Source organism: Macrotis lagotis, chromosome 1 (genome assembly GCF_037893015.1).
Source record: "Macrotis lagotis isolate mMagLag1 chromosome 1, bilby.v1.9.chrom.fasta, whole genome shotgun sequence".
Lineage (NCBI taxonomy): Eukaryota > Metazoa > Chordata > Mammalia > Peramelemorphia > Peramelidae > Macrotis > Macrotis lagotis.
The window spans coordinates 252,560,737-252,632,825 of record NC_133658.1 but is presented as its reverse complement, the minus strand read 5'-3'; the positions used below and the strand labels follow the sequence as shown (position 1 = coordinate 252,632,825).

Below are 72,089 nucleotides of genomic sequence, written 5' to 3'. Positions count from 1 at the left end.
AAAACAAAACTAGGATGAGATCAACACATTCCTAGAATAGCCCAGGATTGTAGGGCAAGGGCAGAGGATAAATGGAGTAGTATTCTGGTATAAGAAAAAAAAACCTTATATATGAGAGACATGGATTTGAGTAACAGTTCAGCAAATGACTCCTTTGTATAATCTTGAGCAAGAAAAGTCCCCACTCTGAGTCCCAATATCCTCCTCTATAAAATTAAATTCATGTCATAGCTCTGTTGTTGTGCATATACATTGTATGATTGGGAATAATGTGAAATAAAAATAGAAAGGTAGGTTGGAAGTATATTGTAACAGGACTTGAATGATAGCTTGACAAGTGTGCATTTTGTCTTAGAGATAAAATGGAAACCATTGAAGATTTTAGAGCAAAGAAAATGACACAGTCAGATCTGTGCCTTAGAAAAATTTGACAATTATTATGAAAATGAACTGAAGAGAATAAATATTAGCAGCAGGGAAACCAATTAAGAGGTTACTAAAATAATCCAGAAGAAAGGTGATAAAGGTCTAATGATTATGTGAGAAGGGAGCAAATGTGAAAAATGCTATGGAAATCTCATTGACAGAACTTGGCTATCGATAGGCTGTCAAAGTGAGAAGGAGGAAAAATCAAAGATAATACTAAGATCGTGAACCCAGTGACAGAAAGGATGGTAGTACCCTCAACAGAAATAAGAATGTTTGCAAGAGACTGGTATGGGGAACAAGATAATAAATTTCATTTTGGATATGATAAGTTTGAAATATCAATAAGACCATATTCTGGTAGTCCACTGGGGATGTGGGTCTGGACTTCAAGAAAAAGGTTTATGGCTAGATATGACTAGGGAGTCATCTGCATGGAGATCATAATTGAACCAAATGATGTGATGAGATCACCAAGAGAGTCTGTAGTAAGAAATGGAGACCCTGGATAGAGGCAGCACAATTACTTAAGAGGTGGGAGATAGATTATGATCTGGCAAATAAGAACAAGAAAAAAATGAATGACAGGAACTGGGGAAATGCAAAATTCAGGTGGAAGGAATGGTTGGCTATGCTAAAAGTCTCAGAGAAATCAAGGAAAAGTAAAACCAGAACCAGCTATAGGACTTAGCAGTTATGAGATGATAATTATATTAATGATAGTAATAAAAGTAATAAAAGACTTTAAGATGTGGAAAGAGTTTTACCAACATCTCATTCAAGCTTAACAACATCACTGCAAGATAAATACTACAGGTATTGTTATTCCCATTTCTAGATGAGGAAACCAAGATTTGCTAAAATTCATACAACTAGTGAGCCTAACAGAGGCAGGATTCAAACTTTTCATCTTTAGCAATCTTTGAGAGACTAATTTCAGTGAAACTGTGGAGTCAGAGGTCAGATTTGCAAAAGGTTGAAAACTAAGAAGAAAGTGAGAGAAAAAGGCAGAAGTATAAGAATTTAGTTTTGAAAGGGAGAAGAAATATAGTATGATAGTCTGAAGGTATGGCAAAGTCAAATGATGATTTTTTTTAAGTTCTGGAGAGCCCAAAACATACTTGTGGACCCTGGAAAAGAACAAATAGAAATTGATGCTGTTAGATGGGAATGAGCTCCCAAAAGAGACAGAAAAGGATAATATCAAGAGCACAAATAGACTAGTTGGCATTGGCAAAGAAAGTCTCCAATCACTTCCTCAGAGTCTACACAAAGAAGGAAAGAATTGGAGAAGATAGAGAGATGTAAAGATATATAGTAGGAGAAACAGGGAAACTGAGGAAGAACTGCCTTGACTTTCTCAGTAAAATAGGTGTGGAGGTCATCTACTGAGAGGTAAGGTGAGGACAAAGTATACTGAAAGGTTGGGGAGAGTTTTTTAATAGCTGTCATGGGAAATATGATAGGCGGTCAATGAGGGAATAAGGAAACAATCACTGTAGTTTTGAGATCAGATTACATAAACTTGGAGTGAACCAAGTCAACACAGTTAGTTACCTGACTTTCCCTAGTAGTGTTCAAGCAGCTTTTGAATCAAAGCTAAGAAGGTCGATAGTAAAAATAACCTAGGATTCATTGGCAGAATGAGCACAACAAAGGAGAGTTGGGCAAGGGGTTCAAAGTCAGAAGACAGTGGTTCATAGTTGAATTAGTTGCTTATTGAGTCAAGATTATGTAGGGGAGAAAGTGAAACTAGAGCAGGTGATATACTAGAAGTCACATTGAAGACAAAATAAAGATTTAGGCTTGAGACAAAGATAAGAGTTAAAGGAATAGGTGATTATGTTCTAAGAGAGAAATTTCCAAATTCAATAACATAGAGGTGAGAGGGAAATCTAAAGAATGACCAACCCTGTGTGTAGCTGAGATAGTGAAGCTGTAGGTCATGAAGTTGAGAAGCTGAGAATGTTACTGAACTGAGAGATCAAGTTATTTGAGGAAGCAACAACATGAAATCACTAAGGATGAAATCAGGTACTGGTGGAATAGGTAGGCAGACTGTGGGCCAAGTAGTGAAGTTGAGAAAGAAGGGAAAGAGACCTAAAGATCATTGAGTGGCTACAAGATCTGGACCAGGTACACCTGAAATATACCAGGAGTACACTTGAAAAGATTATAGACTTTGAACTGCAAGGAACCTTATAGGTAACCTAGTTCAACTCTCTCATTTTACAAATGAGGAAAATGAAGTCCACAGAAGTTACGTGATCTGCCTAAGGTCATGGATATTGTAAGGAACAGAGTTAGAATTTGAGTCCAGGTCCTCTGACTCCATTTTAACATACCAAGTGATAGAGGTTGCCACTGGAAGTGTCAGTAGAAAGCAAATAGCCTTCAAACTCCTCTTTTTGGCCAAGGAAGAGGTAATCCAGGATGATGTACCTTTTAGAGAAAACCAGTTTTTCATGAGAATAAGATTGAATGAGTATGAAGAGATGAAATCTAGAGTCAAGGAAGGTTTGTTAATGACACAATTGGGATTCCAATTAACACAATAGAAGAAAAGGACACCAATTGGGTAGAGGTAGGACAAGGTAGAACTGAGATGGATTCAGTTAAGAACATGAGATGTGGTAGCAGGGGAAGGTTTTGCTCAAGCAAACCAAACTGAATCAAAGGGTAGGGAAGCAGGAGATAGGATATAAGTAGTCATTGATTGAGGGAAGTGCCAGTTGATTGAGAATTTAATTAATCAGAGAAGGGGATGAGAGGGTCAGTAGAGATGGCAATTAGACTGATTATGCAATAAGAAAAGATATTGAGCTCAGACCCTATTTGGTAGCCACAGTCACTTGACTGTTATATTGCATTTTTTAACCAGCAAAAATTCATCTCTCCTTCCCAAAACTTCTTATCCCTCCAATTGAGAATGAAAGAAGAACAAAACTACTATTTCTTTTTTTGAAAGATTTTATTTGAGTTTACATTTTTTCCCCTAATCTTGTTTCCCCCACACACAGAAGGCAGCCTGATAGTCTTTACATTATTTCCATGGTATCCACTGATCTAAGTTGAATGTGATGAGAGAAAAATCATATCCTTAAGAAAGAAAAATAAAGTATAAGAGATAGCAAAATTACATAATAAAATAACAGTTTTTTTCCTAAGTTAAAGTTAATAGCCTTTGGTCTTTGCAAAACTACTATTTCAAACATGTATAGTCAAGAAAAATAAATTTCCATATTGACCATGTCCAGAAGGGAAAAAAAAATTCATTCTATGCTCTCCTTCACCTCCCTATCTGGAGGTGAATAGTATGTTTCATCATGAGTCTTCTGGAATTGTGCTTGATCATTATTTTGATTAGAGTTCCCAATTCTTTCAGAGTTGTTGCCTTTACCTTATTGGTGCTTCTGTATAAAGTGTTTTACTGATTCTAATCACTTCATTCTATATCAGTTCCTAAAACTCTTTCCAGGTTTCTCTGAAACCATCATTTTTTATAGCATAAAGATATTCCATTATAATTTTATGTGATTAGAATGTAATAGAAATGATGAAGGGATAATTTCAGAAAAAGACTGAGCAAACTTTTATGAATTGATATAGAATGAAGTGAGCAGAACCAGGAGAAAAATGTATATAGTAATAGCAAAATTGTAGATTTAGTAATTCTGATCAATACAATAACCAACCACAATTCCAAAGGACTCATGGTGCAATATGCTATCCAGAAAGAGAACCAATTAATTCGGAGTACAGATTGAAACATATTTTCTTCTATTTCTTTCTTCTTTTCTTGGAATAAGTCTAATGTGGAAATTTGTTTTACAATTTTATATATATATATATATATAATATTTATAATAGATTCTATTTTTCTTGCTTTTCAAAAGATGAGGAAGGGAGGGGAAGAGAATTTGTCATTAAAAATAAAATTTTAAAAACTGGAGGGAAAGCACATATATACATATATGTGTGTGTGTGTATTTGTTCTACTATTTCCCATTTGCCACAGAAAAAAAGAGCTACAAATTCTTTTGAATATCTTTGTTTTACTTAATATATCTCTTAAACTAGACTCCTACTAATTACGCTTCTCCCATTCCCATTTCCCTGTAAGATGCATTTTTTTTTTTAGGTTTTTGCAAGGCAAATGGGGTTAAGTGGCTTGTTCAAGGCTACATAGCTAGGTAATTATTAAGTGTCTGAGGCTGGATTTGAACTCAGGTATTCCTGTCTCCAAGGCCGGTACTCTATCCACTGTGCCACCTAGCCACCCCAAGATGAATTTTTACATACATATTTTATTTGTTTTCCAGTTATATACAATAGTAGTTTCTACCTATCATTTTTTATGTTGTGAATTTTAAAATTTTTCCCTCAACAGAAGGCAGTCTGATAATCTTTACATTGTTTCCATGTTATACAATGATCAAAATTGAATGTAGTGAGAGAAAAATCATATCCTTGAGGAAAAATAAAATATTAGAAATATTAAAATTATGTAGTATATATAAGACAACTTTTTTTTTAAAAAAATGAAGGTAATGGTCTTTGGTCTTTGTTTAAACTCCTTAGTTCTTTCTCTGGATTCAGATGGTATTCTCCATCTCAGATCCCCTAAAATTGCACCTGATTGCACTGATGGAATGAGCAAGTCCATTAAGGTTGATCATCACCCCCATATTGCTGTTAGTGTGTACAATGTTCTGGTTCTGCTCATCTCTCCCAGCATCAGCTCATGCAAATCCTTCCAGGCTTCTCTGACATCCCATCCCTCCTGGTTTCTAATAGAACCATAGTGTTCCATAATATACATATACCACAATTTGTTCAGCCATTCCCCAATTGATGGACATTCACTTGATTTCCAATTCTTTGCTGCCACAAACAGAGCTGCTATGAATATTTTTGTACAAGTGATTTCTTACCCTTTTTCATGATCTGAAGATGCATCTTCTACCCAATTTTGTGTGTGTGTGTGTGTGTGTGTGTGTGTGTGTGTATTTTCCTTTCTTTGACCAGTTGAAATGAGAGTAAGTTTCAAATATCAGCAACTCCCATCTAATTAGATGGAATTTTATAATGCCTGATGATGATAGGATTCAGTAGGTATACACATCTCACCATATTAAAATGTAAGCAGTTTATTCTTGTTTTTGTCATTGCTTGCTTATATTTACTTTTCTATGTTTCTCTTAAACCATATTTGAATTTCAAAGTTTCTATGCACCTCTGGTATTTTTATCAGATACAAATGGAAAATTGCCTAATAAAGATTTGCTACCTTCCTCCCATTAGGAATATATTTAGTTTTTCTGGTGTGTTATTCTTGGTTGTAAGCCTGAGTTTTGTTTTGTTTTGTTTTGTTTTTTGCCTTCTAGAATATGGTATTCCAAACTCTCTATTCATGGCTGCTAAAACATATTGGGATCCTGACTGTGGCTCCTCAGTACTTGAATTCTTGCTTTCTGAACATTTGTAATATTTTTTTCTTTTATGGAGAAGTACTGGATTTTTATTCCTGGAGGTTTTAATTTGGGAATTTTTGTCATAAGGTAACCAGTGAATTTTTTCTATTTTTACTTTGCCCTATGGTTCTAAGAGCTCTGGGAAGTTTTCTTTTAAGTTTTCTTGAAATAGGATGTTTAAGCTTTATTTTTTGTCATAGTATTCAGGTAGTACAATGATTCTTAATTTTTTTCCTCCTTGATATATTTTTCCAAATCAGTTGTTTTTGCTAAAGATACATTTTTCTTCTATTGTTTTTTCAGTCTTTTGATCCATTCCAGTTTTTGGAGTTTGTTGCTTTTTAAAGGTTTTATACTTCCTATGCCAAACTGCTAATTGCCTTTCTATTTCTTTCTGTTGTTTTTTCCAATTTTTCCTCTAGTGTTCTCATTTCATTGAGGAAATATTTAAAACTCTTGCTTCATCTTTTCTAGGCATTCTAGTTGAATTTGTGCCCAATCTATGTTTTTCTCTGAGGCTTTGCTTATGGATTTTTTAATTATTCTCTTTTCCTAGGATTGTGTCTTGAGCCTCATTATCACTATAATAACTTTTCATGGCCACATTCTTTTTTGTTTGCTCATTCTTCCAGTCTATTTCTTGACTTTGAACTTGATGTTAGGGTCAGAATCTATGCACATCTAGAGGAAAAGTGCATTGGTCCTGTTGCTTTCTTGGAATATCGATTGTTGTGTTGCTCCAGGATTTCAGGGACAGCTCAGGGACCTACAAGTTTGATTGTTGTCTTCCTGGTCTGCATTCTGCAAGTGTTTGACCTGGGTTTGGGTCTAAGAAGAGTAGACTGCTGCTGCCCTCAGCAAAGTTTTACTGGTTCTGAGTGATAGAACTGCAGGTTTCCCTTTGGTCTGGGATTCCTTCTCTGATTATTCTGTGGATTTGTTTGTTTGTTTGCTTTCTGCAAGGCAATGGAGTTAAGTGACTTGCCCAAGGTCACACAGCTAAGCAAGTATTAACTATCTGAGGTCAAATTTGAACTCAGATCCTCCTGACTCCACAGTCAGTGCTTTGTCCACCACCTAGCTGCCCTCTTCTGTAGACTTTTGAGACACTTCTAACCTTCTAACCACTCCTTTGTCTGAATACTACCCAGGATCTCCCTCTCCAGGAATACCACCTCAGCCTAGGTTCCCTCATAATTCCCCTGAGTCTGACCCAGAACTGGGAGTAGTTGATAAAGCTGCTGGTTGATTCCTGTCCCTATTGGTTTGGATTAGGGGGGGCGGGGACTGCCCTGGTAAAAGTCTGGGACTTTGGGGCGGCTAGGTGGCACAGTGAATAGAGCGCCAGCCCTGGAGTCAGGAGTACCTGAGTTCAAATCCGACGTCAGACACTTAATAATGACCTAGCTGTGTGGCCTTGGGCAAGCCACTTAACCCCATTGCCTTGCCAAAAAAAAAAAAAAAAAAAGAGTCTGGGACTTTGCTTATTCTGGCTGAATAACCTCTCACTGTACTGGAACATTCCTCCCATGATGCTCTTGACACTGTCCCCAGGGTCCACCTTCCCATATGTGGACTGTCCTCACAATCCATAGACAATAAGCCAATTTGGGCTGGAAAAATATTTGACTGTAACTTTGTGAGATTTCCCCATTACAATTCAGCCTGGTACATTTCCTAGATTTTTTTTGGAGGAGTTTGGGCAACTTTGGGAGGGCTCCCTTCACTGCCTCCTTTTTCTCTGCATCTTGGCTCTGCCTCTTCTATCCCTTTCCATCATAATCTTTGAGAGAGGCAATGGTGGCTTAGAGGTTCAATATTGATAAGGCCAGTAGGATCTTGGGGCAAAGTCACCTCCTAGCTCCAGGTAGCATGTGGCCACTTTAGCAGAACAGGCAGCAGTAGTGGCCACAGTAGGATTATGTCTCAGAAGTGATGGCCCTTAGAAACAGAAAGCTAAAGGCATTGTTTTCTCAGCTGTTAGAGGTGGACAGAGGATAGATACCCTTTCTATAGATGAAAGCTAGGAGATCAATGTATTCAAGGAGGCCTCTAATCCCATTTTCTGATGGGAGCCAGAGGCTGGGCTCTCTTTCCTCTCACATTGAGTAAGGGAGACAGAATTTCTGAGTGAGGGAGGGAACCAGGGGCCATTGGAAGAGCTTCCAAGTTCCTTTCCAATGCCAATATTTTGCGATGATTATGGTTATATAAGTGAATATTTATGATTATGATATTTTATGATGTGTCAAGATAGAGAAAGGACAATTGTCCCCAAACACCTTCATTATCAGTGAGATTCTCCCTGTTTGACTTATAGAACAATCAAGGGGAATGATAAATTACTTGTCCAAGGTCACACATTTCTTTTGATCCTCACATTTTGGGGGTGCCTTTTCCCCTTTGTTCTGATAAACCCTTCAATGTATTTCCTTACAAAGCCTCCTCCCCAATTGCCCAAGGTTGAGTGTTGGTGAAAACAATCCCAGTCAATTTTTGTGTCTAGTCCTTTTCTTGACCTTTGGAAAGTAGGGTTCACTTCCCTTCAAAGGGGTTGCTTATCACCCTGCTTATTTGGCAAGCAGTCAGAGAGAAAAATATGCAACTGAAAGATGTTGGATCTATTCTTAGACCATTTATAAATCATAACACAGTGGGACAAAATATCATCCTAGCTGGAGAGAATGTCCTCTGACATTCCATTTGTTTAGTTATTTGGGAGTACTCAGGCTCCTGGGGGAGTATTAGGCTGTAACAGGAAGACCACTGGGCTGAAAATCAGCAGATCTAGTTCTGGTTTATGGCTCTTCATTGTGGCTAAGTTCTCCCCCTTCTCCAGGACTCAATTTTTCCTATGCAATATGCTGGAATTGGACTGGATGCTTCCTAAGTTTTTTTCTTCCCTACAATCTCTCCACCCCACCAATCTCACCACTTCTTACCTTAATATATATTTCAAGGGCCAGTCATATGCCAGTGTCCCATAGCAGGGGGTAGCTCCTAGGAGAGGGGCTACATTTCTTACCTTTCCTGTCTCACGGATAGAATTATCATGCCCTTGTTCCCCAAGGACAGATAATGTGGGACTATAATTTCACATCTAAGATACACACACCCTGACCTGAACCAACTTCAAAACCTGCTGTGACTCAGAAACTGCTTTAATTTCAATCATTTTTATGGGCGTGAAATCAGGGTCCTGTTTACTCAGAGGGCATAAGTGTATGGAAGATGAGGAATACAGGAAAAGAATTTTGTGGGTCATAGAATGATAACATCAATAAATATGAGTCTAAGATTTCAGAATTGGAAGTGGCCCCTGAACACAGAATGTTAGAATTGGACGAGACCTAAGAATATAAAATGTCAGAGTTGGATGGAAGTTTAGTACACAGAACATAGAGTGTTAGAGAAAAAATGGACTTGAGAAGTTATTCATTTTACTCATTTTACAGGATGAGGAAACTGAGAGCGGTTTGTCCATAGTCACTCAGCTGGATCACTAAGTTGTAAGTCTCCTAATATGCCTCAACAGAATTTGTTGATCAAGTGCTGGGATGTTCAACTTTCTTTTAGTAGAAATTTAACTGAACACATAAAAGGTATCCTTGTCATATTTATAGTTAATGCTGGGAGGAACACTAATGCCTTAGATGGTACAGTCAGGATCCAAATAATCTCAAGAAACTAGAATAATAGAATAAACTTAAAGTCCTGAACTTGGATTAAAAAAAAAATCCACAGCTCAAATACAGAATCCAACTTGATTGTGATTCCCTTCTCCAACAGGGGCCTACACTTAGTGGTAGATCACTTACAATGTTTTTTAATTGAATTGTGTTGGATTCTTGACAAGTTGTCACTCAGCTTCTGTTTGAAGGTTTTTTCAGGAATGGAAATGCCATTCTGAGACAACCGATGTTAAAAGATCAGCAGCACAAATATGGTGGCAAAGGGTAGGAATAACTGATGGCATTTCACGTAAGAAGGATCTAAGGTTTTATTGGACTGCAAGCTCAATGTGTTAGCAGTATGACATTGTCAATTAAAAACAAAAAAACCCAGAAATTTCACCTCTATTAGAAGAGGCATAATATCCTGGTCAAACTACATCTGGAGTTTATATTCAGTTCAGAGAATCACATTTTAGTCAGGAAATCCTTAGACATTTGTTAAGTGTCTACTTTGCGCTGGGCACTGTGCTAATGTGTTCATTCACGTTTCAATTGTGTTCAATTCTTTGTGACCTCATTTGGGCTTTTCTTTTTTTTTAAGGTTTTGTTGTTTTTTTTTTTTTGCTAGGCAATGGGGTTAAGTGGCTTGCCCAAGGCCACGCAGCTAGGTCATTTATTAAGTGCCTGAGACGGGATTTGAACCCAGGTACTCCTGACTCCAGGGCTGGTGCTTTATCCACTGCGCCACCTAGCTGCCCCTCATTTGGGCTTTTCTTGGTGATACTAGAGTAGTTTGCCATTTTCTTATCCAGATCATTTTACAGTTGTGGAAACTGAGACAGTCAGAAATGAAATGACTTGCTCAGAGTCACACAGTGTTTGTTCTCAGGTCTTCCTGGCCCCAGGTCCAGTACTCTATCCACCGGGACACCTAGCTTCCTACCTAGTTTTGTTCTGATTGGACCCAGGGTCAGACCTAGTTCAAGGAAAGGCGAATTTCCATTCAATGTAAGGAAAAATCTGGGTAGTCAGACAAAAATAGAGCAGAGAAAAAGTAACCAGAAAGTAAGTACTATAAAATGGAAGAAAAATTAGACCTGTTTTACTTGGTACAAACTGACTAAACTTGGATCAGGAGATAGGAGCATGAAGAAGGGTGGAACAAGCTATCCCAGGTACAAGTGAATTTTCTGGAGAAGTTAAATGACTACTTTTCACCAATTCACTTCATTAAGCATTTTGGGCACTTTGTGCTGTATATAAGGCTCTGTTGTTGGGAATCCTCTCTGAGTTCCTTTCCAGTTCCATCCCTAAAAGGGAGGATGGACTTCATTGGGAGGTAGTAGGTTGACCATCACAAGAGGTATAAAATGGAGGTTGGATAACCACTGGACAGGGAGGCTATTCAGATATGAATTGAACTTCTGAGGTTCCTGCCAGCTCTAAAATCTTGTGATTCTCTTTCTTTTGAAAGAGATTAAATATTGAAAACCCTTTCCCTCTTTCAATGCCATTCCAAGTGTGCATTTATTGAGGAGAGGAGGAAGCTATATAGATAATGTGTGCATATGCATATCAATGTCTATATATTTGCATATGTACATGGGTTTTGTATTTATATTTTCAAGGCAATGTGATGTGTTGGAAAGAGCCTGAGATCTAGGGGAGGAGGAAATCTATGTTCTTATCAGATTGAAACTAACTCATTGTATGACTTTGGGTAAGTCACTTCCCCTCAGTTTCCTCCTCTTTACAATGAGGACTTTGGGCTAGAGGACTCCTTCAGTTCCTATGGGATCATGGAATAATAGATTTAGAGCTGACAAAGATTTTAGAGGTCATGGAATCCAACCCTCTTATTTACATATAAGGAAATCTGACATTTTGTATTTTATCATCCTAAGACATAGTTCCTTTATCCTACCCTGAAAAATAAGCTTCAGGATCACTAACATGTGTTTACTTGTATATGCATCCACAAGGGTACAAATCTACATGCATATACACTTAAATACACCTTGTTTGAAGTTGGGGCCAGGAGGCAGTCTTTCCTCCATGTCTCAGATAACCCCTTGGCCCTGGATACTAACTGGAGCCAGGGACATGCCGACAAGTTGAAGAGTGCCTGAATGGTGGCCCTCAGAGGCTGTCATCTGCCCAAGGCCTCACTCTGAGGGCCAACAGATCCTGAGCAGGTTGCCTGCTCCTTAGGAGACAGTCTTTCCCATCCCCACCTCCCCAAAATAAGGTCAACCACAGCTTGATCTGCCATGCCCTTCCTCCCGCTATTACAGCCTCCAATATTTCTGCTTCTCTTGTTCTCTCCCCCATTATAATCCCCATACTCTTTTCCTCCCCCCACATTCCTTCTCCTCTCTTCTTCCTCCATTACAGCTTCTTTCCCTCCTTACCATCACATTCCCCTTTCTCCTTTCCCTCTTCCATATTTCTTTCTTCTACCTATTTTATCCCCCATACTCCTAAAATCCTTCTTCCTTCTTCCACATTCTTGCTTCTCATTCCTATCCCATTATGCTCTCCCCATCACTCCTTCCCAATCCTTATCCCTACCCTCTTTTCTCCACACTTCTTCACTCTTCCTCCCTCTATCCTACCTCCCTCCAAGCCTGATCCTCTTTCTCTTCAGTGTTTCTACTGTAATTAAAGCTGATTATTAATGAAGCAGGGGTGAACGAGGAGGACCCATTTTTGCTCTGTCTAGGGCATCTCCCATGAGGATGATTATATGCTCTGGTCCCTGACTGAAGGACATTTGCCCTAATTCCTTCCTTACTAGTGACCATGAGCAGGGCCTGTGTCAGATGATTGTTAAGAAGCTATGACAAAGGGGGTGGATTCTTTTGGAAGAAACTCTTCTGACTAGTATAAGTGAGGCCCCACCCTACAGATGTTGTTGAACTTTCTCAGAGTACCTCACTTTGGGGGATTTCTTTCCCTTGGATTTCCAGAAAGTGGGGAGATGGGAGGTCTCTCTCCTCCATTCCCCTTTCCTCTTATGGTTTGCCTAAATGAGCCTGAAACCCTGGTGGTTTTCTTCTGTTTTCTGTTTTCTTCTTTAGGTACAGACCAGCCAGGGATCCTGGGAAATGTATATTTTCAGCCTTGGTTACCCTGTGGGAGGAGATTTCTGCAAAAGCACCTCTTCACAGAATAGAAGGACACCATACAATAAGAAGGGCTCTATGGCAGAGTGGAAAGAGTACTGGTCTTAGATTCAGGAGGATGGGAGTTCCAATTCCACCTCAGACACTTGACTCTTATTAGCTGTGTGACCTTGGGCAAGTCACTTAACCCTGTTTTCTTTGCATCTAGGACATCTCCAGTCAACCCAATTCACTGGACCCTTATGGCTCTAGAGGAGAGAGACTGGTGACCTGGCACAACCCCCCTTCACTCAAATCCAATTCACATGCTTGTTATGGCATCACCTCCCTGATGTCATGGTCTTCTTCAAAAATGAAAGACAAACCTTATCTCTCCGGACTATATGAATGTGATGGAATTATTGCTTTATATTTATATATTTGTAAATGCATATACATTTTGTGTTTTGTGTTTTAAGTGATGGAGGAAATAAACAGTGGTCCCCTAGATCAGAAAAATACACATAAAATTTTTTGGCCTTTCCTTTGTACCAGAGAAGTCTAAATTATTATGGTACTAAATATTATGTTATATAATACTAGACATATTTTATGCAATTCTGAGTTTCCAAATTTTTTCAAGTATCATCTGCAGCTTTCACAAAACCCCCTCAAAATTCGCATTTAATTTCTTAAGCCCAACCCACAATATATTGAAACTGAATGGGGACAATCACAACATTGAAGGAATGACTACCTTTTCTAGAAGAGAAAGACCCTAATTACCCTTTTGAGGGAAGCCCTAGATACTTAAACTTTCAGAGATTTCCCCAGTTACCCCCTAAATAGGGGCAACAAACCAGAGATCAAGAGAAACCTGACCCCCCCCCACATACACACACACATATATATTTCTTTGGGATCAGAGACACTCAACATGAATCTATACTCTTTGAGTACAGAGCCAGGGCTCCTTATAAGAAGGGGGGACATCACCTGGGCCATAGGAGTCATTAGGATATGCCTTTCAGGAGGAGTTCTACACTAGAATCACAGAAGAGCTACATCAATAGAGATCATAGGGAGCATTGAGTTCAGCTTCTACCTGAAGATGAACCTGCTTTTCAGCATCCCTGACAAATGATCATCCAGCCTCTGCTTGGAGATTTTTCTAATGACAGGGAGCCCTATTCCTCCTGAGGCATGCCTACACTATTCTCTGACAGCTCTGACTATTAGAAGGATATTTTTAATGGACCCAGAACAAGAGATAGTTTTAGATTTAACCAAGGAACTCTACTTGGTCGGGTTGAGCTTCCTTCCTTTCCTCTAGGCAGGGAAAAAAAGGGTGGGGGGGGTGTAGAGGAAGAGAGAGATTTCAGATTAAAGCAGAACTTTGGAGATTTTCATGATTTCTATGACCCTTTTCTGCTCTAAATCCTATGATTCTATCATTTGGACTGTTCTCAACAAGATGAGAGAAAGTGCCTTAGGGTAAAACACAAACACAGACTCAATTTGTTTGCCCTCATTAACACAGTCATACAAACATGCCCATTCATAAATTCACATGCCCCCAAATTAATTCATTCACACTTTCATAAAAAGTACATGCCCTTCTCTCTAATACATTAACACAAAAATGTACATTGACAAGTATAAAGACATTATAACTTCCTGGACCTCTAACTGAAATATAAATCTTTCCGAGTTCTTAGAGTGCCTTGGGGCTGAGGACCCTTTTTCCTAGGGTGTCTCTCCCAGGGATCTTTAGTAAAATAAAGTCCCATTTCTTTCTCCTTCCTCCCCCTCCCCATACCATGTTACTTAAACAAATGGTTCCCATTAACTTCAATTAGTGCATAAACTTGGCCTCTGATTTATAGGATCTATTAAAGGGGCATATCCTTCCCAGTGTCCTTTTTTCCCTAATCCACAGGGTTCTGTTGTGCTGTAGAGGCTGAGCAAGTAGGCAAAGACTTGGCCCAGAAAGGCTAAAATAATGGAGAACCATTTGACCTGTGGCTTAGAAGGGGTTGACCAAGGATTAATACAGTTTCTGGCAAGCAGAAGGCATTTAAATTTATTGAAATGAATTGACAAACCACTGCTAAATCTACAATGAAGTTTCTCCAACACAATCCTTACTATTTAGCTGTAGGTCTTATTACTACCATTTCTCCCTTAAACTCAAGTTACAGGTTTGCCCTTGTCCATATTTGCGATAGCAATCTTCACTTTCAGTTTAAGGCAGATCTTTAGAGTTTTTCATGATTTTCAAGGTCCTCTACTCCTCTAAATCCTTTGATTCTATCATTTGGACTGTTCTCAACATGATGAGAGTAAGTTAAAACATACACAGACTCAATTTCCTTACCCTCATTAACACCCACACAAACATGTCCATTCACAAAAATTCACACACACCCAAATTCATTCACACACACCCAAATTAAAGTATAAAGTATGAATACACATATATATGTGTGACTATATAAATAGAATATGTATATACTCTAGTGAATGTAAAGCATATACACTAACACACAAATTCACACTTTGATAGGTACAAAGATAAAGCTTTCTGGGCCTCTGGCTAGAGAATAATTCTCCTCCTTAAGCTAGTTCTCAGAATGCTCAAAACCATCCCCACCTCCCAAACTGGGCCTCATCTTCTCTCTTTTTCTCTCTGCAAATTAAGGAATCTTGTTCCCTTCCAGCTCCAGTATCCTATGCTCAACCAGTTGACCAATTCTAGATTGACCTCATGAACCTATGGAGGGAAGAGAGACAATAGGGAAAGTAAAGCCCAGAAAATAGTAACTCATCCAAGGTCCCTCAGATGTGGCCACAGAGGGCCAAGACCTAATTCAATCTCGAATATTTGCTGAAGTCCTAATCACATTATTTGTAATGTGGCCCTAGATTATGCCTTTTTTTCTGAGTAGAGAGTGTTAAAAAACAGTTTCTATGTCAAGAACAACATGATCTATCATTCTATAATCAATCAACAGGCACTAATAAGTTAGGTACTGGGCCAGATGCTGGGGATACACATGGTGTTGAAACAAGTCCTCAAGTAGCTTACATATTATCAAGAAAAAATATGTACAAAATAAATTCAAGGTCATTTTTGATGGATAAATATTAGTAGCTTGGAGTGGGAAGTGGGGAAGGTAATCATAAAAGGTTTTGTGTGGAAGGTAGCATTTGAGATGGACTCTGAAGGAAAGGAGTGATTCTAAGAGGTCAGAGTTAGATTGAACATATTCCAAACATCACCCAGTGCAAAGGATTATAGACAGACTAAACGATGTATGTGAAGAATAGCAATATGGCAGGCTTCAGGGGCAGCTAGGTGGCACAGTGTATAGAGCACTGACCCTGGAGACAGGAGGATCTGAGTTCAAATTCAACCTCAGACACTTAATAATTTCCTAGTATGTGACTTTGGGCAAGTCACAACCCTTTTGCCTTAAATTTAAAAAATTTTTAAAAAAAGATGGCGGGCTTAACTGGACCATGAAATGTGTGAGTAGAATAATCTACAGTAATCTTGAGAAGGTAGGTTGAAACCAGGTTGAAAAGGGACTTTAAATGCCAAACCCAGGATTTTGTATTTCATTTGAGAAATAAGAAGGAACCACTAGGAACAGTGAAGTGATACAGTTAGACCCAGGCTATAAGAATACTACTGCTATTTATTTGGCAGCTGTGTAGAGGTCATATCAGGGAGGGAAGAGACTGTTCTCTGCTGTCAAGTCACTCTCAGTCCTAACATTCTGTCCTCTAACTTTCCTCCTAGATCTGATAGCCTATGTTCTAAGGTCTTTTTAAGCTCCAACATTTTACATTCTGGAACCTACGATTTTTCCAGGTTTTATATTCTATGTTCTGTATTCAATTCACTGTGCTACAACTGTCTCAGGTCAGATTCTCTTGAAACTGAAACAAGTCAGGAAAGGTCTCATTTGGGGGGGGGGGGGAATAATTGATTGGGATGGTTCCAAAGGTTCTACAGCCTCAGAAATTGCTATTCACCCTCAGCACTAAAGAATTCTCCAAGTCTGTTCTATTAGACCCTTACCCAGAACCAGTCCCAGATCATCATGATTAATATCCATGGAGGCAAAATAGCAATAGGGAAAATGAGGTCCAGAAAAAAAGTAACACATCTATGGTCCTACAGATGTGGCTATGATCCATAGAGAGGGCCAAGACCTAATTCAATCTTGAATACTTGCCAGTGCTCTAATCATATTAGTCTGTAAATCTGACCATAGATTTTGCTTTCTGTATTAAAGAGTTTAACAGTTTCTGGATTAGGAACAAATATAAATTCCTTTCCTCATTGGGCTCAGCCCATCTAGATACTTAACAAAAAAAAAAGCTTAAAGCTGGAAGTACCTCAGGACGTGAGAGTCAGGACTGGAAAGAACTTTGGGGACCACCATCTATAACTTCATTTTGCTGTAAGAATTCCCGTTAGACCAAGGCACTGTGGGCACTATTCCTTCTTCTGTATCTAGTACTAGTTATTAAGGCTCCCTGTACCTCATCTTCCCTGTCTGTAAGATGGGTCTAATAATGCTGGCATTCCCTTATTGCAACTGGTGGCACAGTGGATAGAGGGATGCTGGTCCTGGATTCATAAGTCCTGAGTGAATGCTGCCTCAGATTTTTATATGCCCCCCGGGCCAGTCACTTAAGCTGTTCGCCTCAGTTTTCTCTATTGTAACATGGGGATAAAAGAGCATCTCCCTCCAAAGGTTGTTGTGAGCATCAAATGAGCTATGAACAAGCCCCGGGAACAGAGGGCAGCTATAAGAAGGACGCATTCCTCTTCCTCTCCAGGGTTGCCGGGCAGGCCCCATTTCTTTGGAAACAGAGTTGAGAAAGGGGGGCTCTCCAGGAAGATCCCCTTTTGAAGGACGGGTCCTGGGCGCCTGTAACCTCGGGCTGGTCCTTCCCCTCTCTGCGCCTCAGTTTCCTCCGGACTACAAAGAGGGCTTGGAGAAGTGGCCCTTCCAGCTCGGAATTCCGAGAACGTAGACAAAAGCAGCCCCCCCACCCCCGGCCCGGGAGGCAGGAAACTGCAGCCCCCACCCCCTGCCTCCCCCCGGGCCCGGCGCAGCCGCTTTTGATAAAGGCCCTCTGTCCCCGGCCCGAGGAAATCACGGTGCGTTCCTCCCCCCGCCCCCCGACCAGGGGTGGCCGCCGGCCGGGACCCCAGCGCCGGACCCGCCTCAGCCTGGCTGGAGCCAGCTCACATCTGGAGCGCGGCACAGCCGCCACGTCGGGTCAGTGCCCGCCGGGCTGGGCCGGGGGAAGGGGGCAGGGGGAGGAGGAGGGGTGCGGGCGAGAGGGGGGGAGACAGGAGGAGGGGTGCGGGCGAGAGGGGGAGAGACAGGAGGAGGGGTGCGGGCGAGAGGGGGAGAGACAGGAGGAGGGGTGCGGGCGAGAGGGGGAGAGACAGGAGGAGGGGTGCGGGCGAGAGGGGGGAGAGACAGGAGGAGGGGTGCGGACGAGAGGGGGGGAGACAGGAGGAGGGGTGCGGGCGAGAGGGGGAGAGACAGGAGGAGGGGTGCGGGCGAGAGGGGGAGAGACAGGAGGAGGGGTGCGGGCGAGAGGGGCGCCGCCCCGCAGACACCCGGGTTTCCTTGTCCAAATAAGGCCGCCCGCGCCGCGCGCCCGCCCCCTTCTCCCACTCCATCCTCTCCCTCTCTCCTTCCTCCTTCCCCGCCCCCTCTCCTCCATCTCCCCCGCCTCCCCTCCACGACCCCCTCAGCAGGCCACGGGGCCGAGATGCTGCCTGCCCCCCACCTGTTGGGGCAGCCTCAGAGCCTGCACCTACCCGAGACCCCGGGCCGCCCGGGAAAGGCCAGGGCTCAGGAGATGCTGCACTCCAGGCATCCTCAGGACCAGATCCGGGGTGCTGCCACTCAACGCCCGTGTCTTTTGGGAAAAGTCACTTCACCTTTGTGAGCCTCTGTGTCTTCTATAAAATGGGAGTGGAAATACTTCTATCTTTCCCATAAGAATGTCATGAGGATCAAGTGAGATAATGGCAATAAAGTGCATTTTAAAATCTAAATCCTATAGAAATGGGAGCTCCTAAATTGATCATAGAACTCAGAGCTGGAGGGCACCTCAGCAAACATCCTTCACTTTACAGATGTGTTTTTCCTTCTATAAAATGGGGGGGGGGGGGCGGGGAGCGGGGCTATAATCTCTTAAATTCTTTCCACGTCTCACATTCCCTGTTCCAAGGTCCCTGTCCGCTCTGAGCTCTCCTTCAGGATCCTCTTGGGCTCCCGTCAATGACGGGAGTCGGTGGGGTTGATCAGGAGAAAGTTGCCGAGCCCTGCCCACCTGTAAGCACTGGATACTCCTGTTGATGTCCTAGGACAGGATATCCTAGGACAGTGGGTGGAAAGGGGGAGAGGGGGGAAGGAGAGGGGGGAGCGGACAACTGAGAACGGAACTAACAGGAAACAGATCATTCTGACGGGAGACCTGAGTCTCAGGCCAGGCTCTACCACTGAGTCACTCTGTAACCTTGGAGAAGTGATTTCCTTGCTCTGTCCCTCAGTTTCCCCATTTGGAAAATGAGGATTTGTGGACCTAAATGGTCTCTAAGGTCCTGTACATAACTCAGTCCTATGCTCTATGACAATCACCTGGTTAAAAAAAAAAAAAAGATCCCAGCCTTAGATGGGCATGATCACCAGGAACCAGCTGTTTTCCTGCTTTGGGAAGGGGGGGAGGGCACCAGTGGGAGGATAGAGGTGAGATAAATCCCACAACCAGTCTCTGACCTTCCTGAAGACTGACCTCAGCTGCTTGCCTCATCCAACCACCTTCCAAACACCTGGAATAGTATTCTTCTGAGCCATGTGGGGCAAGGGGTAGGGGGTAAGGTACAGACACACCTTCCAAAGTCACTTCCCCTTGTAGAAAGGTAGGGGGAAGGGGGGAGTATGGGGCCCTAGAGGTTGCTGAAATAATAATCTGTTCCTGTTGTTTCTTTCAGCTCTCATCAGGATTTTAGTTACCCCTTATCCAAGTTCCACTTTGAAGGATTACCTGAATAGCTAAAAACTATAGAAAAATTAACACAGGCCCATCCCCCAACATCTCTGTTTCATGTGTTTGATTATGTGGCTCTGAATGTGTCCTTGGGGGGATCTGTGAGCATCTGTGATACTTGTATATCTATTTGAGTATGCCTGTGTGGGAGGTAGTTTGTGTGAGGATGTGTGAATGTGGGGTGCTTGTATGTATGTGGAGTGTGTATATGGGGGGCCTTTGTGTGTCTGTGTTTGTATATAGGTATGTGGGGAGAGGGCGCATGTTTGTGTATTTGTGTGTGAGAGTTGGGGGAGGGCCACTGAGAATTTCACTAACAGGATGTAGATTCATCTTAGGACATCTGGGTTTTTGTCCATGTGTGAATGTGTATCAGAATGTGTCTAAATGAGTGAATCTGGATATCTATGAGAGTTTGATTTGTGAGTATCTCTTCTGGGTATGTGTCTAATATATTTTTCATAGATCTTGAAAGAGACCTAATGGCTGTTTAGTCCCCACCTCCAAAAAAAAAGAAAGAATCTCTCTATATTACACCTGAGCACCCTCTTCTTTGAGACCTTTAGGGATGGGAAGCTCACCATCTTCAGTAACGAGGAGCTCACCACTTCCAGGGGAAGTCTATTCCATTTGAATTTGATTATTCAGAGATTTTTCCTTACTTGAATCTTTCACTGCCCGCTATTCTTAGGATTTGCCCTTTGAAACCCTACAGAACCGTTCTAATCCCTCTTCCACATGATTTTTCAGATATTTGAAGGCAGCTGCCATGCCCTCCCTGAGCCTTCTCATTCCTAAGCTAAACATCCCCAGTTCCTTCAACCACTCCTTATATGGCTTCATCCCAAGGCCCTTCACAATCCTCCTCTGCATTGTTTACCACCCCCCAGTTTACCAGTGTCCTTTCTCAAATGTGATACTAAGAACAGTCTCTGTGAGTGTGATTATAAGAGAGATGCAAAAAATCAGAGATTTAGAGCTCAAAGGAAATTATGAGGTCATTTAATCCAACCTTCTCATTTACAGATGAGGAAACTTAAACAAAGAGATTAAGTGACTTGTCCAGAGTCACATAATGTCTAAACTGAAATTTGAAACGAGTATGGGTCTCTCTGGGTTTCTAGGTATTTGTGTGTCTCCCTGTGTCTGTACATCAGGGTATGTCTATGTGAATACCTGTGAATAAAACCTCACCCAGGGGGACTCTGTGTAATATGCCTGTATCTCTGGGAGTCTCTGGGAGAATTTCTGGAAAAAGAGTTAGTGTTCTGTGGCTATTTAGGACAATCTAGGTACAGAAGGGTCAGCTCCCTGATGTCTGAGCTCCCTGGCTGCTGCCTGGAGTTGGGAGGAAGTTGGGTTTGTTTTTTTCATGAATTGGCCCCAAAGCATGTCACAAACCAGGCATGAGTAAGGACCATGGGGCCCACAGGCTCAGATGCCAGCATCATAGAGGCAGACATATTCTCACTTCTCCCAAGGGGAAGTATCAGGGTGCTAGGAGAGTGGGCAGACAGGACCATGAAGGTAGAGCCAACTGGAGCTAGGGACCCAGTCCACCATGTTGCCCACTTGCCCACCAGTTAGCATTTTACTTGTTTGACATATTTGCCAAGAATAAAAGCAGCTACTGGTGCTGGTCTCCATGTAAGGTTAGTATGGTGCATCAGACCTCTGTGTGACCTTGAGTGGGTCATTTCCTTTCTGTAATCCTCAGTTACCTTTTCTGGAAATGGGAAAAATGAGTCACATCCCAGAAAGAAGGGTGATAGGGCTTCTTGTGTGTGTGTGTGTGTGTGTGTGTGTGTGTGTGTGTGTGTGTGTGTGATGCAGAGGTGGTGGTGGGGACTTAGTGGGGCCTGGCTTCCACCTGTTGTTATTTCGGTCTGTCCCAGGCAACCTGCTCGCCAGGCTGGAGCCAGTCGCCATCTGGAAAGACTGGGCCGTTTATAAAGCTGACACGGCAGCGCCCCCCAGGGCCCTGACCCCACTCACCAATCTGGAAATGATTATGGACTGAGCCAGGCTGTATTGGAGGCTGGGGGAGCTGCCAACATCCTCCTTCCCTTATTCTTTCTCTGAGAGTGGGACATGTGGAGTTCTCATTAGCCAGACAGACTGATATTCGACTCATTTTCTGAGCCCCAGCAGAGAAGGGGAGCTGGTCTCAAGTCCCCCACGCCTTCACTGATGAGTGACAAGACCCAGAGTGAGGGGGTGCTCCCCCCCCCCCCAGGGAGGGGACCAGAATAATTGCCATTTCCCTCAGACTAAGATTTTCAAAAGAGGAAACTGAGACCAAAAGAGCTTTAGTGATTTGACTAAGGTTATGTAGTGAATTCCCAAAAAGGTAAAAAATTAAAATTCAAGTTTCCTGGTTACTTGCCTTTGTGGTCAGGTCATTGTGTCCATGGGCCTAGAAAAAGATCTCCCAAGCTGGGATTTGGATTTGGTGATTGTGACTTGTCCAGGAGTCATTTCTGCTTATTGTTGGCTTGAATCCATGTGCAATGTCCATAGCTGTGGAACAGAGCTTAAAGATGAAGGAGAGGGAAGGGGGGTTAAGGGGAAGAAGTCTGCAATACGCCCAGTAGGGCATGACTGTGCAAAGGCTCCATTTCATTTTATAAGCTGGAGCAGGGGGTCGCTGCAGAGCTGAGCTTCCCCGTCCCAATCCCCACATGTTTCTATATACCTATACTCACTTGACAACTAGAGTAATATTTTTCCTTCTTTCTTCCATACAGAAGGCAGGGGACAGGGAGAAGGGGAATAAAACCAGTCCCCTGGGCTTTTTCTAAACCATCCCTTGGGAAGGACCAAGCCTGAATGATGTGAACATAAGAAATAGAATACACTTTTTAAAATAGATTTTTATTGGGACCTCTTGTTTTTATATTGCTTAGATTTCTCCTCCCCCACCCATTTTTCCCTTCTCCTCCTCTTTCCCAGAGAGCTCTGTCTTAGAACAAAGAATTCTTGGGGGAAAAAAGAAAAAGAAAATCAGCAAAACTGAACAACATAGCAAAAAATCTCCATGGACCCCTCCAGTTTAGAACCCATAGTTCTATATTGCTTTACTCACAATAACCCTGTGAGATAAGTAGTGCCAAGATTATTACCCCCATTTTACAGCTAAGGAAACTTTCCTTGAGTCACATAACCAAAAAATGGAAGAGCCAAGACACTATCATAAATCTGTACTTAGACCTCAGAGATGTACTAACCTAACCTTGTAATTTTACAGATGAGGAAGCTGAGGCTGAGAGGGGATAAATAATTTGCCAGTTGCAATCAAACAGTAAGTATTAGATTCAGAATTTGGATCCAAATTCTTAGATTCCAGAACTTATTGACTCAAACCTAAGTCCTCAGCTTCCAGCTCTACAGGGGTTTCTAACCTTCCCTGCCCTACCCCCAGGGCCCAAGAGTTACCTGGGGGAATTTATGAATCCACAGGTACATTCTACAGGGTCATTTTGATGTTCATTCAGTTTCCTCAAAGTATGAGGCATGTTTCAGCATAAAAAAAAAGTCAATGAGTTAATTTTCATAGACTGAATAAAGATATCTCAAACACATGTGTAAAGTGTATGTTACTTTTTCAATGTGCAAGGATGTTTTGGGGATGAATGAATATAACATTTTATTTTATTTTAAAATTTATTTAGTATTTTATTTTTCCCAATTACATGTAAAAATAATTTTACCATTCATTTTAAAAACTTTGAGTTCCAAATTCTCTCCCTACCTTCACTCCCCATTGAAAAGACAAGCAATTTGGTATAGGTTATATATGATAACGGCATTGTTTTAAAGCCTTACTGAATTCATTATAACTTTCTATTCTCATGCATTTCTCAATCTTTGGATACCAACAATGAATCTGGTGGTCCAGGAGCACATTAAAACATGAAAAGGGGGAAACTTTCTCACATTACTATGTTGCCTTATGTCACATATGTCTTAGCCAGCTAGAGAGACAACAGAGGCTGGTAAAGGAAATAAGGTCCCAGAGCATCTTGGGGAAAGGGTACAGGGCCCCATGTGATAGCTATCTGAAGGATTCTGGCAGCACCCCAAGGAAAGAGACTTAAGATTCTGTTGGAAAAGCAGGAATTCCCATCCTGTCCTGGCTTAGCTTTAGGGATGGGGAGTCAGAGCAAGAAAATCAGGGCAGCTAGGTGGCCCAGTGGATAAAGCATCAGCCTGGAGTCAGGAGGACCAAGTCCAAATCTGACCTCAGACATTTAATACTTACCTAGCTATGTGACCTTGTATAAGTCACTTAACCCTATTACCTTGCAAAAACAACAACAAAAAAGGAAAGGATGATCCTCAGATGTCCATCTCTGCTACTGAGCTGTGTGATCTTGGGTAAATCACATCAAAGATCTGAAATTTAGATTCCTCATTTATAAAAGTGAAGCCTTTAACCCTTGCATTACCCACCTCATTGAGAGGAGAGTACTAGGGAAATATGAATCATTCCTATAATTGTCAGAGCCAAGATTCTAACCCCAGGTGTCGGAATTCCAGATTCACTGTTATTTCCGGTACTCCCTATCTCTGCCTGAGGCCTCTTAGGGGGCCAAAGATAGTGGCCCTGAGACAATCCTGCCGGGCTCCAGCGGCTCCCCTTACCCAGCCTTTCCCCCTCCACCCCAATCTCCAAGTTCTGACGTGAGTGTGGTTTGGGTTTGGCAACTCAGTTGCTGGCCTCTTGCAGCATCCAAGGCTTGCTGCTGCCCCTGTAAGACCTGGGGGCAGGGATAAAGCATATGGGAGAAGATATAGGACACGTTCTCCATCCCTGCTAGACCCTGGGCAGACTCCCAGTAGTCTATCTGACTCCTCCACTGGAAGAATATTCTTTAGGTCATTTAGTCATTCAGCCATATAGTCTTTACTGAGCAGCATTGGGTGGCCCATTCAGGAGAGAAGACAAAATTCCAGTTCCTGAAGAATTCAAACTCTGGTTGGGGAGACACGGCAGGATTGTGGAGAGAGCACTGAACCCATGTCAGGAGATTTGGCTTCAAATCCCTGTTCCAGTATTTGCTGCTTGTATGACCTTAGGAAAGTTATTTAACTTCTCTGAGGCTGGGAATAGGGGAATAATAATAATAATAATATGAACAATACATCCCAGGACAGTTGTGCTTTTTAAAAATTCCAAAGTTCAATGAGAATATTAGGTACCATTTTTACTGACAATAAAGATGTTATGGAGTCTAGGTGATTATCAGAGCAGATACCCATGGGCTGGAGTAGTGGGCAGGGATGTCTTCCTGCAGAATTTAGAATCAAAGGATCATTTTTTTTTAACAGATAACATTGATAGTCTTAATGAAACCAAGTTGTTGTTATGTAATTGTTTTTCAGTCATGTCCAATTCTTCATGACCCCCTTTGGGTTTTTTTTTTTGGCAAAATTATTAGGAGTGATCAACCATTTCCTTCCCCAGATCATTTTATGGATGAGGAAACTGAGACAAACTGGATTAAGTGACTTGCCTAGGGCTAGACCTAGAACATTTTGAAGGCCCAATTTGAACCCAATCCTGATTCCACAGATGGATTTGAACTCACAAAAATAAGTTTCCTGACTCAAGGCCTAGTACTCTATCCATTGTACCAACTAATGGCCCCAAATACTTTTTAAAAAGTATTTGATAAATTCTACCTATTACTTTCAAAGTTGTCTTGCTTGTCTGTTTTTCTCAGAATTTTCTCTTCTATGCATTTTTTTAAAATTCTCTTTTCTTATTTTTGACAGATGAGGGCAACTAGGTGGTACAGTAGATAGAGCCCTGTCCTTAGAGTCAGAAGGACCTGAGTTCAAATGTGGCCTCAAGACACTTAATAGCTTAACACAATAGTTTTTGCCTTGCAAAAACTAAAAAAAATAAAATGAAGGACAATTATTATTTTGATAGAAAGATAGATATACAGACAGATAGATGGATAGATAAATTATTTACTGTGCTCTTGGCACTATATGCTAGAAATACAAACACTAGAAAATGGGACAATCCTGGCCCTCAAGGAGCCTATATTTTCATGAGGGGAAATAACACATAAAAGAGTGCTTAAAAGCAGAGGAGGGTATCTGCAGTTATTTAAAAATAATTACTTACTCCTACCCTTCTCTCAAATTATTTTTTGTTTTGTTTTTTTCAAGGTTTTTGCAAGGCAATGGGGTTAAGTGGCTTGCCCAAGGACACACAGCTAGGTTATTATTGTGTCTGAGACCGGATTTGAACCCAGGTACTCCTGATTCCAGGACTGGTGCTTTATCCACTGAGCCACCTCGCCACCCCTCAAATTATCTTATATCATCTTATTACATCTCTATATAATACTGTATCATATTATTATATCTTTTCATCTCTTCTTTTTTACTCTCAAATCCCTAGAAATAATTGTCTATATTGCCTGCCTCCACCTCTTCACCACTACACTTCCCATCCCCTTGCAGTCATGCAACAGAAATTGCTTTGTCAGATACTATCAGGGAACTCTTAAGTACTAAATCCGATGCTTTTTTCTCAGAAATAAGATTTATAATAGTATTTTAAAACTGGAAGGAATAGATCATCAAATTCAATTTTGTCATTTTACAGGTAAATTCTCTTTCAGAGTAAGATAAAGAGGTCACTGAGGAATTCAAACCCCAGTCTGACTCCAAGGCTCCTGCTCCATCCTTTTTTTTTTTTAAAGGTTTTTGCAAGGCAATGGGATTAAGTGGCTTGCCCAAGGCCACACAGCTAGATAATCACTAAGTGTCTGAGGCTGCATTCGAACTCAGGTCCTCCTGACTCCAGGGCCGGTGCTCTATCCACTGCTCCACCTAGCTGCCCCCACTTCTGCTCCTTCCACTATCCCCACAGTGCCTTCTCATTCAAGCTAGACCCCAAAAGATGGGGAAGATTTGAACTAGCGTGTTAAACATGAGATGTAAAGATAAGAATGAGAAGGGCAAGATTAGGGTCATCAAGACAAAGGTTCCTCTTGTGAAATGGTAACTGATAATTTTAGATCATATTATGAGGGACTTGAATGCCGAGATAAGGAGTTTGGACTTTCTCCAGGCAATGGGGAACCATTGAAGATTGTTGTTCGGTGGATAGCCCTACTTGTAGTTTTATTTTAGGAAGGTTAATCTGGACACCATCTAGACTGAATTGGAGGATGAGAGGTGAGAGGCAAGATTTGTGCTATGCCAATCAAAATTCCCATTTTTATAAACCTTTATTGTATTTGCAAAAAACATTCCTGTGTGAGAGGTAAAGTAAGGATTATCTTCCTTATTTTACAAATGATGCAACTCAGTTTTAGAGAAGTTAAATAACTTGCTTGAAGTCACACAACCAAGATTCAAACTCAACTGCCACTGGATACTTATTCCTTGAAAAGCTAAGGAGGTGATAGTGGAATGTATAGGGATGAAGGGGAGGGAGATAGGAGTAGATGAATGTGAGAAATCCTTCAGATAAAGAATCCCCATTGTGGATGATGAGAGATAAAGAGAGGATAAAGTCAAAGATGGCTTAAAATTGGAAATGACAAATGAAAGGATCTCAGAGGCCCTCAAGTTCCTCATTTTAAACTGAGCCCCAGGGAGGTGGTATGTGAAATAAGGGTAATCAGAAGAGTGTTCTACTCAATTCCCCCCCCCCAATATACTGAATTTGGGCACCTTCCCCAGAGTTGAGAAGGTGCATCTGACTCCCCAAGGCTCGGGGCTACAGATGGCAGGGGCTACTGATCACCTCAGTTACAAATGACTTGTCCAAAGTCACAGAAGTAAGCAAGTGTCAGAGACTGAATTTGAACTTGACATCTTCAGAGATGATGTTCTTTCTATGGTAACTGCCCAAGCTGGGAAGGCTAACTTCCTTTGGAAGCTAAGAGAATGTGAGTCCAATGCCAGCCTGTGGACCTTTCTCCAAACCCCATCGGCATACTTCCTGTGATATGGCTTGTGAACAAGTCACAGCCCCTCTCTGGCCCTCCGTGACTATCTATTCAAAGAGATGGTTGGGCATTATACTTTCAAAATTCCTTTCTATCTCTAATATCTCTAGAGAGGGTTAGAGTGAAAGGAGAAAAACCCAAAAGTAGTTTTGAAGATCAACACATTCCCACACACAATCCCCCCACCCCCAGCCCAGGGGTGGCCTTCCCTCTGTTAGGGAGCCTCAATTTTAAATAAACCATCCCCAGGTCATGGGTCAACTCCAGGTCTCCCCTGCTCCAGAACCAGGGCAGCTCCCTGAAGGCAGTGCCCCTGTTCCTCCATCTCCCTGACAGGGGTGACTGCGAACATAAACACTGCCCAGAGCCTCGGGGGTCTCTCACAGGCGAGGTCTTGGAAGAGGGCGGGAGCTCTTGGTGTCCTGTTTACACAGAGCACCAAGGGTCACAGGCCTCCCCAGACTCCCAGGGCCTGTTCTCTGGAATCTGAAAACAAATACAGGCCTGGCTCCCCAGTCCACCCCCATCACCCACTGTTTCTCTCCTGGGTCCCATTGGCTAGGAATTGGTCTTTCAACCACCTCAAACATCAGATCCCTAGTCTCCCCCCACCCCCAAGAGGGAACAGAGAATGGAACACATGAGTTCTGTACTGTTTTCTAGAAAGATGTCAGCAGATGGAGGATAGATTCATGAAGCTACCAAGCCTAGAGTCTTAAAATATACTACATAAGGGGAAACCTGAGAGATTGTTTTGCCCAGAATCCTCTCTATCTATCTGTGCTGTTCAGTAAATTCTAGTGGTACCCTATTACCTCCAGGATCAAATAAATATTAAATTCTCTTATTTTTGTTAAAAATTAATTTTTAAAAAGTTAAACATATTCATATGAAATTAAAATAAAATTATCTTATTATTAAAAGCCTTCACAAGCAGCCCCTCCCACCTCCCTACCCTTTCAGTCTTCTTTCAAGTAAAGTCACCCTAGTCATCCAGTGACTGGCAGCATCCTTCCTATTCCTCATCCAAGACGCTCCATCTCCTGACTCTGGGAATTTTTCCTGGCTCTCCCCCAGGCTTGGAATGTTCTTCCTTCTCATCCGACCTCTTGGCTCCCCTGGCTTCCTTCAGCCTTAGCTAAAATCCCACCTTTTGCAAGCCTTTCCTGATTTTCCCCTTCATGCTGGTGCCTTCCTGTAAGATCTAGCCCCAGTTTATACTGTGGGTATCTTGTCTATATGTAATTGTTTGCATCTTGTCTCCCTTTAGTAGACTGTAAGTTGCTTGAGGGCAAGGGTTGCTGTCACTTCTCTTTATATTCTTATTTAATATTATATATATAATAATATTTACTATTACTTAAGAAATGATTATTGACAGGAGAAGAGAACAACTTTGCCGAGAGGAGAGGGGGACTTGCGAGGTCACACAGGGACCTACTGGCAGACCAGGACTTGACCTTAGGCTTTCTGCTTACTGGGCCAGGCTGCTAGGACAGCCATGTACTAAGGACAACTCTGGAGCTTTTGGCCAGTGGAGAGGAGGAAAGCCTTTCCTCATCTCTGTTTTTAATGGGAAGGGGCAGCCACCCACATCCTCCATCCCAGCAGGGGTTGAGTTAGGGGGGGAAGGGGACCTGGCACTCTCTCCCAGCCTTCCCAGCTCCACTTCCGACAGCTGCCGTCCCCGGCTCTTGTAGAATTCCCCAGACTGAGATCTGCTGCAGCCTATAAACAGGAAGTGTCCCAGAGAGGGGTGAGGGGAGCGGGGATACCAAGGGCTGCCTGCTGATGTGAATTTTTCAGGTATGGGAATTCTGGATCGCCTGGGATCACAGAATTCTGCCTCATCCTGGAGGACTGGAAGATTCTAGAAAACTGGTCAGTGGAAAAGCATATCAGGGATCAAAGACTTCTAGGATTCCGGAGACTGTAGGGAAAAGGTTCATAGAGTGTCCTTACCCCCATCTTAGTAACCTCTAAATTTAGGATTTGAAGCTGGAGATCTTGAAGAGGTCTAGTCCAATCTCTTTTCTTTTTTTCAGAGCTGGATTCTGAGGTCAAGAGAAGTAAGGGGACTAGTTTCAACTTCACAAAGGAAATTGCAGCCTCGAGTTTCAAACTCAGGTCTTTTTAATGCAAAGTTAATGTGCTCCCCATTCTACCCAGAAGTTTTCCTGTTGTCCAGGGTGTGTCCAGTCACCTATCTTTATGTCCAGCCTCTCTTAGATGGAGGGAAGGAAGGGAAGGAAGGTATCCGGAGGAAGTTAACATAGATATCCTAAGATGCCTAGGACACCTTGAAAAGACCTTCCCTCTGCTCAGGTGCTTCCTGGACATTTGCATTCCTCCTCTCTCCCTCCAACTCATACACCTGTGAAATTAATCTTCTCTGGGTTTCAACCAGGTTTCATCTAATTCTAGCCTCAAGCCACTCCCTTGGTCTTGTCCTCCACCCTCCTGTTTCTTCTCAACAATCTCTTTTTCCCTAGAGGGAATCCTTCCCCCTTCCCCCTTTCTAGGTTCCCTTTCTGTGTTAAGGATTGCTTTGCTTTCTTGTACTTGGCTCCCCAGAAAAAGCAAGATACCTAACAAATAGTAAGCATTTAATAAATGCTCTATCTGGTTTGCATTTAACTCAGCAATCCTTTCAAGGTATTATCTGTTATATTTATGAATTGTCTGTGTGTCCTTTCTTTCATTATATTGTCCACTCCTTGAGAAAAGGGCCAAGTCTGTCTTTATATCTTCAGTGCTGATTATAGACCCTTACACGCAGTAGGCACTTAATACATGCTTATTGATTGAATCATTGACTTCAGCTCTGGGTTTGTTTGGGGTTTTTTTGGTCAGGGAGGGGAGGATAATACCATAATCTCCATTAGACAAGGGCCCGGACTAGATGACCTCGGGCATCCCATCCAATTTTAGGATTCTGTGAGTATATGAATGAATGGAAAGATTAGACTTTAACTAGCAGGTGTTTTTCTTAACCATCCCTGAGGGAGAGAGGCAAGACTGAAGCAATCTGCTAGGTGGCCAGAATCCCTGCCCTGCTAAGCTCCAAGAAGTCCATTTTCATTCCAAGACAAAGGTAAAGAAGGGCAGTCAGTGTATTTTTAACAACCCCTCACTTTCTCAGAACAAAAAAGGGAGACAGAGGTTGAAAAGTGAGAACAGAGCTGGAAATGGATATATAGCTGTCCAGAAACCAAGAGCATGCACAAAAGTCAATCCTAACACAGGAAAAAAGCCCAAGATTGTAGCTCAGAGGTAAGTATTGTCCTTGGAATCCCTCCCACAAGTGTGCAGCCACAGGGAACTCTCTCCCTTCCCCTTCCTCTTCCTTTCAGGGAAAGAACTAGAGGAAGAAGGAGAGAGATAAAGTTCTTTAGCCCCAGACCTCATTCTCTGCCTTAACAGCTGGGGCAGCTGATGGGACAATGGGTAGAGTGATGGGTGTGGAGTCAAGTTAGCCTCAGATACTAGATGTGTGACCTTGAGCTAGTCACTGAGTTGTTTGCCTCAGTTTCCTCATTTGTAAAATGAGGATCATAGAACCACCTCCCTCACAGAACATAGGATCAAATGATATTTTATTCATAAAGTACTTAGCATAATACCTGCAAATAGAAAGCCCTTTAGAAATACTTAGTCCTTTCCCTTATCAACCCTCCTCAATGTAGAACAATAGAGTCTGAAGGAAACTTAGAGTTCATTATCCCAACTTTTCATTTTCCAGATGCTGTACCAGAAATTCTGAAGTGAGATTACTCTTCTAAGGAGCAGAATTTAAACTCTCATCCTCTTCCCCAACACAGAGGTGAGTGCTCTTTCCCCTTCAATCAACATGATGACCCTGATTCTTCAATTAATAAATGCTTATTGATTGAATCATTGGTATCAGTTTATTTTTGGGTGGGGATGGCGTGCTAATTCCATAATTTCCATTAAACAAGGGCTTAGACCAGATGACCTCAGTTATCCTTTCCAATTTTCTCTCAGCTTCCTGACTCCATGAGGAGGCAGCATCCTATAGTAGTAGTAGAAGTAGTGGTCATTGATCTGGATTCAAGAGGTCTGAGTTCATGTCTTTATTCTGTTGCTTGTGACCTGTGTAACTTTAGAACAGGTATTTATTTTTCTTCTTTAGGCCCCAGTTCCACATCTGTAAGAAGAAAGAGTCAGATTAGCTATTCTTGCTTTGGACTCTCAATCTATTATCCCATGAACTTCCTGGTCATGGAAAAGAAACACGGTGAAACAGGAAGCAGATAAGACAAAGGGATGAACTTAAGTCTCAAAAGTGGAGTACAGTCCCCCAAAAAACACACAGCATCCCTAAATTCATAGACTTCTAGAACTAGAAAGGATCATAATAATAAAAACCACAAGCCATAGATCAGGGCTAGAGAGAGACTTTTTGGCACCATCCAATCAATCCTCTTGTTTTACTTTGGAGGACACTGAAATCCAAAGAAACAGTGACTTGCTTAAGGTCATTCAGTAACTAGCAGAACTAGAATTCAAGACAATCCTTCCAAAAACAGTGCTTCTCCCACAGCTTTCATGTGGTCCTAAAGACAGCTGGCTGATGTCATGGTACTGGGTGGTGTAGTGGAAGGAACCCTGGACTTGGAGGCAGAAAGATCTGAGTTCAAATAGAGTCTCATGACATTCACTAGCTGTAAGACCATGGGCAAATCTCTGTTAGCCTCAGTTTTCTCTGCTGTAAAATAGATATAATAATGGCACCTATGTCCCAGGGATGCTGTGAGAAACTGTTTGTAAACTGCTTATTTTAGTTATGGGCACATAGAAAGAACTATATAAATGCTAGCTGTTATTATTTCTTGTATTTTTTTGTACTTAAATACCTTAGAGATAACTTATTCCCATGATACTAATAGACCAAGTCCTAGTCCCAATCCAAGTTGTGAGGGTTTATGGAAAACTGTCAAAATCTGGTTGCCTGGAGAAGTTCATCCATATTATACACCAGTTTCATGACGGCATGCATGCCCAGGTTCTGCATAGTGGACAATGTTCTCAAGACTTCCTAGTCACCAGTGAAATGAAACAAGGTTGTCTCTTTGCTCCCATGCTTTTTACCCATGTTATCAAGCACCTTCACAGAGAATGAACATGGCCTCAAGGTCAGCTACTACATTGATGGCAAATTCTTGAACCTGAAAAGGCTACAAGCCAAGACCAAAGTGGAGAGAGGAATGTTAGTGCATGATCTTCTATTTACAGATGATCTAAAGCTGAGATGCAACAAAGAATGATCGATTCTCTGCCACTTGTGCTAATTATGGTCTAACAATTAACACCAAGAAAACACAGGTACTCCATCAGCCAGCACCACACCATCCATGTGCGGAACCATTGATTACAGCAAAGGGAGACGTTTTGAGTACTGTGGACAAGTTCCCTTACCTTGGCAGTGTCCTTTCCAAGGAGGTTCACATTGACAATGAAGTGGACACATGCATTGTCAGAGCTAGCTCAGTATTTGGAAGACTCTGAAAGAAAGTGTGGGGAAAAAAGAGGTATTAGACTGACTACCAAACTGAAGGTCTACAGAGCTGTTGTGTTGGCCTCATTGCTATATGCCTGTGAAACCTGGACAGTCTACCAGTACCATATCGGGAAACCGAATGGCTTCCATTTAAATTTTCTTAGGAAGATTCTGAAGATCACCTGGCAGGAGAAGATACCAGACACTGAGGTCCTCTCTTGAGCTAAACTGTCTAACATGCCAACATTACTTCAGACACTGCAACTACAATGGACTGGACACGTTGTTAGAATGTCAGATGTACACTTGCTAAAAAAAAACATTTTATAGAGAACTCAAACAGGGCAAGCTCTCACAAGGGGGTCAGAAGAAGTGATGCTGAGACACCCTGAGGGTCTCATTGAAGAAGTTTAGAATTGATTGTACAGTATGGGAGACACTGGCACAGGACCACCCAGCATGGCACACCCTCATCAGAAAGGGGGGACTGCACTCTATGAGGTAGGCAGAATGGAAACAGCTCAAAGGATGCATGAGATATGTAAATTTAGAGTACCCACCCCAAGTGTTCATACAAACTATTTGTGCCTGACCCTGTGGTAGTGCATCCCGAGCTCATATTGGTCTGGTCAGCCACAGTCGGACACACTGTAATTTGTCTCCAACATGATGATGTCATTTTGGTCTTCTTCAATAACAAAGGACAAGAACCAACCAAGTCCTAGTCCTAGACAATGAGAAAACCAAAGATTTAGAGCTAGAAGGCATGGATTTAAAAAATCATCTAAAAAAAGTCATCTAATACAATATTTTCATTTTAGAGATGAGGAAATCAAGGTGCAGAGAGATTGAGTGACTTATCCAAAGTCACACAAGTTGTTGGGAGGAGAGTCACATTTTAGCCTCAGGTCCTTTTTCACCAAAGTCTTCCTTTGTTTCACATAGCCTTCCATTCAACCCTTTTTTTATAGAAGGAGAAACTGAGACCAGGGAAGGGAAGTGACTTACCCAAAGTACCCAGTAGCTAATAACAGAGTTGAGAATAGAATCTAGATTTTGTCTCTTGTCTAGTGCTTTGTCCACTAGCCTCTACCGGCCCACCCCATTAATTTCCTATTCTAACCTCCTTCTCTGGACTCAGTAAAATGTCATTTCAGAATAATCAAATCCTGGTCAGTCTTCCTGGAGACAACATAGAATGGAATGGGAGACAAGTCTTTTGGTTGATGCAAGCCCTGGAATTTGTTTGAGGGGCCCTAGGCCTGGCCAGAACGCACAGACATCTGCATCCAGGACTCACATTAACCCCAGGATTCCAGGCTATCTTCCTGTTTCTGCCTGACCCATTGAAACCATTTCCCGGCTTTCCTGACAGGGCCTGGGACAGAGTCAGAGCTCAGCTCTGAGCAGCCTTCACCTCTGACCCTGAGTTGCTGAGCTCGGGGAGGAGGATGGGCTGTGGTCCAGGGGCTCCTGGACACCTTCAAGAAGGAACAGAAGAGTTCTGGGTCTGCCCTCCATATTCACCAGCTATCCCCCATGCCTAGAAATGTCCTTCCTCATCTCCACCTCCTGGCTTCCTTCAAGTCCAAGTTAAAATACCTCTGAGATCATCTCCAAATTATCCAAATGTACATAGTTGTTACATGTTCTCTCTCCCATAGATTGTGAGCTCCTCAAGAGCAGGAACCCACTTCTGCTTTGTATCTCTTGTACTTAGCAAAGTGTCTGACACATAGTAGGTACTTAATAATGCTAATTGAGAGAGATTGACTGGTCTATGACCTGGACACCTAGGAATGAATGGCCACCCGGGGCTGAGGGCCAAACTGTGTAGAAATATCTAGGGGTAAGGAAAGCTACTTCCACATATGCTTCCTCTCTTAGCAGGGTCAGACAGCTGAGTCATTTAAGGAACCAGCTTGGTACAATGGAAGGAACCAGGAGACCCAGGTTCATGTCCTGGTTCATTTATTGGCAATGCAATCATGGGTAAGTCATCCCTTTGATCCTTATTTTCTTCATCTGTAGCAAAGGAATAATAATATTTGTGTTGCTTTTCTCACAGAGTTGTGAAATGAATTACAAGTATTATTAATTCAACAAGCATTTGAGAGCACCTTTTATGTGTAAGGTTACTGCTGTACCTATTATGTTCCAAGCCCTGGACTTAGTGCTGAGGATGTTGTTGTTCATCCTTGATTTTCAAAGGACTAATGACATCACAGGGTGATGTCTTGACTTGTGTATGAATTGAATTTTTGCACAATGTCCTCAGCCATACCCTCTCTTTCTGGGTTATCAGAAATCCAATGGCAGGACAAAAGTCAAAATGACTGGTGAAGGCTCAGGATGTGTAGATGCCCTTGGTGTCTTCCATGTCTGACCAGACTCTAAGAGCCTCCACAGAACCTGCCTCAGCTACCTTAATGGTCATTGGAACAAGATGTTATCTGTCCATTCTGCTGGGGGTTGTCTTCACATGCATGGTGGAGGCATCCCCAACTTGTCAACCTGTTTGAGGACTCTTGGTTACCCTCAACCTGGTTCAGCTCATCTGCTGAAAAAGTTTTCCTGGGGTGCTATATATGGTACAGCTTCTTGGAATCCCAGTGAGAGTTGGGTGAAAGGAGGACATCAGAGAGGGATAAGCATCCCTGAAAAGGGATCAGTAACCCTCACACCAGAGGTGCTAGTCCTAATGAATACTCTATCTTCACCAATACTGAAGATACAAATACAGATAAAAACAAAGATAGTCCCTGCCCCCAACGAGCTTACAGTCTTATGGGAGCAGACCACCTAAGGAAAGGAAGCCGAAAAGGGAAGGGGAGGTTGAGAATAATAAATTTTCAAGCTTTAGAGGGGACTTAGAGATCATCAAGTCCAACACTTTCATTTTACAGATGAGCAAACTGAGTCCCATAGTCATAGAGTTGGTATGGAAGAGACATCAGAACTTGAACCTGGGTCTTTTGACTCCCAATTGAACTTGGTGAGACAAACTAAAGGAAAGGGAGGTGAAAAAAGGAAAATTAGAGGAAAAAGGATGGAGGATCTTTGGGTGAGAAAGAAATGACCACTGGTCCTGGAGTCAGGAGTACCTGGGTTCAAATCTGGTCTCAAACACTTAATAATTACCTAGCTGTGTGGCCTTGGGCAAGCCACTTAACCCTGTTTGCCTTGCAAAAAAAAAGAAAGAAAGAAATGACTAATCCTTTTCTTCTGCTATCCGTCTGTATAGTGCCCACTCAGGGGTCTCTGGACCAAACAGGAATGAGGAGTCAAGGGGGGGAAGAGCTACTTCCTTAGTACTCAATGACTGTAACATTGTTTGGGGGTAGGAGGAGGGAAACCTCCGGTCATTTCAGGCAGGAAACAGGTGCTCCAGGCATTCCAGGACCCATAGCCTGGCTTCCACTGGACAAGACATAAGAGTTGTTCGTGTTTGTGTACCTGGACCAGGCAACCTGAAGGCTGCTTACCCCCTCCCAGCTGATAGAAGGTGCAAGAAATAATTTCCAGAAATGCCTTGGATTTTCGGTTGTGGAGGTCCTGGATCTATTCAGGAGCACATGCCAAGGCTGTGCCATCACCAGCTGATACAATGGCATGCCCCATTCCTGCTTAATCTCACTGCCACTCTCCTTGGTCCAGAAGAGAAGGAAGGCTTCCTCTCACCCCCAAAGGTCCCACAAACCCAGGCTTCTTCTCTGCTCTCTGATGTCCCTGGACTTGGAGCTTCCCTGCTCCCTACCTAGGGACCATCCTGCATCTCTGACACAGTTGCTACCCTACTCCTTCCTCAACTTCATCCCCTTCTAGGGGCCCAGGGCAAAAAATCAGCTGGATTCTCCTGTCCTTACTTCCTTCAATACAGAAAGTGTTAGCTGAGCTCAGGGAGGAGGGAGGACCAAGGGCTTTGTAAGGAGCTCCCTATCCCTGAGCCAAGGTAGCCAGATCATTCTAGTCCAACATTCTAATCCCATCTTGAAGACCCTGTTCTAAGGTGTCTATTTCTGATGTTTCATATTCTCTTCTTTTCTAAGAATCTATGGTCCCATGATCAATAGGCCATGCTTAATGGCCATAGACTGGAGGAGTGTGCTCTTCCTTGGTCTGACCCTTTTTCCACTGAAAGCAATGGGATAATGTGAGGGGGACCCTTTCTAGAAGGACTGAGCATATCCTCAACCCTACCTCTTTGCCTTTGGAAGCCAGGCTCATCTGCCCCACTGATGTCATAATACCAAAGTGGACAAGGACTCATCCACAAAATTATAGGGTTAATTTTAGACAGGCAGGATTTGAACTCAGGTCTTCCTTACTCCAATTCTAGTGCTTAATCCATTGTACCACCTTCCTGGCAAACCCTCATTTTACCAAAATGGAAACTAAAGCTTAGAGATAGAAAAATGATTTGTCAAGATCTTTCTACTCTGATTTGGGAATTCTTTGGGTTAATTCCAAACCTTCTTGATCTACCTGAACCATCTCCTACTGATTCCCTGGGTTACCCTGCTAAGACCTTCCACCAAAAGCTAGTGAGACTTGGCTCTACAGAACACTAACTCTATTGGGAAAATAAATTAAACATACTGACCCTCAATTTCCTCAACTGTAAAATGAATGAGAAAAGAGAGTGGTTGGACTAGATGATTCCTAAGATGTCTTCCAGCATTAAATCTATGCCATGTTGTTCATAATCCTATCTTCAAGAAAGGAAGCCCTTTCTATGTTCTACTCACCCAAAGACTCTCAGCCTCATCTGATCTCTCTACAACTCAGTTTCCCCTAGATTTCACATTTTTCAGGAAGTTTCTTTAATGGCCTATAGCTCCAGTCTGGAAAGGATGGCTTCTTTGTTTAGCTAGCAAGAGAAGAAGCTGGGGGCAAGGGTATAGGCAGGAGCCACATTTTATCCCAATGCTAATCCTTATTCAATTGATTCCCTTAAATAAGTCACCCTCCCCTCTCTGGATCTCAATTTCCCACTCTAAGAAAGGATAGTATTGGAGTAGATTTCTAAAGGCTCTTCCTGCTTTGACATTATAAGATTCTAAATTTCCCTTCTACAAATTGACCTCTGAGTCTGGCTTTTCCTGTAGGGTGTGGCTTTCTCGAAATGTCTAAAACATAGCCATTAGAGCCTCATTCTTTTGAGTTAAACACTGGCTTCTCCATGCTCCTCTTTCAAAAGACATATAATGATAATAATAGTATTTTGCATTCATCCAGTTTTACACTTTCAAAGGCTTCATCCAAGATAAAGAGACAGGGCAGGGTTTACTACCCCTATTTTGTAGATGAAGAAACTGAGCCTTGTGGAGGGTAAATAAGAAGAAAACATGAATGTCTCTCTATGTCAATGTAAAGGAGTCTCTCAACTGGTTTTCCTACAACAGGTACAGTGAAAATATTGGAGTCTAGCTTCAGGAGAAATTGAAAGATTGTGAGAATCATCTTATTGATGGTCTTGGACTTGATATGAGTCTCCATACTTTTCCTGCTTTGGATGCTATACCTCCATTGGAAACGGTGAGCTGGAAAACTGAGTTTTCATTTGGATCAAGTGATTCTAGATATAGACATGGAAAGGTTCACTATTGTCATTTTACAGAAGAGGAAGCTGAGACCAGGGAAGTAATTGTGACTTGCCCAAAATCACACAGATAGCAAGCATTTAAATAGGGACTTGAACTTAGATTATCTAATTCAAAAGCCAGGGCTCTTTGGTAAATAATTTATTTTGTTCCTCTAATTAGCTTGTGCTGCCTATAATCTTCTCCTAGGTCCCTTCAGATTAGAGGCAGCAGAGTGGAATAGTGGAAAGTATTAGATTTAGAGTCAAGGAAAAGACTGAATTTTAATTGTCCCTCTTCACACTTAATGGTTACAAGATGCTGGACATGCCTCTGCTTCCCCCTCTGTAAAATAGAAGGTGAAAAAATTGCACTTATCTCCCAGGTCTTTTGGTGAGAATCAATTGAGATTATATCTGCAAAGTGCTTTGCATACTGGCTATGTTTTTCAGTTTCAGATGCTTTATTCTAAAGAAAATAACTATGTCATCCTAGATGCTGTTCTCAATAGGAACATAAGATGTTACAGATAGAAGGTTTTATATAATACAGAATGAAAAATGCCAGACCAGGAAAGAACCTTCAATTCTATCTATTTTTACAGACTACTCATTTTACAGATAAGAAAACTGAGTCCCAAAGAAGCTCAGAGAGAATTTACCAAGCTTATCCAGGAGAGGGCAAACAAGATGATCAGAGAATTAATAATTGGGCTTTTTAAAGATCAGAAGGACATTTAGCCCAGAGAAGACTTGGAGATGGGGAAAGCAAGAACATGATTCATATCTCCAAATATTCAAAGGCTGATTCTGTGAGAGAGGGCTTGGCCCTGGAGGGTAGAATTGGAAGGGTGGAAAGTTCAGAGAGATTTAAGTTAAGGACATCCTAATGATTTTGAAGATCTTTCTAGGAGTGAGAACTGTTAAAAGTGAAATGGGAAGCTTTGAGAGGGGGTGGGTTCTCTCCTTACTAGATCTCTGAATGACAGCCTGTCAGCGATAGAGAAAGAACTATATATACAATGGAAACCATATCCTTTTTACAAGGTCATAGCTGGATTGGAATAGAAACATAGCCCCAGGGTCCTTCCAGGCCTGTCATTCTGGAAATCTGTGAAGTGACTTGTCAAGGGTCTCATAGTAAGGGAATAATAGGCCTGGAATTTGAACCCAGGCTCTCCAAGTGCAGGCTTCCCTCCATTCTACTAGGCTATCTTAGAAACTGAGGCTTAGAAAGGGACTCTGACATGGCCCAAGGAACACAAGTTCATGGCAGAGCCAGGACTGGCCACCCAGCCTGCCATTTTAGAGGGAGCCGCACTGGCTCTTCAGAGCTGGCCTGTCATAAAAGAACTAAAATGTTCATACCCTTTGACCCAAGGATTCCAGCCCAAGCTTATACTCCAAGAAGGCCATTGATAAGAAGAAAGTCCCCATTTACATCAAAATATTTATGGCAGAGCAGGCCATCCCCCATAGAGAAAACTCCAAAGGAGAGGGGTCCGGAGGATCTGCTTTGGCGCAGAGGTCCCTCCCCAAGACCTCTGGTCCTCCTTCCCAGGCCTCCCACCAGTCAACTCTGGAGGAAGAAATCCAGAGGAAAATAAACCCTTTGTCTTTGATCTGCATTTACAAGCGGGCGCTGTTTATAGTGTCTTGTATACAACTTGTCACCCTCCCACCTGGGGAACTGGGAACTGGTTCTTATCACAGGCACTTTGGATATTAACAGGCCCTGGGAGAAGGCAATGTGTTGATCCAGGGGCCCCTGTCTCAATCTCTTTCTCTTTCTCTAATCTCTCTATTTATCCTTCTGACCCACCCAAACACCCCCTTTCCTGCCCAAGGCAGCACCCCATTCTCTGAGTCAATGACATTGGGATTTTGGGTCCACTCCAAGTCCTGGGGAGGTAAGAAAGAAGTGGGGCTGGAGTTTGGGGGGGAAGGGGGGCAACCCTTCCCGGATTGGGGCATTCCATCCAAAGCTGGAATGTATGCTGAGATGAGCATAATGATAACAGAGCTCAGACACAAGAAAATTCTGACTAAACCATAAGCTTCTCTAAATATAAGGAAAAGAGAAAGCATTGATTTAGCACCTGCTGAATATGTAGCCCTATGATGAGTTCATGAGGAAGCAATGTAGAAATAGAGAAAAAGGACGGGGGGGGGTGCGTGGTTAGGCAGGGAGTTAGGTGGCACAGTGGATAGAGCACCAGCCCTTGAGTCAGGAGGACTGAATTCAAATTCGACCTCAGACCTTTAATAATTACAAAAGAGAGAGAGAGAGAGAGAGAGAGAGAGAGAGAGAGAGAGAGAGAGAGAGAGAGAGAGAAAAGAAAAAGGACTATGGTCCAACAAGCAGGATACTTGGTTTGAATTCATCACTGTCCCCAACTCACTGAAAGACTCTAAGCCTTCATTTCCCCATCTATAAAATGAGGGAGTTGGCCTCAGTGATTTCTGAAGTCTCTACCAATTCTAACAATCCACATTCTGTGTTCTATGTCTGACATTCTAATGTTCTAAGGGTCCTCCTAGCTTGGATATTCTAGAAGAGAAATCATTATCATGAGGATTTTCTGCTCAAATGAGATTTTTAAGTTAAAAAATAATTTTCACATCTTATTCAATGAATGAGCAAGGCAGGATAAGAGTGCAAGAACTCCCTAGTTCATATGCAGGATAAGAGCCCAAGAACTCCCTAGTTCATATATCTCCCCAGTACATCAGCCCTCCTTCCTCCTCTTCCTTGCGGAACTTGGGCCACTGTGACCGGCAGGCACATTTTTCTGCTGAGGCCTGAGCAGGGCAGGGCTCATTCCTAACAAGAGGCAGCAGGTCTTGCCCTTCTACAGGCAGGTGCACAGACCCGCCAGGCCGGTTGTATGTGTGTGTGTGTGTGTAGCTCTTCCCCTTTATCTCCCCCAAGTAAAGTTGAATAATTTTGTACTCCTCCACAAGACACCTGCTGTGGGTCCTTCTCCCTTGCCCCTCCTGTCTTCTGATAAGACTTTGACTGCCCCGGCCCTGAGTAAAGTAAAAGGGATTCCCACAAAACTGAGGACTTGGCTCAATGATTCACCCCCAGCTCCATATGGAAGACTTGGAACACTGGGTCCTGACCTTCCTTGATAGACCCAATGGGTTCAGGTGACAATAGGAGAAAAGGTCCTAGACAGGGGAGCCAGTTCCTGGGGTCTGGCTCTGCCACTGATTTGATGTTCAATTTGGGTCAAATTCCTTCCTCTCCCTGAACTTCAGTTAACCATTCCCTAATTGCCCAACCTTCCCTCTGGCTTTATTGGGATTTTGAAAGTGGGGGCAGGGAGACAATGAAAAGGAATGGTGTTGTCATAGGAGCTAATAATTCAGACCAGAGCTCCACAAACTAAGACTTTGTTCCTGGCTCTAAGACTGGTGTGATAATGTACTGCTCCCATGATGAAACTGGCCAGAACTTCCCTCCACACTTCATGGGAGATACCCATCCTGAAGTGTGTGTGGCTATGCCTAGGAGTAACCCGTCCATTTGCTAATGTGATTAACAAATCAGGTTTGTTAAAACCGGCCTCTTTGGGCACCTCAGTCAAATTTCCTCATTCCCTCATTAATTAACTCATTCATTTCTTCTTCCTTTCATTCTTTACTCTCATATTTAATACATTCACTCATTCATTCACTAATGAATTTATTTGTTTATTCTCTTAGGAATTCCTTTGGATATTAACTCACTAATTCTTTAGTTTTCATTTGTTCACTAATTTGTTTGCTCCTTTGGTTTCTCATTTATTAATTTAACAAGTCCTTTACTCATATATATTCATTCATTCATTCATTCATTCATTCAAACAGCATTTGCTTGAATGTCCATTACATGAAAATCACATGCTTGAAAGTTAAAGAACAAAGTCCAACATTACCAAAGAAACTTTCTCTGCTGCAGTACAGGGGCATAAAGCGAGAAGAATAGGAGACAAAGAGCCAAGAGAGTTGGGTTCTAGTTTGTTCTGCCCCAAATTCAGTAACCTGTCACTTCCTGTCCTGTAAAATCTGTAAAATGGGACAAGAAAAATGACTCCCCCTAAGACTGTAAGGGTCAAATAAGATTGCAGCTATTAAAATGTTTTTTTAACATAATTAAATTAAATTAATTGAACTTTAAAAGTATAATATAGATAAAATACATTATTGAATACTCCTACTGTTATTTTTATTTCCTGTGTCTTTTTAAAATGTTTTCCCCCTCTTTCATTCCTTCTTTTATCCTTTTCTATGCACCTGTCCACTTGTTGTCTACCTTTCTTCTTCTCCTCACTTATTTCCTTCATCTTCTCCCCCTCCTTGGAAACTTGGATAAATCTCCTCTCCTCTCTTGGCCTCATTTAGAAAATAAAGAGAATGAACCAGATGATTCAAGGTTGCTTCCAGCTCTAAATCCTATGGTCATATTAATGATCCCTCAGGCCTTGAATCAGAGCTGACAAGGTGCCAGGTGGCAGGTGATGTCCTATTTGGGTGGCTAAGGTTTGAAGCCTCTTATTATGGGTTCTCTCCACCTCCTAAGGAGCTAAGCTGGTCCCAGCCCCCTGGGCTCTAACTTGCCCCAAGTCCTCATCAAGGCTGGAATGTTCACCTGCCTGGCTGTCCATACCTGAACCTCTAAGTCTAAGCCTTCAGGGCAATTTGGCCTGTCAGCTCAAGCCCAGATTGTTGCACATCTCCCCCCTTCACCCCCTAAGGAAGAAGAATGCTGTCCTCCCAACCAAGTGGCTTTCCTGGCTCATAGATCACCACTGATCTAAAAGTCAAGGCATTAGAGCCAGAATGGGCAGAGCAGGGTTGGCCCTCTGGGTTCAGTGACTTCACCTGTCTCCTCAGAGAGCCCCTCCTTCCAGTAGGCTCACTCCCAAAAGGAATCAAAGCTTCTCAGAGACCAGGGAGAAACTGAAAGGTTCTTACCTCTATCTGACCCAAAGGGAATTCTTTCTCATAGGACTCTCTTAGAAGACAGGGTCATTTATTTTTGGTAATAGGCATGGGGAAATTTGTTTTGCTGAACTATGCATATTTTCTATGAGGGTTTATTTTTTAATTATATCACTGGGTGGGAGGGAGAAAATTACTTCTTAAAATTAATAAAGTAATTTAAAAAAGACAAAGTTTACTCAAATTTCAAGGTTGGAATATTATAATGTAGCAGAAAGAAATTAATCTTGAGGTAAGAAGATTTATCAGGCAACATAACACATAAGAAAGGACACTGGTTTGGACCTCAGACCTGTGTCCCAGCTCTGTTATTCACTACCTGTGTGACCATGGCCAAGTCTTTTAAACTCTTCTTGCCTTAATTTCTTCATCTGTAGAATGGGGGTGGGAGGAGGGATGGGGGAAAGGAGGGAGGAGAGGAGGCCTCTTTATCAGAAGAAAATTCTTGTGCAAAAGCTAAACCACTGGTTCTTTCTCAAGAATATACTAGAAAGCCAAAATGCCCTCAATTTCTGAATGGAATCCCTTCTCCACTCTCTTGTTAACTTGTAAGTGATCAGTAGGACAATACTTGTCCTATCAGAACAAAATTCTTGTGCAATTCCAAAGATCTTTTAGAATTTAGTTTCAGGCTTAGGAATAATTGAGAGACATGATCTCACTGAGTTGAAGTATCAAGCCTAAAATAAAATTGAGGTGGTCTTAATTCCAACATTATAAAAGAAATCATGCTTGAATTTATTGTGCATCTGTCTCTAAGTCCATTGTCCATTGGTAAGATTAAGGGGAGTTTCCCCAAATTCTAGAAAGAGAGACTAAGAAGATCAAGAAGGGGTGATGATATTGGGAAATGTAGTTGAAAGAAAAAACAAAGATAACAATAATTTTAAAAGTACTAGGTAAATGACAACATTGTGACAGTACAAATAAATCCCTTTTTGGTAGGGTTTTACCATTTACAAAGAATGCCCTCTATAGTAATAGGAAGATAGGGGGCAAAAGAGGGCTGGGCGGGGGGGGGGGGGGGGGGGGGGGGGGATGATAGGAAGAAAACAAGTGAGAGTAGTGTCCCAGAAATGTAGAGAAGTATCAAGGGAGGGAGTGATCAGCAGTGTCAAAAGTTATCAAAGCGGGGCAGCTAGGTGGTACAGTGGATAGAGCACTGGCCCTGGAGTCAGGAATACCTGAGTTCAAATCCAGCCTCAGACACTTTATAATTACCTAGCTGTGTGGCCTTGGACAAGCCACTTAACCCCATTGCCTTGCAAAAACTAAAAAAAAAAAATGTTATCAAAGAGGTCAAGGAGAATGAGGACTGAGAAAAAGTCTGGATTTGTCAACTGAGAGATCTTTGGTAACTTTGGAGAGAGTCCTTTGGTGAATTGTTAAGGTCAGAAACCAGACTGAAAAAGGTTAAGAGGAGAGTGAGAGGAGACAAAGTGGAGGCACCTATCTTAGATGGCCTTTTCAAAGAATTTAGCCACAAAAGGCAGAAGAGACATTAAACAATAGTTGGTAGCAGGGAAAGAATCAAGTGAAGGGTTTTTTTTTTATGTTTTTGCAAGGCAAATGGGATTAAGTGACTTGCCCAAGGCCACACAGCTAGGTAATTATTAAGTGTCTGAGGTCGGATTTGAACTCAGGTCCTCCTGATTCCAGGGTTGGTGCTCTATTCACTGTGCCACCTAGCCACCCCAATGAAGGTTTTTTCAGGATAGGGAAAATATGGGTGTGTTTATAGTGGTAGGAAATGAATGAACCAGTGGAGAAGGATCAAATTCTTTTAGAGCTCTTCATATCCTTCCAGTCTTATTATATTATATTTCCCTCCATGTATTCTACAATCCAGTGACAAGACAAATAGAAAAATTACTTTTTAAGAATCCCACTATATGTCAAACAATGTGCTAGACACTGGTGATGTAAAGCAAAACCAAAAAACTGGTCCTGTTCTCATAGTTTACTGGAGGTGGAGGGAAGGAAGAGAACATGCAAATAATTATGTTTAATTATTTTTATAGCAAGATTACATATATATATATATATACATATATATATATACATATATATATATATATATATGAAAAATTGAAGACTCAGTGTTTTCTCTGATCTTCACAACTTCTCAAATTCTCCAAAATAGAAATTACACAGCAAAGATAAAGCAATTTTGGTTATTTACATGATCAATTAGCATTAAGAAGGATGAGGAAAGGTTTTTTACAGAAAGTGAGATTTTAAAAGGAACTTGAAGAAAGTCAAAAAATAGAAATGAGAAAGGAGAGAATTCCAGGTAAGGGGAATAACCAATGAAAATGCAAAGTTGGATGATGGAGAGTTGTATGTGGGAAATAGCAGAGACATTGACAACAACCCAATATCAGCAATAAATTACAATTACTTTTGCATTCAAATTCATAAATGAAATATCTGAGCTTCAAGAAGACATAGGTAGTAACACAGTAATGAAAGAAGACTTCAATATCCCTCAATCAGTTTTGGATCAGTCTAACAGAAAGATAAATTAAAAGAGAAAATATGGAACTGAACAAATTTCTGGAGAAACTAGTGTTAAAAGACTTATGACACCTTCTAAGTGAGACAGCAAAAAAGATAAAACTATTTCTCTGTAACACATGGAACTTCTATAAAAATTGACCATGTCCTATGGTGCAGAGATATTGCCAAAAAATGCAAAAACAAAAAAAAGCAGAAGTAGACAACACATCATTTAAAAACCATAATGCAATAAGAATAGAAATTGATTCTGGCACCATAAGACACAGATCCCAAACAGAGACCTAACAATGAAATCTTAAATAATAAGTATGGTCAAAGAATAAATTCTAAAAGCAATGAATAACTATGTAATAAAAAATAATAAAAATGAAACAATAAACCATAATTACTGGAATGCAACTGAAGCTATCCTCAGGGAGAAAATCATACCCTATAATCAAACCCTATAATTAGAAATGATAATACTAAAAGCTAAGTCTTTGAAAAGACTAGTAAGATTAATAGTTACTTAATTTGATTTTAAAAAAGAGAGGAGGAAATTGAATCAATTAATCAATAAAATAACAATGAGCACAGTGAAATTACAGCACAACTGGAAGAAACAAGAATAATAATTAGAACATATTGTGATATATTAATAAAAACTGATAACACAAAAGAAATAGAGTAATAGCTTCAAAACTATAAAATACTCAAAGTATCAGAAGAACAAATAGCATGGGGCAGCTAAGTGACACGGTGGTTAGAGCACCGGAGTCAGGAGGAGCTGAGTTCAAATTCAGCTGTGTGACCTTGGGCAAGTCACTTAAACCTATTACCTTGAAAAAAAAGAACAAATAGACATCTGAACTCAGAAAAATAAAACAGATATGCTTGTAATGGAACTACCATAGAGGAAAACCATCTGAAACTGATGGATTCCCATGAGAATTCTATCAAACTATTGAAGACCAGTTAGCACTCAGACTTTACAAATTATTCTCAAAAATTAAGAATCTTATCAGAATCCTTTCATAAGACAAAGTCCTAATACCTAAACCAGAGAAAGATAAAACAAAGAAAAAATAGGCCAATTTCATTAATGAATATTGACTCAGAAATTTGAAACAAAGTTTTATCAAACAGACTGCAGAGATTTATCCAAGAAATAACTCATTATGATCAAATAACATTTACCAGGGATACAATAGTTTAACATTAGAAAAACAATTTTGGGGTGGCTAGGTGGATAAAGCACTGGCCTTAGAGTCAGGAGTACCTGGGTTCAAATCTGGTCTCAGACACTTAATAATTACCTAGCTGTGTGGCCTTGGGCAAGTTCCTTAACCCCATTTGTCTTGCAAAAACCTAAAATAAATAAATAAGTAAGTAAGTAAGTAAATAAAAAGTAAAACAATTAGCTAATCAATTATATTAAAAACCAAAATATCCAACAGATGCAGAAAAAGTCTTTGACAAAACAAAATACCCATTTATGCTAAAAATCTTACAAAGTATTGGTATAAAGGGGCCCTTTAAAAAATATTAAATCATCTATCCAAAATGGAAAGCAAGCATTCTATGTAATAGGGATATATAGAACTATTTCCCATAAATACAGTAATGAAGCAAGGATGTCCATTCTTTATTTGATAATAGATCTGGAAATGCTAGAGATAGGAATAATACAAGAGAAAGGAATTAAAGGAATAAAGTGGATAAAGAAGAGATGAAACCATTCTTGTTTGCTGATATTATGATGCTTTACTTGGAAAATTCTAAGGAACAGGCAAAGATACTAATTAAGACAATAGTTTTAGCAAATTTGCAAGTGCAAAAGAAATTCTCACAAATCAACAATATTTTTATATAATTATAGCAAAACACAAGAAGCAATAATTAAGGAAGGGAAATGCCATCTAAATAAATATAAAAATTCAAAAAATGTTTGGGAACAACTTCCCAAAGTGCAAAAAAGACTTATAGAGATTCGATTACAAAACACTCCTTAAAGAAATAAAGAACAACCTAAAGAGCCAGAGGAAAATTCAATGCTCAATATGTTTTGTTTATAATTTTATTTGTTTGCTTGTTTTTAATGGGCAACCAGGGAGTGTAGTAGTGGCTAGAGTGCTGAATTGTAGTCAGGAAGATTACCTCAATCACTTACTAGCTATGAGACCCTGGGCAAATCACTTAACTTTGCTTATCTCAGTTTCCTTATCTGTGAAATGAGCTGGGAAAAAAAAAAGGCAAAACACTTCAATATATTTGTCAAGAAAACTTCAAATAGGATCAGAAAGAGTCCAACACAATTGAAAGGAATGAGCATAGCAGCCCTGTTTGTGGTAGCAAAGAATTGGAAATTGAGTCAGTGTCCATCAATTGGTGAATGGCTGAACAAATTGTGGTATATGTATGTTATGGAACACTATTGTCCTGTCGTCTGTTTGGGGTCTGTGTCTTGTGGTGCCAGAATCAGTTTCTATTCTTATTGCATTATGGTCTTTAAATGATGGGTTGCACTCAATTTGGATCAATGTACAACATGGAAACAAAGTAAAGACTGACAAATTGCTTTCCAGGGGGGTGGGGGAGGGGGAGGGAAGTAAGATTGGGGGGAAAAAATTGTAAAACTCAAATAAAATCTCTAATAGAAGGAAAAAAATAAAAAACAAAAACAAAAAAATAAATGATGTGTTGGCTACTTCTGCTTTTTTTTGCATTTTTTGGCAATATCTCTGCACCATAGGACATGGTCAATTTTTATAGAAGTTCCATGTGTTACAGAGAAATAGTTTTATCTTTTTTGCTGTCTTACTTAGAAGGTGTCATAAAGTCTTTTAACACTAGTTTCTCCAGAAATTTGTTCAGTTCCATATTTTCTCTTTTAATTTATCTTTCTGTTAGACTGATCCAAAACTAATTGAGGGATGTTGAAGTCTTCTTTCATTACTGCGTTACTATGTTAGAGGGATGGAATTTCAGAGAAGCCTGGAAGGATTTGCATGAACTGATGCTGGGAGAGATGAGCAGAACCAGAAGAACATTGTACACCCTAACAGCAACATGGGGGTGATGTTCAACTTTAATGGACTTGCTCATGCCATCAATGTAATAATAAGGGACAATTTTAGAGCACCTGTGACAGAGAATACCATGGGTATCCAGAGAAAGAATTGTGGAATTTAAACAAAGACCAAAGTCTATTACCTTCTATTTAAAAAAAAAAAAACTGTCTTATTGTGCAACATAATTTTGCTATCTTTAATATTTTATTTTCTCCTCAAGGATATGATTTCTCTCTCAACACATTCAATTTTGATTAATGTAGAACATGGAAACAATGTAAAGCTTATCAGACTGCCTGGGGGAGAGGTGGAGGGAGGGAAGGGAGGGGTGGGGAAAAAATAGTAAAATTCAAAATCTGACCAAAAATGATAGAAACTACTGTTGTTTATAATTGGAAAACTAATAAAATATTTTTTTAAAAAGAAAGAAATGAGCAATAACATAAAAAATTAGGAGAGAAATAGATCATATACTTTTCATAGTTACGGATAAAAGATGTATTCTTAAATGATAGACACAATTCAAAAGATAAGATACTTAAAAAGCTTCTGCAAGTCAACATTAATGCATTAAAAATAAGAAGGGAAGTAGTATTAAATGGGGGGGGTGATGATTCTTTGTATCAAATTTCTGTAGTATCCAAGATATACAAATAATTAATAAACATGTATAGAAAACTAATAACTATTCCCCAAAAGATATATGATCAAAGGATCTGAAGAAAAGGTTCTCAAAAGAACTATGAAGTATTCACAATCACATGACAAAATATTCTCAATAAGCTAAGAGAAATACAAATCAAAAACAACACTGAGGTTTTATCTCACACCCTGAAAATTAACAAAAATGAAAAATAGCAAGAACTCATGTGGGAGGGATTGTAGAAAGACAGAAACATATATTGTTGGTAAAGTGGTACAACCATTTTTGAAAACAATTTGGAATTATGAAAACAAAGTGACTAAAATATTCATATTTTTTTAATCAGAGACTCCATTACTGAGTTTGATTGGTTCTAGTCCTTTGTTATCAAAGAAGATCAAAATGACATCACCATGTTAGAGACAGGTTACAGTATGTCTGACTGTGATTTATCAGACCAATAGAAGTTTGGAATGTTCCTATCCCAGATCAGACACAAACAGTCTGTGTGAACACCTGGGATGGGTTCTCGAAACTTAACTATCTCATGCTTTCTTTGAGCTGCTTCAATTCTGCCTTGCTCATTAAACATAGCACCCTCTCTGATGAGGGCATACTATGCTGGGTGGTCCCTGTGCCTAGGCTGCACAAGCAATTTCTTTTTTCCTTTTTTTTTTTGCAAGGCAAATGGGGTTAAGTAGCTTGCCCAAGGCCATGCAGCTAATTATTAAGTGTCTGAAGCTGGATTTGAATTCAGGTACTCCTGACTCCAGGGCCAGTGCTCTATCCACTGAGCCACCTAGCTGTCCCTGCACAAGGCAATTTCAAAATTCTTAAGAGAGACCTTCAGAGTGTTCTTCTATCACTTTTTCTGCCTCCCTGTGAGTGCTTGCCCTGTATGAGTTCTCCAGAAAATAATCATTTTGGTAATCATATGTTGGGCATTTGAACAACATGAATCCTAGGCAGTTTAGTTTGAGAAAGAACCGTCAAGGAAGGAAAAAAAAGTCCATATTCTCCAAAATATTTATAGCTGCATGTTTTGTGATAGCTAAGTGTGGGAAACAAAGTTGATGCTCATCAATTGGGAAATGGCCTAATTGTGGTTCATGAAGGTAATGGAATATTACTGTGATATAAGAAATGATGAATATGATGAATACAGGAAAAAATGGAAATGGCTATATGAGTTGATGAAAAATAAATCGAGCAGAGCCAAAAAAACAATGTACACAGGAACAATGTCATATAAGAATAAAGAACAATGACACACCCCAAATTCACAAGCAAGTGTAGCAAAACTGTAAAAATCAAGCTGGACTCAAATGAAGAACTATGAGAAGTTATACTCACTCTGTTCATGGAGATGGGAGTCCACAGGTGTTACAAATCATTCATGTTTTCAGACTTTTTTAAAGAACTGATCAGTTGTGCTTACTTTTTTCCCTCTCTAAAAAATACTCTCATTTGGGATAGTTCTTGGGGACAGGGAGAAGAAGGAATGCATGGGATACTATCATGATGTAAGATATAGAAAATAAAAACTCATTTTAAAAAATAAAATTTAAATTTAAAAAAGTTTAGAGATTTAAAAAAAATCCTTTTTATTGTACTTAGTATAAAAGACAATATATAAATGCTTATTCACTATGCTACCCCAAAACCCATGAATGTCAGGGGGTATACCTTAACAAGAAGGGCCATCCTATCTTGGAAGATAGGGGGAAAAGGAGAAGATACTAGCATAAGGCATCTGGGTGATATGACATAAAGAGGATGAGAGAAGAGGGAGCTCTCCAGAAATGACCTCAAATTTTTCAGGGAAATATGGCCCTGGCATTCTTGCTCTTCCTTCCATAGGACACTCCTTCCTACTCTATATCTTCTCACTAGCTGTTCCCCAGGCCTGAAATATTTTCCCTCCTTCCCTCTGCATACTGACTTCCTCCAAGATTCAACTCAAATCCCACCTTTTGTAAAGGGTGTTTTCTAACTGCCTCCCACCCACCCCCACCCCCAACCATCTCACTCTGATTCTACCTCTACTCCTGATTTTGAGATTATCTTCCATTTATACTGTAAAAATATCCTTTTATTTTTATGTGTCTCCCCCATTAGAGTGGAAGCTCCTTGAGGACAGATTCTGTGTTTTTACCTTTCCTTGTATATTTAGCATGGTGAGCCCTTAATAAATGCTTGATAATTATTGATTTTTCTCCTCTCTACCAGACCACATATTCAGCTCTAGTTTCTCTCCTGAACACTAGCCTTGCATAAAAATATATATTGGACACTTAAAACTGGATGTCCCATAGAAATTTCAAACCCAAAATAGAACTCATTACCTTATTCCCCAAATCCAATCTTTCTCTTAAATAATCTACTTATTTCTTACTTCCCTCCATTTTCCCTACTGCCTATTAACACAGTCCTCCTCCAAATGTTCCCTGAACAGTCCTGATTGAGTATTTTCACTGACTCTTCCACATGTCTGGAATACTCTCCTTTCTCATTTCTGACTTAGTTCACTTGACCTCCTTTAAGTCTTACCTCAAGTTTCACCTACATCAAGATTGTCATAGTCCTCTTTAATCTTTGTGCCTTCTCTATAGTCTTATCTTCAATTTCCCATCTATATATATATATATATATATGAATAATATTTGTACATTGTTGTTTGCCTGTTGTCTTTGCCATTAGATTGTGAGCTCCTTGAAAATAGAGACTAGATTTGTTGTTTTTTCTCAATTGTTGTTGGTTTGGGTTGGGTTTTTTGCCTTTCTTAGTATCACCTTAGTGTTTGGCATATAGTAGATGTTTAATGAATGACAGTTGACTTGCCTCTATTTAGTTAATAAAGCTCAATCCTGCAGTCATCCTCAACTATCTTCCCCCATTTCCATCTATATTCAATGAATTGCCAAATCATGTTGATTCTATCTTCATGTTATCTTTTATAAATTCTCCCTTTCTGTCCACTATCTGGGCTATACTTGTAACCTCTCATCTGAGATCCTAATTTCTTCCCTGATTTCCTATGGGTTCTGAAATGTGAACATTTTTAAAAATGTGTTGTTACATTTCAATAAAATTATTTTTCTTTGCAATACTATGTATTTTATTTTATGCTTTTAAACACATTATTCTGAGGAGTTCACAGGTTTCAAACAGACTGCCAAGAAATCCTTGACCCCAAAAGGGTTAAGAATTACTAAATCTAGTGAGCAGAACCAGAACATTGTTCACACTAACAGCAGCATTGGATGATGATCATCCATGATTGATTTGGTCATTTATACAGTACTATAATCAAAAACAATTCTAAAAGACTTGTAATGGAAAATATCATCCATATCCAGAGAAGAAACTATGGAGTTTAAATGCAGACCCAAGCTTATTATCTTCAGTTTTTTAAAGTTGTCTTATATATTATGTTTTTCTCTAATGTTTTTTTCCCATTTTGATTTGATTCTTCTTTCATAACATGATTAATAGGGATGTATGTTTAACATGGTTTTATATATATGTATATACATATAAACCTATATTAACCTTTCTGTCAGGAGGAAGAAGGGAAGGAAGGAAAAAATGTAAAACTCAAAATCTTGCAAAAAATGATTGTTAAGGGGCGGCTAGGTAGCATAGTGGATAAAGCACTGGCCTTGGAGTCAGGAGTACCTGGGTTCAAATCCGGTCTCAGACACTTAATAATTACCTAGCTGTGTGGCCTTGGGCAAGCCACTTAACCCCATTGCCTTGAAAAAAACATACATTGAAATATTTTGTTTGTATATCACCTTCTTTTAAATATATATATGTATATATAAACATATATATATATATATATATTCCCCTTGCCTTTGAGTCATCCCTTGTAAGAAAAAAATGTAACAGAGAGAAAACATTTCAAAGTAAAACCAATCAATACATCAATCAAATCTGACTATATAGGCAATATTTCTTACCCATAGTTTCCCACTCCTGCAAAGAAATAAGAGAGATAATTTTTTTATTATTATTTTTCTTCTCTGGGGCACAAGCTCTTTATTCTGAAGAGTTGGGTTTGAATCCCAGGTGAGTAATTTATTGCCTCTGGTCCTGGGGAGGTCACCTCCCTGCCTTTAGCCTTGATTTCCTCTTCTGAGAGGGATGGGAGGGTGGGGGTGTTAACTAGATGATCCTTGTGGCTCCTTTCAGATCTTAATCCGTGGTCCCAGGACTAGACAAACTATGTTCTTATTTCATGCACCTGTTTCCTTTTCTCAGCTAGACTGTAGACCCAGAGGAAAATAGAAATTTGGTCTTAATCTTCCATATTTAGCATTAAAGTCTAGCTGAGCACCAGAGATCTTGGCTGATTTGGTTGCTTCCTTTCATCTCCCCATTACGTCGCTAAGACGGGGCTCAGCCTCCCCTGCTTGGTCGCTCCGGCCTGGGCCTGGGGTGAGGGCCGGGGAGCCAATATCCCTCATCATCTGCCCAGTGGAACATTTTTGCCATTACCTTCTGGGAGCTCTGGGTGGAGAAAACAGACAGAGCCTGGCGTCGGCGGCTGCAACAGTCACAGAGAATGGTTTTTCCAGGCTCTCCCTGGGACTGATTTCCCAGCTGTTGACACCATTGGCGCAGGAAGGGCAGGAAAGGAAAAGAGCCGTCCCTTGCCTCAAAGCCAAGCCTTCTTCCTCTGACTCTCTAAGCCCTCTCTTCCTCAATCTATGGACATGTTCCCTTTCCCTCTGTTTCTTCCTTTATAAAGGGGATAATCATCCTCAAACTGCGGCCCCACCAGTTGGATGGAGAATTTTGCAAACCTTAAAGAGCTGTAGAAGTGTGTGTGTGTGGGGGTGATGCTAGTGACCCCCTCACAGTCCTGGGGAGAAGCTGAGACTCATCGAGAGCCAGAGATCCCCCCGGGGCCAGAGGCACCCGAACTCTCGGTCTGGGCTGGCCGCCCTGGGGGCCCACCCACTTAACTCCAGATCTGGGGTAACAGCCTTAAGAGGGTCCCTCGGAAGACTTGGGAAATGGAGGAAAGGCGGTGAGTGGGCCAAGGACTGATCCGCGGTGTGCTCGTACGTGTCTAAATAGAAGTATGAAATTTGGTCCACTCAGGGGCTGGAATGCGTCCACATATGAGCGAGAAACTATACACTGGGTATCTGTGGGTGGGTGTGTGGAAATGTATGTGGAAACCGGTCTGCTTCCAGAAATGTCCATGGAGAGGGGAGGAATGCTTCCTGGAGCACTGCAGACCCTGATCCCCCCTTAGGTTATGGGAGCCTAGGGCCCCCCTCCCCATAATTGCCCGAGCCCTTCTCGCCCCCCCCCCACAAAGGACTCTGCCCCTCAGAAAATACCTGGCTCTCCCCCTCAGCCTCCCTGAGTCACACACCCCACTTCCCATTCATTCCCTCCCCCTTTGTTGTGGAATGTCTTCCCAGTCTCCTGGCCTGGTGGCCCAGCCTTGGGCGGCAGCCTCCTGCCAAGGAGCCGGCCAGAGTAGACTTTCTGTCTGCTTAGGGACTTCCTGTGCCGGCCCGGGACCCAGCTTTTAAAAAGCTTCAAGAAATCCAAGCCAGGGCCAGGGCCGCCCGCTCCCCGCCTCCCTCTTTCCCTCCCTAATCCCTCCCTCCCGGTGGTTTCCCTCCCTTCTGTCCTCATCCTTGACTCTCTTGGCGTGCTTCTCCTCTCTCTCAACTTCTTTTCTATAGAAATAGAACTTCTAAAAGCCTCAGAATGAGAAGAGAGTCAGAGAGAGCGGGGCAGACAAAGGGGAACGATATTTGGGGTCATACGGTGGGACATGGGACCCTACGCCATCACATTAATGGGTTTCAGGTTCTGTCTCTGGAAAAAAAAAAAGAGGGAGCTTTTCTCTAGCCCCAGAATTCCATTTTATAAACTGGGGTCCCTTGCAGATCTAACGTTCTCTGTTCTAAAATCCTTTCTAGTACTGACATATTAAAACTAATAAAGATATTCTATGCCTCTTGATCAGCCCTCTACTTCCCACTCTCATGGCTGCTTCTTTAGGCTTTCATTATATCTTTTTTTTTTTTTTTGTAGTTAAGTGACTTACCTGGGATCACCCAGCTGATAAGAGTCAGAGGTCCAATTTGAACTCAGATCCTCCTGGTCCATAGTCTATCCACTTCAACATATTCTCCTGGCCTGCCCCTTTCCCTCCTCCTCAGATACCCATCCTTAAGAACCCTATCCAAGTCCTTCCCTCTAGGTCAAACTATTCCTGACCAAATAAGCCTGCCTCTTTTTGCTATTTGAGAACCAAGTGATTGGTGAATTGTAATCATTACTAAATCTGAAATGTTACTTTAACATTTAATTTATTTTGTTGGTCAGTCATGTCCTATTCTTTGTGACCCTACTTAAGATTTTCTTGGTAAAGCTGCCATTTTCTTCTCCAGTTCATTTTTACAGATGAGGAAACTGAGGCAAAAAGGTTAAGTAACTTGCCCAAGGTCAGTAGCTCTTAAGTGTCTGAGGCTGGATTTGATTTGTTTTTTTTAAGGTTTTTTTTTGCAAGGCAAATGGGGTTAAGCGGCTTGCCCAAGGCCTCACAGCTAGGTAATTATTAAGTGTCTGAGGTCCGATTTGAACTCAGGTACTCCTGACTCCAGGGCCAGTGCTCTATCCACTGTACCACCTAGCCACCCCTGAGGCTGGATTTGAATTCAGATTCTCCTGACTCTAGGGCCAGTACTCTATTGACTGTAGCACCTTATTAAAATTAATAAAAAATAAAATAAAGCTTATAGACATGAAATATTTAAATAAAATAATAAATTTAATATTAAAATATTCTATCTGTGATATAAAATATTAAAGTATTTCAAAATATTTAATGTGTTAATTTTTACTTCAATATTTTAAAATATTAAATCTGCTGATAACAGAAAGCAAGAAAAACACTATCCATTACCACCCTGCTGACCCAATTAATATATTAAAATTAATTAAAAATAAAGCAAATTTGTCTATTAAAATGAAATATTTAAATAAGGTAACAAATTTAAAAATATTAAAATATCAACTATGTGGTAGAAACTCTTTAAAAATATTACTATTTTAATTATTAACTTAATATAATATTTTAAAATCTTAAATCTGTTGTTTTAGCAAAAATCAAAAAAAGCCTCAAGGAGTTAGTTTTATATTGATCCAGGATTAGTAAGCATTGCGTTTAGTATAAGTGGGATTTATGACTTAGACTTATACACACTTTCATTGTGTAATGTGGAGATAATGTGGAATGATGGAAAGAGTCCAGAACGAGACATCAGCAATCCTGGATTTGAACCCTAGTTTTGTATCATTAAATAAATCACTTTTCCTCCCCAGGCTTCTCTAAGTTTTCTCTGTAAATAAAAGAGTTAGATTAAATTATGTTTCAGGTCCCTCTCCAGCTCAGGACTCTGACTTTGCAGCCCTGTCTCCATAGTCATTAAAGGAATGAGTCATAGGAATCACAAGAATTTACAGCTGGAAGGGCCTTTGGAGTTCCATGAAGAATCACCCTTCCCCCACCACACACATATACAGCACACACAGACATACATACATATATATATACACATATATACCACATATATACATATACACAGAGTCTGGAATATAACCCCCTTGAGAGCAGGTTGTTTCCCTTTTTTTGACATTGTATCTTCAATGTCCCATACAATTTTGGAAGAAGGAACTGGTGAGGAAAGTCCAGTTCATATCAGCACCTGCTCAGCAATTTATAGACTTAGAAAGATGTCTTAGGTACTCAGAAATTAAATAATTTATCTAAGTCACATAATCAGGTGCAAGTGATTGAACTTGAACCCAGACTTGCTAGATTCTGAAAGTGGTATTCTATCCACTTTGCCATTGTTGTTTTTCTCATTCCACATAGTTGAGGCTAAATAACATTTGTTGAAGGAATGTTTCAATGAAAAATAACATGAAATAATAGAAAGAACATTATTTTGGAGTTAGAGGACCTAAATTCAAATTCTTCCTTTTTTTTTTTGTTTTATTTAGAACCTGCATGAGCTTGCACAAGTCCCTGTGCCTCTGGTTCCTTATATATAAAGTGAGAGAGTTGAATTAGAAGGCCTTTAAAATCCTTTCCAGCTCTAAATCTATAATCTTAACACCTGAATCTAGCCCAGCCACCTCATTCTCAACATTTTTAATAGTATTTCAATGCTTTTATAGTTCAGACTGTGACCTCATTACTTTAGTTACTATCTTGATCAATGAAGATTACAACTCCTTTACATTTTTCTTCATCCTCTATTATTCATGTAATACCATTTTTGTTTTTTCCATAAAGGATTTACCCAAAGTGCCCGAGGGTTTCCTCAGGTCAGGTGTTCTTAACCTTTTTAATATCATGAACCATTTTAGCAATCTGGGGAAACCCATAAAACTATTTCTCAGAATAATGTCTTTTGTTTTTTTTTAAATTTCATTATTGAAGATGATAAATTACAGTTAGAGATCAATTTTTTCCTCATTCAAGTTCACAGCCTCCTCTGAAGTCCTTCCACAGGTCTGAGGACCTCAGGTTAAGGTCTGGATATGGGGGACAGTATGAGGCCTGTCCATTTACTATTCTCTGCTCTCACACTATAACCAGTCCTACTGTTTTCCTAATGTTTCCTTGCTGATATTTAAAACAATAACAATGATACTATAAGGACCTTTACTTTTATTGGAACTTCTCTACTTTAGTAGATTTTATTATTCTGACCATCACCCCACAGCCAACCTTCTGTTGCTGATCTTTCTACTAGTCTAAAGTGGCCTTTGTCACTGAGCAGAGGATCCATGTCCCTGGGACCACCCTCGAAGGCTTTCTAGTCTTATGACTCCAAGTTTATTCTTGACTAATATGTTCTTAGCAGAGTTCAATCAAGCAATCAATAAACATCAAACAATAAACATGAAAAAGTCAGACACAACAGAAACACCTCAACAACAGTAACAAGGTCCTGTCCAGATCTAGACCCATAATCCTCCAATTCAATGACAGCCATCCTGGATCCCCAATCCAAACTCTTTCTACCCAATTAAGTATCCCAGATCCAGACACCCACTTTTCCAGGATGGCTTGCCTTTTCCTCTGCCAGCCTTCAGCTATCCCTCTGCGCTGGTGGTTTGCCCAGGTCTCTGCTTTGTTGGTTCCTGTCTAGGGCATATCCTGCTGAGTCACCCTGGGCTTGAAGCCACCTGGCCTGGGGAGCTCCCAGCCCAGAGATATGAGGAGGAGAACCACAAGGCAGAATTAGCCCAGAGCTGACTCATCCCAAACCCCCACAACCTTTCTCCTTTCTGTTGGGTAATGAGATGAGTCTCCTTTCCCCAGCAGCCAAAGCAGTCAATTCCCGTTTAAAGGCAGGTTGTTAGTAGAGAGCTGTGTGGGACAACCCCTGAGCAAGAGATGGGGAAGCTCCGGGAATGGTCCCTTGTCCATCTACACATTTGACTCACACAGGCAGATCTGCCTGAGGTTAGGGAGAGGAGGAAAATGGGGAGAAATATTGGCAGAACAACCTGATATAGTAGAAAGGTCATTAGGCTTAGAATTTGGAGATAAGGGTTCAGATTCCATCTTTCTAGCAACCTCACTGAAATTTTCCAAATTTAGATATTCTCATCAGTAAAATGGGGATAACACCTAGGGTTTGTTGTGAGGAAAGCACACAATAAACCTTAAAGTAAGACAAAGGACTTGTAGTTGAATGGGATCTTCTCATCCAGGGTTTCAGAAACCTTTTCTGTGACATGAATCCCAGTTACAGAATGGGAAAACCTATGGAAACCTATTTTCAGAATAATATTCTTAAATGCATAAAATAAAATACATAAGATTGGGGCAGCTAGGTAGTACAATGGATAGAGCACCAGCCCTGGAGTCAGGAGGACCTGAGTTCAAATCCAGCATCAGACACTTACTAACCACCTAGCTGTGTGACCTTGGGCAAGTTACTTAACCTCATTGCCCTGCAAAAACCTAAAAAAAAAAAAATACAAAAGATTACACAGGAAGCCAATTATATTGAAGTAAAGTTATCAAAATGTAATTTTGTGAAAGGAAGAAAGCTCTATCAAAAAATCAAAAGTAAATGTAACAAATAAAGCTCAAATAGGACTGGAATGAAGCAATATGAAAAAAAAATCCCTAACTTAATTCACCCCTTTGTGGAGGTGGGAGGCCCACAGGTGTTACATATTGCTCATGTTTTCTGACTTTTTCAATGGTGTGATCAGTTCTGCTTACTTTTTTTCCTTCTCCAAAAAAAATTTTATTTTTCATATGAGATGACTAGGAGAAGAGAGAGCAGGTGGAAGGACTCATGGGTACATATAGGGATACTATGTAAATGCAAGAAGCAGAAATTAAATTTATATATATATATATATAAAACCAACAACTTCACAGAATCCAGATTAATGATACTGGATTTAGACCAATTCCTCTAATTTTAAAGACCTGGAAAGTAAGATTCAGAGGTGGTACCTTAGAAGGTGCTAGGGAAGGGAAGAGGGAGGATTGTGAGCCTGAGGGGCCAGGACCCTGGAGAGCTAAACAGGCAGGAAGGGGCTGGCTTTAGGGTGACTACTGCTTTGCCACCAGTAAGAAGATAGGAATTTGATTGTTCATTTGGTCCTCTGTGTTTGGCATAATCATGGTCAGGATCCTGAATGACATTGACTTAATAGCATTTTGGTATGTATGTAAACAGAGTTGTGTCTTGGAAACTGTGTTGTTGCTGTTTGTGCTTCACTCCTGGAAGAAGACCACAACATCAGGGAAGTGATACCTTGACAAGCACATGAATTGGATTTGAGTGGGGGGGGGTGCTAAGTCATCCTCCTCCAGAGTCATCTAAGATCCAATGGCCAGATATGAATCAGGATGACTGGAAATGGCCATGGATATGAGGAAATCAGGGTTAAGTGACTTGCCCAGGGTCACACAGCTAGTAAGTGACAAGCATCTGAAGCTAGATTCAAAATCCCATCCTCTTGACTCCAAAGTCAGTGATCTAGCCACACTGCACCACTAACTGCCCCTTGGAAACTGTAGCTATCCTAAGGAATAGCTAGCTGCCCTCTGCCCAGCTTCCCTGGGGTCACCAGATCTGCTTTGACTGGCTAACAACTGCCCCTTTTAGATAGTAACTACCTTTCTTCCTTGGCTGGTCTAGCACTGCACAGTTATAACTTCAGGGTCCTTAGACAGGATAGGAAGTACTACCTTTGCTCCATATATTAGATATATTTCTCAAATTCCCGCAAGTTGCATGGATGCCAAGCAAGGAGTGTGTTGCAATTAGTGTTTTCTGTCCTCTTTAATTATACAGTAATGTTCTTTCCAAAATGTTTAAAATAAAAACAGACAGACAGACAGAGAATGGCTAAGGCCTGGAAAGGGAAAGTGAATATTGGCCAAAGGTCAAACAGCTAATAGGTAGTAGTGCTGGTGTTCTCTGATTCTTTCATTCCAAACCCATTCTTCTTTCGACTGGATCAAGATGCCATTTCAATCAACCAACAACATATTTATTAGGCAAGGCACCAAGAATATATTTAAGTTTTATTATGTGCCAAGTAACATTATGCTAAAGTGCCTGTAATAACAATACAAGTTAAAAAGAAAGTCACTTCTTGCCTTCGAAGACCTTATGTTCTAATGGGAAAAAATGATAAAAGGGAATAGAAAAGTAGAAAGCAGAGGAATGAACTGGTCTGGGCCCCTCCCTTCAGTGGAAGCCCAGGAGGAGGAAGAGGAGAAAGAGAAGGAGTGAGAGGAGGAAGGAGGAAGGAGGAAGAAAGACAAAGGAATGGGAGATGGAGGGAGCAGATGAGACATCATGGCAGCCAAGTCTGGAAGATTACTTACTGTAAATCTGTAGCCACTGAGGATGCAAAGAGGAAGATGCTCTTCCCTCAAAGAATTTAGATTCTATCAGGTAAAACAACACATACACAACACACATACACACACAAATACTTATACACAAACAATAGATAGAGATGAAAGAGATATAGAGGTAGATGATAGAGGGATAAATTTATAGGTAAAGGCATAGATAGAAATAAAAAGAGATATGATGAATATTCAGATATGGCTATAGATGATATAGTTGTAGATGAGTATATATAGCTATAGCTGCTGACCTAGATAGAGGGATATAAATAGATAAATGTAGATATAGATAAAAAATAAATTCAAGATGATTTTTTGATGGGGGAGAAGGAACTACTATTTGGGGGTGAGGTGGGAGGAATCAGGAAGTACTTCCTAGAAGGAGACATTCTTGCTGATCTTTAAAAGAATCTAGATATAAGGAGAGGTAAATTGAGTACATTCCGAATATGAGCAGCCTGAAGAAAAGTTAAGAATACTGAAAAATAGAATGTTGCATGTGAGAAATAGCATCTATTTGCCATAAATATGAGGGTCTGTCTTCCCTCAGAATGACCTGGTGATGGATCTGAGGGATAAGGATCTGAGCAATGAAAGGTGCCTTTCTCTCTTGACCTTCTTGCCTAAATCTAGACCAATATTGCTCAGCTCCCCTCAGAAACAGCAAAGCTTGGATGACTGTCGAACCTGCTACTTTCATTTTCTAAGACAGGCTCTGCTATATCAGCATCCTCACCAGACAGGAGGGACTAGAAGCAGAGGGGGATGGTAGAGATATGCTGTCATGAAAGGGGCTTTGTCTTCCTCCTAGGCCTGGGGATATGGGGTGAATTAGTGTTGAAGGCCTTGGGTGACAGAAGGGGACCCACCCCACCCTCCACCCCTGCTTTATTAACAGGCTGTGGTCATAGGGTAACAAAGCTGGTGTGACCAGACAACACATACCTACTGATGACCTTAGAGAACATAATCAATGTGGTACAGCAGTTTGGAGTAAGGAGAAAATAGGTCAGACATTGGAACCGAACTTACTCATAGGGTATATGGTCTTTCAAGGACTCAACAAAGACTTCTCAAGACCTTCCACATACCTTCCTTTCCCATTATTTTCGTTTTGTTTTTGTTTTTTTTGTTTTGTTTTTCAGTTTTTTGCAGGGCAATGGGGTTAAGTGGCTTGCCCAAGGCCACACAGCTAGGTAATTATTAAGTGTCTGAGACCGGATTTGAACCCAGGTACTCCTGACTCCAAGGCCAGTGCTTTATCCACTATGCCACCTAGCCACCCCCCCCATTATTTTCTCATAAGTGCCTGAAATCCTACTTTACCTTAAAACTATCTCACCTGGTAAAATGTAAGTGCTCCTGATAGATGTTTTAAATGACTATCTATACTTTAATGCAAATAAGGCTGACTGTTGTGTATTGCCAATAGGTTTACAAAGAGGGAGGTGAGAATAGGCTGGGAAAGAGAAAAGAAAGTCTAAGAACTGACATTTATATATTGTGGTTGACAAATTATTTTCATATTAATATCTTTCTCAGTTCTCAAAATAAGGCTATGAGAATGGCTGGGAAGTGATTTTATTAGTTAATACTCCAGTTATGAATCTGTGATCTCATCATCATGGATATTCCTTCCAATGGTGGAGACACATGCTTTCCTATCCTTTGAAACACTTGTCTGGGTCCTCCCTTAAATTTACCATAATAATAATAATAATAATAATAATACCTAGAATTTGTATAGTGTTTTAAGATTTGCAAAGTGCTTTACAAATATTAACTCATCTTATACCCTGGGAGGTAGATACTATTATTATTCCCACTTTACAGATGAGGAATTTGAAGTAGAGGTTGAGTGACTTGCCCAGAATCATACACTAGTTAAGTGCCTGAAACTGGGTTCTAACTCAGACCTCACTGTCTCCTGGTCCAGTGCTCACTCCCCTGTGCCACCTAATCTAGTAAATATGCAGGGACTTTGTCTCAATTTCTTTTGACTTTGTGAAGTTATAGAGCCTTCAGGTTGTTCATTGACCATCCCTCACTCTTGCTTTTTGAACAACCCATCTTGTAATTTTTATCTGAAATGTCTTTGATTATAACTTTTATAAAAATGTTCTTGCAAATCCTTCCAAGCTAAAATATGGATTCTTAAAATTCCATTTTAACAAAGATAACATTGTTCAAGGAGCCAATTGGAGTGCTGGAGCCAATTTGAGCTGATTGTTAAATTTTCATTATGAGCATTAACACCTCAAAAATAAGCAATTACTACAAATCAGGGCTTTAATTTAGTCTTCTGTTCATTTTCTAGACTTTAAAAAAGTGATGGAGAAAATGTTAATAATGCAAATGAAACTTAAAAGTATGTTTTAGGTACATTTTTCCCCCTAGAGAGCCAGTTGTTAACCATCACACTTATTGATGCAGGCAGGAAAAAAACATGGAAATAAATCCTAGCTACAAAGGTGATCACCACTATCACAGAGGAGATCAGAAAAGAGTTCAAGTCAAAATGGGATGTTTTATATGAGGCGAGATCCTTCAAATGCTCCCAGTTATGGATAACACTTGTGCCCATTGCATCAAGCCTCAACAGTAAAGACAGAGACTCTCACATCAGATCTATCGTTACTCTTGAGAGTTTGGTCTATCTATATGGGAAAAACTAAATGGATAAGTTCAGAATTTGGCACCAAGTAAGATTAAGATCCTATTGATTGTATCCAGCTGTATATGTGGGTCTGTTATGTACTCACATCTGAGACAAACACTGTCATTGGACAGAGAGGTAGAACTGAATATAGGAGAGTGGAATGCTTTACCCTGAGAAACTGTATGAGGTTCTTTTTTTTTTGTTGGTTTTTGGTTTTTTAATTCTCCAAAGCTTCCCCCCAAAACAAAGGCCCAGCTTCTAAGCACCAATGTTCTTCCTGTGATGCCATATGTCTGTGAGTCATATAATGCTATCATGTTCCAAGAACTGAAGTTGAAAATCACTCAAAGGGCAATAGGGAATTGTACAGTGGGTACAAGCCTTACAAACAAGAAATTACAAAGGCTGAGCATTGTAAGGGATGTCATATGAGGCATGATTAAAAAGGAGATTGTTATCTGCATTTTGTTAATAATAATGGATATGGTAGAAGGGCACTGGGTTTGAAATTAGAGGTCCTGCCACCCACCAGTAAGGCTATCAAGGGCCTATAAGGTTCTTGATAGAGAGCTGCACCTGAAGTCAGGAATATCAGAGTTCAAATCCTGTCTCAGTGACTAACTGTGTGACCCTTGGCAAGTCATTTCACTATTGCCTCCTCAGTTTCCCCATCTGTAAAATGGGAATAATTATGATAGCACTTACTTCCCAAGTTGTGAGAATCAAATAAGATAATAGGTGTAAAGTCCTTAGCCTAGCATCTGATAAATTGTAGGCACTTAATAAATTCTTTTTCCCTTACCTTCCCCTACCCATGGACAAGTCACTCTGCACCCTGACTTAAGTAGATATCTTTACATGCCCTTTCAATTCCAGATTGTATCTTCCCCTAAGTCATACTTCCATAGTTCTTGAAAGTATACTAAATGCTTTCTTCACAACAAAGTGTAAAATAAGTCATATATATCCCATTATCCCATTTTTCAGAGGAGGAAATTGAGACTGGAAGAAATTTCAGGCACTTGGTGCTCCAGCAAGAAATACAATCCAGGTTTCCTTATTCTAAATTCAGAGCTCTAACACCTTCAGGTATCCCCTGCTGGGAGCAGGGGACAGACTGGGGAAACTGAGGTAGGAATTAGTGTGAGACAAATGTCACCCCATCAGAGTTTTATTGTAGGGTTCTCAGCTCACTTGTAGTAGGGAGGTTCCAGGCCAGAACTATTTCAGGTCTAATAGGACCTTACTCTCATCCTCAGAAAGAGAATTTAGAACTGGAGAGGACTTTAGAACTCAGGTCCTATGACTCCCAGTCCTGTACTCAGGGATCTCACATCCCCATGACCAAGATCAGCAATTCTCTTCTATGTTCTTCTTGGCCTCAGAACGCGGCGCCAGTATCCTCAAATAAGACTCCCCTATCCAGTCCTCAGCCCACTTCCCAACACTGCCCTGGCAGGCTAAAAGGGGAATTCGCCTGGCCCTTCTCCCTCCTCCTCACCATGACTCATGGTCCTGGACTTCGGCTCAGCCTCCTACTCAACTCCTGCCCAAGTCGGGCCAGCACTTGTTAAAATACCCAACTCATGGATTCTCCTCCCCCAGCCCTGTAGCAACCACCTCTACACCCTCCAATGAGTCTCCCTCGACCAGAGCTTTCAGTCAGGACACCATCTAGGAAGGTGGAGATGACCAAGACACATTTTGAGAGCATCATAGATTTAGAGCTGAAAGACACCTCAGAGGGCATCTAGGTCAAATCCTCCCAAGCAGGAAGCAGATGGTCTCCTAGGCAGCAATAGGGCAGCTGAGTGTGCACTGGATCGAGCACTGACCTTAGAGTCAGGAGGACCGGAGTTCGAATCTGGCTTCAGGCATTGGACAGAGTAATTAGCTGTGTGACCCTGGGGACCAAAGTCACTTAACCCTGATTGCCTCACATCCAGGGCCATCTCCAGTTGTCCTAATCCATATCTGGCCATTGGACCCAGATGATTCTGGAGGAGAAAGTAAGGCTGGTGATGTAGCACAACACCCCTTCACTCAAATCCAATTCATGAGCTTGTCATGGCATCACCTCCCTGATGTCATGACCTTCTTCAAGAATGAAGGACAAACATTATTATCATCATAGGCAACAAGTAACAGAAATGGTATTTAAACTCAGGCTACACCATAGTTCAGGTGGACAACTAGATAAGAGTGAGGCTCTACTGGCCACCTCCATTGTGCCCACCCAGGTGCTGGAGGAGATGGGCACACCTCCCTATAGTCTTCAAAAGGAACTAAGACCCACTTATAATAAAATAAAATCAACAAATATTTATTAATCACCTACCCAGAGTCAGACCCTGTGCTAATGGAGATACCAAAAAATAATACTAATAAAGTAAAAGCCCATGCTCTCACAGTCTAATGGAGAAGACAATATACAATATGCAAACAATTAGGCAAAACAAACTACTTACAGGATAAATTGTATCACTGATGATCAGGGGGACAGAGGGGTTTGAGCAGAACCTGGGGAAGCTAGGACTAGAGATGAAGGGGGAGAGAGTTTCAGGAAGAGCCAGTGAAAAAGATTAGAGTCAGGCATTAGTATTTATGGAAAGAATAGTATGGCTACCACCAGTGAATCATAGGAGGACTGAAGGAGAACAAGGCATAAGAAGACTGGAAAGGTATAAAGAGATCAGATTTTGAAGGGCTTTAAAAACCCTGGAAGATTTTATTTTTGATTCTGGATATAAGGGAATCATTGGAGTTCACTGATATGATCAGACTTATGTTTTTAAGAAGATCAATTTGACAGCTGAGATGAAAATGAATTAGAGTGGGAAGAAACTTGTGTTAGGCAGACCATGAGAGGAAGAGAATCTGCACCAAGATGGTGGCAATGTCAAAGGAGAGAAGAAGGCACATACAATGTTGATGTTTTTCATTTTTCAATGAGGACCAAAATAGCATTACCATGTAGGGGTATGAGTGATGTCTTCTGATTCATGCATAAACTGGATTTAAGTGAGGCAGAGTCATAGGGTCTCCCTTTCTCTTCCAGAGTTATCAAAGTTCCAGACAAGATGACTGTCAATGGTCCCAGATACAGTGAATGACATTGGAGTCTTCAATGTCTAAGTTCTAAGTGTTTCAAAGGCCCCTGTTCCCTGTTGGAACAAATTGTTCACATCCACCTATTCTGCCTAGGATATCTCGAGATAGATACCCCCCAACTCACCAGTGGGTCTGAGTCTCATCGGTTACCCTCAACATGGATTAGCCCATTTATCAAAACAGTTAACCAGTTGTGGCTGCTGAGCATGTTATATCTTTTTGGAGCCACAGGTCAGTATTGGGTGGCAGGTGGACACCAAAGGTAGAAAGCAACCCTGAAAAGGGTTCAGTAGCCCTTGCTCCAAAAATGCTAGTTCTCCCTAAATACCAATATGCCCCAAATTATTATGAAAGTTATTATGTATTATATATTATATTATATATTATGAAAGTAGTATTAACTTGGAAACCTATTAGATATGGGCAGTGAGAGAGAAACAAAGAATTTTTTTTATTTTTTTCAAGGCAAGAGGCCCAAGGTCACACAGCTAGGCATTTATTAAGTGTCTGAGGCTGGATTTGAAAAGAAGGAGAGGGGCAGCTAGGTGGCACAGTGGCTAGAGCACCAGCCCTGGAGTCAGGAGTACCTGAGTTCAAATACGGCCTCAGACACTTAATAATTACCTAGTTGTGTGGCCTTGGGCAAGACATTTAACCCTGTCTGCCTTGCAAAAACCTAACAAACAAACAAACAAACAAAAAAGACACTGGTTGTAGATGGTCTTGTCAAGGAGTTCAACTACAAAAGGAAAAAAGAATTGTAGAGTGACAGCTAGAAAGAATGGAGAGACAAAATGTAGATTTGGCTTTTTTCTTTTTTTATGAGGCTAATGGACATGTATATAAGCAGCAGGGAAGCAGACAATGCATAGAGAGAGATTGAAGATTAGTCCAAGAGTAGGGATGATAGAGGGAGCAAGCTACTGAAGAAGACAAGATTATTAATACACTGTACAACCTTAGGTCCATCACTTCTTCCCTTTAAGCCTCAGTTTCTTTCTCCTGTAAAATGAGGGGATAGAATAGATCTCTGGAGTACCTTCCAACTAAAAGAATCTATCAATATATCCACACAGTATAACCTTCAGTATTGAATTGTTCTCCAGTTGCTCAGGGATTTGAATTTGAAGTCAGAATCAACCAATCAGCAAACATTTATTAATTCAGCCTATTATATATCAGACCCTATGATGGGTACTGAGGATACAAAGATAAAGATGAAGCAGTTCCTTCTATCAAGGAGCTTATACTCTAAGAGAAGAGGCAATATGTACATCAATAAATACATGTAATATATAGTCAAAATAAATACTGGTTAAATTATGGAGGGGAAGACACTAGCAGCTGTGGAGAAAAGAAAAGTCCTTCAGGAGAAAGTGACAAGAACATAATTTTGAAGGAAAGATTCTAAGAAGCTGAGGTGAGGTGGGAAGGTTTTCTAGGCCTAGAAGAAAGTTCTTTTGAAAGTTTGGAGATGGGATCTAGAGTATGAAGAAGCAGATATTGTACATGAGGAATGGCAAGAGGATCAGTTTGATTGAGTCATAGCCACAGAAAGTTGAGTAATGTATAAGAAAGGAAAGGAAAGGCAAATTGAGGTCAGTTTGTGAAGAACTTTAAAAGGCAAGTACAGGAGCATAGATCTGACCCTTGAGTCAAGAAGGTGGGAATAAGGATCTACTGTACTGCAGACACAAAACTAAGAGATTTAAAAATAATATCTCATTTGAAGGAAACAATTAGAGTTTATTGAGTAGTGGTGTGGTCAGCCATATTTGACAAATATTGACAATAGGTTGAAAGGGACCTAACTTTAAAAAAAAAAATTTTTTTAATTAACAAGCATTCATTTTCTCTCTCACTCTCCTTCCTCTAAACCCACTGGGGGGAAAAAAACCCTTGTAACTCATTTGCATAGACAAGCAAAATGAATTTCTGTATTGGTCATGACAGGAAATATTTGTCTTATCCTGAATCTTAAGGCTGTCACTTCTCTTTCAAGAAGTGGGTAGGATACTTCATCAACAATCCTTGAGAATCATCAATGGTCATTGCAATGATCAGAGTTTTCATGTCATTCAAAGTTGTTCATTTTCACAATGTTGTTTTAGAAATTGTTTTCTTGGTTCTGCTCACTTCACTCTGCATTATTTACTACAAGCCTCCCTAGGTTTCCCTGGGACCTTCCTTTTCCTCCTATCTTATAGATTTCATTACATTCAGATGTCCTACTTTGTTCAATCATTCCCCAACTGAGGAACATTCTCTCCCTTATTACCAGTCTTTTGCTACTATGGAAAGACCTTCTATAAACATTATTACACAGATGGGATCTTTTTGAGAGGGGAGAAACTTGAGTCCCAGTAGACTTGGGTTTGAATCCTGATTTAGCAACTCACAACTCCATGCAACCTAAACCAAGCTATATGATCTCCTGTGAATTAAGGAGGTTGAACCTGATGATGACCAATGTCTCTTCCAGTTTTAAATGTTATGAGCTCTGATCCAAGAAGGCAGAGGGTCAGTAAGAGCTGAGTCACCAAGAGCTTGAGCTGGGTCTGGTTGCCAGGAGCAAGTCCACAGGGTCAATATTTGGGACTTAGGCTCCTATTGATTTCTGCCTTCCAGAAAAGAACCCAAAGGGCAGGTTCCATCTCCCACACCCTCTCAATTCCCTCTGTTCCAGGACAGGACAAATAAATGGCTCAGGTAAGAGAGTAGGTCCCTTTTCCTGGATCCTAATTCCTATATTTCACCTTTATCTCCTAGAAGGGATGTTTTTCCTTGCAACAAATGATTGGTAAAGGCTACCATTGTATGTAGTTGGAAATATAAATAAAATATTTATAAGAATTAAAAAAGAATGCTTTCCCTGTCTTAATTCTGCCTTCCTACCTTCCCCTTGCCACCCTTTAAAAAATGTGAATTTTAAAAATGTTTCCCAAGGTATTAAACCAATAAACATTTTCCCCTATATTTTTCTTATACCTGGATCAGCCTATTGTCCACTCTCCAAGAGAATAGGTTAGGATCTCAAAGAAGGAGTTTAAGGGTCATCTCATTAAACTTTTCAGTCTTAGTGTGAACACCTCTAGTGAGGCTTCTTACTTCCTACCAAGACAAGCTATTTCACTTTTCACAGAACCACAGATGGAGAACTTGAAAGAACCCTACAAAACACCTGGGCCAACCTCTCATTTTATAGATAGACATGGATGTCCATCCATTAAATGATTTGCTCTAATAATATGGGTAATAATAACAGGGGCAGAATTTGAGTTCAACCCCCCCACTCCAAATCCAGAACTCTTTTCCCTATGCTAAGCTACATTTCCTTTAAATAGGTTTAACTATTAGGTTTTTCCTTCTTATTGGACAGAAATATTACTGTAATCCAAGTCTCTTGCTGTACCTCACCTTGATTGAAATCCTTCCCACAAGTGACTTGTCCCAGGTTCTACAATAAGTGATTATTAAGTGCTGGCTGTATGTCCAACCCTATGCTAGATACTGAAGGCACAATGACAAAGATGAAGGGGCCTTAGGTCTCCTCTCTGGGCTCTCTCTCTCTCTCTCTAGGGGACATTTCATGACTTCACACAATCTCTGTCATGTCTTTGCTTCCTTATTCCTTCCCCACCTGACCTGGGGCCCCCAAGCAGTGAGGGGTGAGCAATGGGAGGCCCAATGGATCCTGGAGCTTAAACTATCAGTCAATGAGGCCCCCATGGAGCCAGGCTGGTCTCCCCACCTAAGTGTCAATGAGAGCATTTTGGAGTTCACAAGTGGCTGGCAATACAGCCTCCCAACCAAAGGGGCAGGAAGCCATTTGGATGGGGGTGGGATTGGGAGGGTGGTGTTGGACTCTGTAGGGAGACCCCTCTCTTAGCTGGGTCCTATGGTCAGATTCTTTGTTCCTGTCCCACTTCTCACCCTTACCCCCACCTTCACTTCTCAGCTTCAGCTATGGTATGATGGAAGGAGACCTGGATTCAAGTCCTAAAATATACCACTCATTCCCAGGGTGACCTTGACAAGGCTCTTCATCCCTATACCCAAGTCTTCTCATCTGTAAAAGAAAGGAGTTGTAACATTGTAAAGGCAAACAGCAAAGAAGGATATAAGAAACTGATGAACATATTGCAAGATTTGTTTGGTTTGTCTGTGCAAATGTGCCACAAGAGTTTTGTTTTCCAGTAGAAAAGTGAAGGAGGAAGGAAGAGAAAATTTATTTTTGTTCATTGAAAAATTATAAAATTGAATTTTAAAAATTAAATAAAGATGAGAGTTGGGCATGATGATCTTTAAAGTTCCTTTCAAGCAGATTTTGT

General features: G+C 40.8%; 1 long non-coding RNA gene across 1 annotated transcript; it reads right to left on the bottom strand.

Annotated features, from left to right (window-relative positions):
- Positions 1-31,276: 31,276 nt before the first annotated feature.
- Positions 31,277-54,664, bottom strand: LOC141515933 (uncharacterized). The gene is made up of 3 exons (XR_012476570.1): positions 54,554-54,664; positions 33,186-33,271; positions 31,277-31,914 (listed from the first exon to the last, which is right to left on the bottom strand). It is a non-coding gene; the product is annotated as an uncharacterized LOC141515933 (long non-coding RNA).
- Between the last annotated feature and the right edge of the window lie 17,425 nt (positions 54,665-72,089).